The sequence below is a fragment of the Papaver somniferum genome, chromosome 2 (assembly GCF_003573695.1).
Source record: "Papaver somniferum cultivar HN1 chromosome 2, ASM357369v1, whole genome shotgun sequence".
NCBI classification, from domain to species: Eukaryota; Viridiplantae; Streptophyta; class Magnoliopsida; order Ranunculales; family Papaveraceae; genus Papaver; species Papaver somniferum.
Window position 1 is genome coordinate 210,932,679 of NC_039359.1, and position 72,089 is coordinate 211,004,767.

A 72,089-nucleotide genomic window follows, 5' to 3' on the forward strand; every position below is an offset into this window, starting at 1 on the left:
TGTATCAAGTATAAGCATATCATCAACATACAAGCATACAATCACACAGGCATCCATAAAAAGTTAGTTGTAAATATACTTGTCAGATTCATTAACTTAAATCCACTACACATTATTATATGATCAAATTTTTCATGTCACTGTTTACGTGCTTATTTTATAAACCATACAAATTTTTTTTCAATTTACAAACTTTGTCATCATAACCTTTCACTACAAAGTCCTCAGATTGGTCCATGTAAATTTCTTTATCTAATTCACGATTTTAGAAAAGTTGTCTTAACATCCATCTGATGTATCTCTAATTTGTTTATGACAGCAATAACAATTAGCATCTCAACGGAAGTAAATCTCGTCACATGTGAATAAGAATCAAGAAAATATACACATTCTTTTAGTTTATAGCATTTAGCTGCCAACTTAGCCTAATATTTTTCCACAGTTCCATATACCTAATGTTTCCTCTTAAAGACTTATTTACATCTCGTGGTCTTACTCTCTAGAGGTAAACTATAAACCTTCCAAGTCAGGTTCCGACGGACTCAGCCATTTCACTAAATGAAGCTTCTTACCAGAATTGGGTTTCAGTAGATATCAAGGCTTCTTTACAAGTCCAGGGCTTAGACTAAGCTAGGCATGTTATGAAGTCGGCTTCATAAGAAGTCTCAAGTCTAATTTTTTTTTTTTTACTTCTCTTAGGCTCAACCGTAACTTCATCTTCCTTTAAGATAAGTTCTGACTATTTGAAAATAAATCTAGGGATCAATAACACATCTCTAATGAGGTACAGGTTTAAGAATAAACATTTCCAAAGAACTCAGCATCCCTAGATTATGTAATAGTAATCACACCAAAGTCAGAAAAAATCACACCAAAGTCTGAAAAATCAGAACACACAACCAAAAATCTATATGTAGAAGTATACTCAGCATACCTTATATGAAGACACAATCAACATTTTTGGTTTCTATCTAGTTCTTTTAGGAAGAGGAATGACAATCTTAGTCAAACACCCCCACACTTTGACGTATTCATAAGAAGGTCATCTACCTTTCCATAAATCATATGGAGTTTCATCTGATCCTTAAGGGTACTATATTCAGGATATACTAGTTAAGAGGACTGCCTCCCCCCACAAGGCTGCAGGTAATCCTGAACTAATCAACATGGAAATTATCATCTTCTTAAGGATACAGTTGTTATGTTCAAGGCTTCTAATTGGTTTTGAACTTCAAGTTTATACATCTTAAGGCTTCTAAGGCAACATCCTTATCCCTAAGAAAGTATACAAGACAATACCTCGTACAATCATCTACGGAAGTTATAAATCATCTTTTACCACAGTGATTTTAGGTTGAACTCATGCCATCTAGTCCTAACTGAATTAATTCTAAAGGCTTAGAATTACTCTGAACATTTGTGCTAAAAGGTTTTAAAGCAAATTTGATTCTTCACAGATTTCACTTTTGTCTTCAAAGTCCAAACTAAATTTGGGTACGCAGCCTATGCTATCCAGTTAAGCATTGACTTATAAGTTTACGGTTACAAGCTTACCACATAAAACAATCAATCACATAAAGAAATCACAAGAATCAACTATGTTCACATCATCAGTTTTTTCCGTTAAGCTTATATAGACCCAAAGTCCTATAACTCTTGCTTAAAAAATAACTTCCTTGTTACAACAAGTTTTCCAGAAAAAATTAAGATCTTAAATCTTTTTCCATCTGCAATAGAACAAGATACAAGATTCGTGCATATGCTTGGAACATGAAAACTTCATTCAATGTGAGAGTATTACAGATATGAGCTTCTGCTCGACCTTTTCCTTTTATGCAACCTCTATTGCACATGAGTTACTCAAAAAGAGTTTCTCGACATCCCCTATCCTCTGATAGGAGGTGAACAGGTCTCTGTTTCAACAAACATTCTTGGTGGCTCCAGAGTCCACCTTCTGGTCTCTCACATTGGTTGTTAAAATAACTTCCGACATCATGTCAATGAACTCATTCTAATTTGTTTCAACTAAATTAGCATTAACTTTCTACTTATTAAGGTTTTATGTTGTCTACACTTTACTACCGTATGGCCCAGAATTTTACAAACATAACAATCACCCTTAATTAAAGTAACGCCGGATTCAGTTTTACGAAACATACCTTTCTTATGAAGACTACGGTTAGAGTTATGTTTGATATTCCCTCCTTTGTCAGCTTTGGAAGACTTGTGTTCATCCACATGCGCCTGGTAGCCATGTTCCTTTTCAATTTCATGTCACAATCTTCGTTTATACTCTGACCACGGACACGGTAATTTCTCAATCACCTAATACACCACATCTCACAAACCTTACTTCCGAAACGGAAGATAAAATATGAGTTTTGAATATAATATCTAGATTTACAAACTTCGTTTGAACCACCATATTAAAAAACTCATGATTACCCCATAAAAAATACTTTAGTTAACAACAAAAGTTTGCCCGTCAGAATTTTTCAGGAACATTTGTCTGTTTTGTAAAATATCAAACAAATACTTTTACAACTCCAAAAATTCTGAAATTTTACGTGGGTAACTATCAGGATGTCTACTACGTTGTGTCAAAAGGGTTCATCGAAATTCCTTCTAGGTTAAGAGATAATCTTGAAACTCTACAGATGAACAAAAAATTGTTTTTGTTTTTCACTCCACAATTAACATCCATGATTCACAAACCAACCAACCATTTTCGATTATTACAAATTTTAATGTCATAGCTCCTTTATAATGGAAGTGAACGAGCTCCCCATAACTCCGCAACAACAACAAGGCAAAACTTTGGAAAAACAGAGTGAGTCACGTGTTCAACACGTTGCCCTTAAGACATTAGCGCCCGGCTACACTCATGAGTGATGCTGGCTACACTCATGAGTGATGCTGGCTACACTCATGAGTGATGCTGGCTACACTCATGAGTGATGCTATAGCCCTCACAGGACGGATATCTCCAGGATAAAACACCCTATTACACCTACTACTAGCATATGTAGTAGATGCTCAACTTGAGCTTGGCAACTCCGAAAAACCATAAAGGAAAATCTTGAATACTTTTGAGAAAACAATATAAAATGTTTTTTCCCTTAGAGGTCCCTCTAAATATAAAGAAACTCCTTTCTCATAGATTTTACAAAAATAGTGAATTTATTTATATAATTGACAAATACAACTTAAGAAGAAAAACTCCCCGATGTGGGACTAAAAGGTTTATGTAGTTTCTTAAAATTACTAAAAATTGGAAACTCCACAATGTGGGACTAATAAGTTTCATTCTCAAAAGAAAACAATAAATTATAATTTTTTATTAAAACTTTAAAAAATTATTATTAATCGTTTTCCAACAGATTGCCTAGTAGTTACATTAAGCTTCAACCCCTGATCCATATTTAGAGTTGTCGTCATTTTGTACTCAACGGGATGGTCCGGACTCAAATGAAAATTGAAGAATCTGCATAAGATAGCAAGTGTCATCTTCATCTGTAAATACGTTGAGTCCTTCCCTAAGCATGTTCTTGGGCCAGCCTGCATGAGCATGAGAGTGGCATATCAAAACATTCATGCTGCAGCTGTCAGGATAGTTAACATTTTATTGGTATTATTACTTGCATGTATCGGATTCATAGTACTCAGAACTGATACCTGAAATGCCGTGAATTTAAAAGGAGATGCACTTTGACATAACCCCTCTTTGTTGAACCATCTATCGGGGTTGAATGATTTTGCATAAGGTCCCCAATTGTACACCATTCTCCCCATGGCGTACGAAGAATAAACCACCTGTTCTCCTGCTCTTACTTTTGTTCCATCAGGTAAAACATCATCTTCTAATACTTCTTTTGGATCCTACAATTATATGAGGAAAATTTATATTACTTTCACATGTTAATAAAAACAAGAAGTATTGGCAAACCCTCAGAAGTATTATGTACCTGTGGTATTGCAGGGTATAAACGAAGTGTCTCCGTGATTGTTGCATGCAAATAGGACAACCTTCCAAGTGAATCATAATTCAGTAGACTTGCAAATATTGCTAGTCTCTCGGTGAAAGATTTTGGTTCCTCCGGATCATACACAGTCACTTCATTAGCTTGATTTTCCTCAAATGTTATAAGCTCTTTGTAGATCCTCTCTGCTACATTAGGATTTATTGTTATCATGTATATAAACCAAGATAATGTTGACGCCGTTGTGTCACGTCCCGCTATAACAAAGTTTATAATGACATCTCTTAGGCTTTTGTCTGTTAAACTATTGTCAGGGTTCTCACTCGATGAACTCAAATACTCAATGAATCTTGACATAATATCATGCTTTACATTGTTACCATGAATCAAACTGTATGTAAATTCATAAATGACTTCAATACTATGAACAAGTAATGCTTCGGACCCAACATTGAAAATTTCTCTAACCTCCATAAAGGATTAATGAATCTATAAGTAATAGTACTAGTTGCATCCTCACAAGCTTTAGCGAAACGATTATCGGGTAATCCATGAGACAAAGTTCCAATTTCCACCCGAATCCAACTTTACATATAGAATCTAGAGTCATCCTCAGAAACAGTTCCTAACAAATAACAAATTTTTCAATACTTACTGCACGCAAGAGCCAAGAAACAAAGTTTATAATGACATCTCTTAGGCTTTTGTCTGTTAAACTAGTGTCAGCGTTCTCACTCAACTCAATGAATCTTGACATAATATCATGCTTTACATTGTTACCATTGTTATCAGTTGATTTAGCTCCTTGTAATTCTGCTTTTCTTTCATGAATCAAACTGTATGTAAATTCATCAATGACTTGGATACTCTGAACAAGTAATGCTTCAGACCCAACATTGAAAAATTTTTCTAACCTCCATAAAGGATTAATGAATCTATAAGTAATAGTACTAGTTGCATCTTCACAAGCTTTAGCAAAACGATTATCGGGTAATTCATGAGACAAAGTTCCAATTTCCACCCCAAATCCAACTTTACATATAGAATCTAGAGTCATCCTCAGAAACAGTTCCTAACAAATAACAAATTTTTCAATACTTACAGCACGCAATAACAATATGGTACTCTAGATATAATAAGGAAGATTTAAATTCCAATCGTCCTTGAAATAGTTGGGATTAAGTTAGTTACCTGCATATCAATTTCTTTGCCGCAGATTGATGCTTGGTGCAAAATACCAGAGAGAATCAATGCATGGTCTCTGAAAACAATAGTGCTGAAATTTCTTAAGTTCCTAGATGCAAACTCAAAACTAGAAGTCTTTCTTTGTTGCTTCCAAATCTCTCCATCTGAATTAAAAATACCATCTCCAAACAACTCTTCCATGCATGCATGAAAAGCTTCACCCTTTGGGTAGTTGTGGAAGTTAGTTTTTAGAACATGTTCAACATTTGCAGGCTCTGCAATGTAAGTTAATGTTTTAAATGGCAATGGAACCTTGAACGTTTTTGATCAACGAAGTATTCAGTTAACCAATCATGCATTCGGTGGTAGTTCATTAGAAGTTCAACAAGTACCCCAATGAACGGCCATGATTTTGGGCCATTTAAATTCCTTTGATTCCATCTGTGCATGAAGACATAGGAAAACACGATACTCACCTGAAAAATACTGAATTCATTTTGTACTCATTAAAGTTTGATGATGAGAAGAATTTTGAAAGGTTATTTGCTCTTTCCATGGCAAAACCAGTAGGCTAAATATTTGATTGTGGTTCCATACTTCAAAATAAAGATGACATTAAGTATAATTAATGTTATCAACTATTACAAGCCATTAAACAGATACCAATAGTGGGAGTAACAAGATAAAGAAGAAATGGAAAGGCGATAGTGTGTAAAGTCGGCCAATCATCGCAGATCCTCCGTGACCAAAATGCTCCTGTCCCTCTGTCCCCACCAATCACAGAGGAACACGTGTTAATATTAAAATTAATTTTAAGCTAAATATATTTAAATTCAAATTAGAAAGATAAACTAAGTAAATACTATATTCTTTCTAAAATAGGATCTTCGTATGATACTTGAAAATCTTGCCACTGATACTGTTAGTTAGTTAGGATCTTCTTCATTTCTAACAACCACTTCCTCACTATTACCAGAAAAATCTTTACGTAAAAAAGAAGCAGAAGAAATATTATTAATCATTTGTGATGGACATCACCTGTGGTGGAGAAAACAGATTTGACAAAAATGATGATAGTTATTATTCCTCCATTGCTTCTGCTGCTGATTTTGATGATGATATAAGTTTCTGCTTTAGGTCCTCTTAGATTTCTAGCTGCTTCATCATAAGCAATTGCTTATTCTCTACTGTATCAAAACTATCTAACCATTTTCGTATTTTCTACAAACAAGAAAGTGAAATACACACCCAACTCTCTGTTCACTCCTCACCATGATTCCTCTAGTTTTTCTGAATCTCATCAGCAACCTGTTTTTTTTTGTTCTTTTCTGTTTTTGCGAAGATCGAACGAGGAAGATGGAGAGCGATATTAACAGGACTCAGAGACTCGGATCTTAATAGATTATATTCTACCATATTTAGCGGACCAAGGATATTCTCTTTAATAGAGATTATTAATAATAATATATATATGGTCCCTTCTCCCACAAGGAGTGCAAGGGAGTAACTCTATTCCAGTTATGGCTAGTGGCACCCACTCTATAAACCTCTCGTCCCGACCTCTTCACCTCAACGATACCCTCGTAGTTCCTGATATTATCAAAAATCTTATTTCCGTTCGAAAGTTCACAACTGATAATCATGTGTCTGTTGAATTTGATCCTTATGGTTTTTCTGTGAAGGATTTGAATTCGAGGACGATCCTTCTTCGCTGTGATAGCTCTGGGGAACTTTATCCTCTCACAACTTCTGTCGTTCCCACTTCAAAATCATCTCAGTCTCCACCACTGTCTCTTACCGTCTGCTCTCATGATATCTGGCACAGCCGTCTTGGTCATCCTGGACAAGCTATTTTAAATAATTTACGTTCCCACTCTTTAATTCAATGTAATAAACAACAGTCTACCAAACTTTGTCATTCTTGTCAAGTTAGTAAACATGTTCTTCTTCCTTTCTCTGACTAAAATTCTTTCACTTCTGCTCCATTTGATATTATTCATAGTGATTTATGGACTTGTCCTATACATATTGATACTGGTTTTCGCTATTATCTTATTTTGTTGGATGACTATACTAATTATCTATGGGTGTATCCCTTGAAGCTCAAATCTCAGGTCCACTCCAAATTCTTGGAGTTTCGGTCCTTTGTCAACACTCAATTTGAGCGAGATATCAAATGTTTTCAATCCGATATGGGACGTGAATTGATAACTTTTTTCATGATTTTTCTAAGAATCTGGTTTAGTCTTTCGTTCTCCTGTCCTCACACCTCATCTCAAAATGGGAAAGCGGAGCGTATGATTCGTCGTGTTAACGATATCACCCGCACTCTCATGTCCCATGCCTCTATCCCATACAAATATTGGGCCGATTCACTCCATATGGCCGTCTATCTCCATAACATCCTCCCTTCCGCCGTGCTTCACTTCGCCTCACGGTGTCAATTCTCTATCAACGCCAACCGACGTATGATCACCTACGTACGTTTGGTTGCCTTTGTTATCCTAATTTGTCCGCCACCACTCCTCACAAGCTTTCCCCTCGATCCTCTAGATGTGTTTTCCTTGGTTTCTCTCCTCATCATCGTGGCTATCGTTTCCTTGACCTAGCCACTAACAAAATTATCTTGTCTCGCCATGTAACGTTTGATGAAAACGTTTTTCCCTTCCGCACTTCTTCCAACCATCGCTCTCACAACCTCGAACCATCTACCCAATCCATTTCTCCTCATTTTCCACTCCCACTGGCTTACCCATCTCCTCATTCTACCCAACCGTCGTCTCACCACCTCTACACTCCACCTCACCGCCGTCCACGGCGAACTTCTTGCGCTGTCCCATCTCCACCCATCTCCTGTTCTCCCTCTACCTGTCCGGCTCTCCCACACACGGACACATTACCCAGCAACTCTGATTCCCCTGCTCAGCCCAGCGTTTCCCCCTCTTCTGCCAGGCCCATTTATTCTCCCTCTCTTACCCAACCCAACTCACCTAACTCTGCGTCTCAGCCCAGCTCTTCTCACTCTGCTGTTCCGCCATCTTCACCCGCTCCGGCCCAGCAAGCCCAACAACTCATCCCATCCCTTAACTCCCCTTCAAACCCAGCAGTACCTTCCCTGTCCGACAGCAACCCCCCTCCCCTCCCTCCCCCCCGAGCAACACTCCTGATTCTCCCTCTCGCCCTGCCACTCGGGTCTCTCATGGGATTTTCCATCCCTCCAACAAGCTCAATCTCCACGTTCAAACCCGAAACCACATCTCCACCCTCCCCAAATCTCACCTATATGCTCTTAGGGACCCAAACTGGAAGAAATCCATGATAGATGAATATATTGCAATGTTGAAAACTCACACTTGGGATCTAGTGCCGAGACCTCTTGGTGCTCATATCATTCCCTCCATGTGGCTATTCCGTCACAAGTTTCATGCAGATGGCACTTTGGAACGTCACAAAGCCCGCCTTGTCGCTAACGGTAAATCACAACAAGTTGGTGTTGATTGCTTTGAGACGTTTAGTCCGGTTGTTAAGCCCGCAACTATCCGCACAGTTCTCACCATTGCTACCTCCAGATCTTGGCCCATTCACCAATTGGACGTCAAGAATGCCTTTCTTCATGGGGATCTTACTGAGACGGTTTATATGCACCAACCTCCGGGATTTGTTGATCCTACTCACCCGGATTATGTTTGCCGCCTTCGTAGATCTCTTTATGGTCTCAAACAGGCACCTCGGGAATGGTTTCAGCGGTTTGCGACTTTCATCACTCAATGTGGTTTTCAGGGTAGTGTATGTGATCCATATCTATTTATTTATCGGTCAGGACAGGACACGACATACTTATTACTGTACGTTGATGATATCATACTCACTGCCTCTACTGATGTTCTTCTCACCCGTTTTATTGACATGATGAAACAAGAGTTCTGTATGACTGACCTTGGCTCCTTACATCATTTTTTGGGAATCACTGCTTCTCGGTCATCCTCCGGGTTGTTTTTGTCTCAGTCACTCTATACGAAGGACATCATTTCTCGTGCATCCATGACTGCCTGCAATCCAGTGGCCACTCCGGTCGACACCAACTCCAAGCTTAGCGCTACCTCTGGACCAGCTCTTAAGGATCCTACTCTATACCGAAGTTTGGCTGGGGCTTTACAGTATCTTACTTTTACTCGACCGGACATATCTTACGCGGTTCAACAGGTATGTTTATTCATGCACGACCCTAGAGAACCTCACATGCAGGCACTCCGGCGTATACTTCGGTACCTCCAGGGCACTATCGAACATGGGTTATTTTTATCTGTATCCACCATTTCTGGCATCCATGCATACTCTGATGCTGATTGTGCGGGCTGTCCTGATTCACGACGATCTACCTCTGGTTTCTGCATTTTTTTGGGTGACAACCTTGTTTCTTGGTCTTCCAAACGTCAGGCGACTGTCTCCCGCTCCAGTGCTGAAGCTGAATATCGGGGTGTGGCTAATGCCGTGGCCGAGACGACTTGACTCCGGAATTTACTTCTTGAGCTACATGTCGGGTGATCCGGTTCAACATCAACGCACCAAACATGTGGAAATCGACATTCATTTTGTTCGTGAACGCGTCCGTATTGGGGACATTCGGGTGCTACACATTCCATCCGAAAATCAGTACGCTGATATTTTCACGAAGGGTCTTCCTAGACAATTATTTCTTCGTTTTGTACTAGTCTTAGTGTTTGTTTCTCTCCCGCTAAGACTAAGGGGGTGTAATAGATTATATTCTACCATATTTAGCGGACCAAGGATATTCTCTTTAATAGAGATTATTAATAATAATATATATATGGTCCCTTCTCCCACAAGGATGGCAAGGGAGTTTTCCATAACCCAATAGATTATATTAACAGGACTCAGAGACTCGGATCTGATATACGCGTGGCTAAATTAGAGTAAAACGTGTAAGAGATCTCACCCGTCCAAAATCCACGTGTTAAATTTTATTTTTATTATGAAATTACTAAAATTTAATTTTAATATGGAAACTTGTCTGTCTGTCATTGGCCGAGACAGAGGGACGGGAGCATTTCAGTCACAGAGGATCTGCACCCGTAAATCAATATACACCTTCAATTACGATTTTCATGTAAATCGGGTAAAAAGATAAAAAAATATACATAATTAAGTAAGACTAATCTTATAATTAAAAAGGGCAATTTTTCCATTAACAAAAATATTGGTTAAAGGACCTTTAAATTAACCTTATTTTGTTTTATTTACTACTCCATCCGTGTCAAAAGAATAGGAATGTTTCCTTATTTGGAAAATCAAATGGTATTAGTTAATAAATTTAGCCATGTAGGGACCATTTCTCTCTTTTCTTTGTCTCTCTTAATACAAAGTGAGGACCATTCCTCTCCCCATTTTCTCTCTAATATCAAATCAATGAGATCAAAAATAAATTAGAAAAAATGATGAGAAAGTGGTTATAGTGATTAGTTCTCTTAATATTTGTGCAAACCAAACAAGCCTATTTTTTTTAAAACGAAAGGAGTAGTACCCTTCCAATACCCACATCCCCTAATTAAACAAGGATAATTTTCGCTAAAATTTGGAATCATTATCACGTTATTAAAAACCAAACAACCAAATTTCAAGAAATCCATCCATGTTGTGGACAAGTTACAATATGAACTACTAAATGTGTTGGATGTAAGGCATGCGACAGATCAAAAGAACTGAAGAACAAGTTAGCCAAAATAAAAAATAGTCTCTCAATAAACATAAATGAGAGAGGATGGAGAGAGAACGAGCGAAAAATCCTCTCACTTTGTATCTAGAGAGGAAAACTTTCTTCCTTTCAATGAAAACCATGGGGAATGTTCAGAGCATCAGAGTGGAGGAGAAGAAAAGAAGAGGGATTAGATCTTGGATTCATTTTTTCTGCAGAGACGGCTATTTGGGTCGTTGATGTTTTGAATGAAGCAAGAGATGGAATTCACATGAACAAGAAATGGCCGAGAAAATCTTGTGAAACTTCTTCTTTGGGAAGATAAGGAAAACGAAGGAGGAAGATACTTGAGAATATCAAGAGTAAGGAGGGGAGATGAGGATAGATCGTATGCACTTTATATTCCTAGTAGAGATAGCTGCTATTACTAGGCTATTTTAGCTGAAGGAGATTAACTCGCTCAAAAAGATAACTCAAACCATTCCATCTGATGAGGACTTCAATATATCTTTTCAGAAGAAGAACATGAGGAGGTCTTTTGCGGGTTTAATCTATGTTGAGGTCTTGTTAGATGTAAGAGAATAGCAAAGGAGATAAGATCTCAGATGCAGTGGAAGTCTTTTATTTATATGGAAATTTTTGATGAACAAACAACTAAAACTGAAGTCAGGCATGATTGTCGGCTGGACTTATGGAGGCCAAGGAAATTTCTAATAGACAATGTTGTTGTTCATCTGTCTCAGTTTCGAGAGGAGTTATTGATCCAAAAGGAAAAGGCTGTTATCAAAAACAACATAATTCCAATTCAGGCGATGTCAAAATTGGGCAAATGGATCAAAGTTAGGGGTATTCCTCGTAGGAACTGGATTTACTACCTTTTAAGATCCGTAGGGAAATCATTGAGAGGTTTGGTCGATATTGATGTTAGCACATTACAGTCGACAAATAAAAAAAATAAATAAATCAGAATCGCTATTAAAGGAGATTTCTCGATGATTTCAGTGGCTCTTCCGGTTGAAGAAGGAGACTCAAGGTGGGTTGTTATGATTGAATGAGATTTCAATTTTTTCCCTAAGAATAAGCCTACAATTGAGGAGTTTAAGATAATGATTAACGAGTTTGAAAATAAACAGAAAAAATCAAATTCAAATCTTTCTCCTGGTATTAAATCAGTTAGGATTGAATCAGAATCGGCTAAGTCACATCTTGTGATTATTGGGTTTACCAACCTAAGACTCAGATGTTACCTAATCCAATTACCACTGGCGGTTCTCCTTCGTGTATTGTTGGTCAGGAAGTTGATCACACTATTAGGTTGGTGGTGATAACATAAAGTTAATGAAGTCGGGATTGTTAATTCTATTGATGAGTTTCATGGATGTGTGGGTGCAGTTCCCATCTCTCAACATAGAGTTAAAATCGACATTGTCAATAGATTCCATCCTTTAGATGACGAGGTTTCTTCAAGGTTGGAAATAATTGATGGTATTTTGGCTGCTGAGGTATCTGGTCAACAAAATGTGGTTGGAAAAGAAGGAGTAATCCCCAAGCAATCTGAAAAACCATTTGTTTTAGTCAGTCCCGGTGTTCTGAATTCTAGAGTTTTTAGAAGAGAAGGTGTAGTTCCTACTTCCACTAGACTTGAGAATCACCATATTGGAAGTAGTGCAGCCAGAAGGTTTTTGTCCTCAATTGGTTATGTATGAAAATACAGCTGAAGAAATAATTGTTGATAGTACACCTGAACTGGTTCTGAACAGTCTTCCACTGACTTTAGATGCTGATAATCTCTTTACAGTGGTTGAGGATAATATTATAATCAAACTTGGTGACATACATAACAAAAACATTGACTCCAATCACGTAATATTTTCAACTTCAAAACTGGTATTTAAGTTATGTAGTAGGTTGGGTGGTATCACAACTAAAGATGAAAAACAAGCTAATGAGATTATTGCAAAAATTTTGTTCAAGTACAGAGATAGATATAAAGCAATTGAAGCTGGCAAAAAGGTGCAGGATAGCTGTGACTCAAACAACTCTACTGACTCTAGTGGTCTACAATTGGAGGTGGAAGAAGTCAATTCAAGGGAGTTAGTGGTGGGTGATGGAGAATAAATTCTTAATTGGAACATTAGAGGGATAAATTCTTACGACAAGAAAATAGCTGCGAAAGATTTAATTGCTGCTCAAAAATATCTTCTCTGTGCAATTCAGGAAACTAAATGGGAAACTTTTCTTATTGGTTTGTAAGATATCTTTGGTGTGACTCTGACTTTGGATTTGAATTTATTCCTTCACAAGGTGTAGCTGGTAATAGTAGAGGCTTAATCACTATTTGGGATAATGCTTCTTTGGAGTTACTAGATAAGAGAATTGGTTTTAATTCAATCTCTATTCTGTTCAGATGCAGAAGCAATGGTCAAATTCATAATGAAAAATGTTTATTCTCCTTGCGATTACAACTTGAGAGAAGATTTTTGGAAAGACTTAGCTGAAGTCAGGAATTGGTGTGCTGAAGCTTGGTGTTTAATGGGAGATTTCAATGCAGTGAGAAGTGATGCTGAGTGGAACAAAACAGGAGGTGATATAAGGAATATGGTTTTTCTAAATTACTTCATTGATAGCTCTGGAATTTGTGGATTACCTTTGAATGGTGGCTCCTTTACTTGGAGTAACAAACAAGATGATCCACTTCTTTGTAGATTGGATAGAACTTTGGTATGTACTTCTTTTGATGCCAAATTTTGTAATGCAACTCAAACAGCTCTGGTGAGAACTACCTCGGACCACAACCCTCTAATGTTGGAAGTGACTTCTGATATCAAGTGTAATTCTAGCTTCAAAATTGAGAATCATTGGATTCAGCATCCAGATTTTGTTAAGCATGTCGAAACTTGGAGGAATTCTATGGATTTTTCTGGAACTCCTGGCTATATATTCTTTTTAGGAAGCTTCAAAACTTGAAGTTTTTTTTATAAAACCATGGAGTAAATCTACTTTTGGTCAGGTTAGGGTGCAGGAGGAGGATCTGAATGAGAAGATCAGAGTATTGAACTGCAAAATGAAGAAAGGACAAACTTGCTAGTTAAGCTTAACAATGTCAAGCTACCAAGAGCAAGAATGAGATTTCAGAGAGCTATATAAGGTTAAAGGTTTTCATGAGGGAGATTAAAATACTCATTATTTTCATAGTATTGCAAATACCAAGAGAAGAAGAAACTGTATTACTAAACTGGAAATTGATGGAGTAGATGTCTTTAATCAGGATGCAATAAAAAATGAAATTCAGCAGTTTTATTCCAAGATGTTCACTGCTAGTAATATAGTTTCTCCTAATTTTGATGGCGTGAACTTCAAGTGTTTAAAGGTCACTCAGAAAGACTAGTTGGAGAAAACTTTTGAGGAGGAGAAAGTGGTAAATGCTATTAAGATTTCTAGTGCTAATAAGGCACCAGACCCTGATGGATTCAAAATAGAATTTTTCAAAGCTTGCTGGAGTTTTAACAAGAAGGATGTGATGGTTGTTGTTAATGAATTTTACATTAAGGATAAGTTAGATTGGAGACTTAACATGTCTTTTCTTAAACTTATCCCAAAGAAGGAAGATTCAACTACAACAAAGGACTTTAGACTCCTAAGTCTTATAAGCAGTTTTTACAAGATAATTTTAAATCTACTTGCTGAAAGAATGGAAATGGTGATGCCTAGCCTTATTTCCATTGCTCAAGGTGCTTTTATTCAGAAGAAACAAATTATGGATGACATTTTAATAGCTAATGAGTGCATTGATAGTAGGCTAAAGCAAAAGAAACCAGGTATACTATGCAAGATAGACATGGAGAAATCTTTTAACAATGTTAATGAAATTCTATGTTCTCTATTTTGAGGGAAAATGGTTTTGGTGGAAGATGGATCAAATGGATTCACTGGTGTGTAACAAGTGCTCAGTTCTCTATTCTTGTTAGTGGGACTGCTACTTTTAGAATTCAACCGTCTAAAAGGATAAGACAAGGAGACTGAGTATCCGTAAAACAAGATTTTACACGGAAACTTAGTTTCGGTGTCATTTCCCTTCCCTACTACCCAACAGATCTGATCCAGTTTAGGTAGTAGAAAGGAATATCCCTACATAAGTAGGGATACGGGAGATCATTGTAGTTGGCAAATCATATTTTTCCTTACATGTGCGGGATAAGTAAGGGAAAAAGAGCACCACGGTGCTTGGCCTTACAGGGTTTCCGGCGGCTGGTGAAGTCTATGTGAACATTGTGAAGTTAGGGTTAGATGTGAGGTTTCCACTTGATGGCTTTCTTGCGCTCTTTCTGGGCCTGAAGTTTCTCACTGTTTTAGGGCCTTCATCCCCTTGGTGGGGCGAGGGATATCCAATCTAGGTGAATCATTTAGCCTGTAGGGTTTCTTACAAATCTGAGGTAAGAAGCATTTTCCTTTTAGTGTTTGTACTATGTACTTACTATTTCAATAATAAACTTTTAGTTACCTCGCAAAAAGAAAAGAAAAAAAAATATTAAAAGAGTAATAACAACTTGATATATTCTTAATACAATTAAATGGATCCAGGTATGATCTCTTTGTTGCCCAAACACTGGGTTGCGCCGATACCTAAGACGAGGTACAGATACGATACCTTCAAATTCGGCTATTTAGCCCAAAAAAATTTACTTCTGAGGTTTCCCCTTATCACTAAGGTAGGCAATCAAGTGGAGAACTCCCAAAAAAATTATTTGAAGGTTTCTACTTCTCATTGCGCTACGCCAGAAAGTTGAGAAACACTTGAGAAAAGTTGGAGGAGTTTATTCTGCTTATATAGGAAGTTTCAGTGAGAATTTTAACAAATGCAAGCGATGTGGGACAAATGTTTTGTAAGAGAGGGGCTTACAAAAACTGTGTGGTGGTAAATAGACGATGTAGGTTAGTAAAACTCTAACATGTGGTGTTTATTAAGTGGTGCACGTTAGTAGATTAGTACGACATATGATGAATGAAATTATATTTTGGTAGTAACGTTGGATTTATGTTGTCTAATATATATTATTGAATCACAAATAATTGTATTTACAAAAATTTATATCGGCGGTATCATTACGTATCCGTATCGGCCATTTTCAGAAATGCAAATCCGATTCTCCGATACGTACCAAAATCGGATACTCGTATCGGTATCCGTGCAACCCAGCCCAAACATGTCAAGATTGCCTAGCAGTGATGGAGAGTTTCAACCCATGCTTCATATTTAGAGTTGTCGTCATTTTGTACTCAACAGGATAGTCCGGAATCAAATGAAAATTGAAGAATCTACATAAGATAGCAAGTGTCATCTTCATCTGTAAATATGCTGAGTCCTTCCCTAAGCATGTTCTTGGGCCAGCCTGCATGAGCATGAGAGTGTCAAGATAGTTAACATTTCACTGGTATTATTACTTGCATGTATCGGATTCATATACTAAAAACTGATACCTGAAATGCCGTGAATTTGAAAGGAGATGCACTTTGACATAACCCTTCTTTGTTGAACCATCTATCGGGGTTGAATGATGTTGCATAAGGTCCCCAATTGTACACCATTCTCCCCATGGCGTATGAAGAATAAACCACCTGTTCTCCTGCTCTTACTTTTGTTCCATCAGGTAAAACATCATCTTCTAATACTTCTTTTGGATCCTACAATTATACGAGGAAAGTTCATTTTATTTTTACCTGTTAATAAAAATAGTAAGTATGGGCAAACCCTCAAAATTATTATGTACCTGTGGTAATGCAGGGTATAAACGAAGTGTCTCAGTGATTGTTGCATGCAAATAGGATAACCTTCCAAGTGAATCATAATTCAGTAGACTTGCAAATATTGCTAGTCTCTCGGTGAAAGATTTTGGTTCCTCCGGATCATAGACAGTCACTTCATTAGCTTGATTTTCCTGAAATATTATAAGCTCATTGTAGATCCTCTCTGCTACATTAGGATTTAATATGATCATGTATATAAACCAAGACAATGTTGACGCTGTTGTGTCACGTCCCGCTAAAACAAAGTTTATAATGACATCTCTTAGGCTTTTGTCTGTTAAACTAGTGTCAGCGTTCTCACTCAACTCAATGAATCTTGACATAATATCATGCTTTACATTGTTACCATTGTTATCAGTTGATTTAGCTCCTTGTAATTCTGCTTTTCTTTCATGAATCAAACTGTATGTAAATTCATCAATGACTTGGATACTCTGAACAAGTAATGCTTCAGACCCAACATTGAAAAATTTTTCTAACCTCCATAAAGGATTAATGAATCTATAAGTAATAGTACTAGTTGCATCTTCACAAGCTTTAGCAAAACGATTATCGGGTAATTCATGAGACAAAGTTCCAATTTCCACCCCAAATCCAACTTTACATATAGAATCTAGAGTCATCCTCAGAAACAGTTCCTAACAAATAACAAATTTTTCAATACTTACAGCACGCAATAACAATATGGTACTCTAGATATAATAAGGAAGATTTAAATTCCAATCGTCCTTGAAATAGTTGGGATTAAGTTAGTTACCTGCATATCAATTTCTTTGCCGCAGATTGATGCTTGGTGCAAAATACCAGAGAGAATCAATGCATGGTCTCTGAAAACAATAGTGCTGAAATTTCTTAAGTTCCTAGATGCAAACTCAAAACTAGAAGTCTTTCTTTGTTGCTTCCAAATCTCTCCATCTGAATTAAAAATACCATCTCCAAACAACTCTTCCATGCATGCATGAAAAGCTTCACCCTTTGGGTAGTTGTGGAAGTTAGTTTTTAGAACATGTTCAACATTTGCAGGCTCTGCAATGTAAGTTAATGTTTTAAATGGCAATGGAATCTTGAACGTTTTTGATTCAACGAAGTATTCAGTTAACCAATCATGCATTCTGTGGTAGTTCATTAGAAGTTCAATAAGTACCCCAATGAATGGCCATGATTTTGGGCCTTTTACATTCCTCTGATTCCATCTGTACTTGAAGACATAGGTTAACACGGTACTCATCAGAAAAATACTGAATTGGATTTTGTATTCATTAAAGTTTGATGATGAGAAGAATATTGAAAGGTTATTTGCTCTTTCCATGGCAAAACCAGTAGGCTAAATATTTGACTGTTGTTCAAAATAAAAAATAAAAAATCGATGCTAAATTTATTTTGAATCTATGAAGAGGGGGTAGAGAAGACTAATTAAAGTGTGGCTAATTATTTAAGTATGAGCCGTCCATTTTGTCCTATATATATATATATAGCTAGTGGCATTACATTATTTGATCATCAAGAACCCATTGCACTAACTGGAGAACCTTTCTTTTATGACGTGATCTCACCTTTCATTGCATGGGTAAAACCTGATTCAAAAGAAAGTGAAACGTGAATAGAAAATGATTTGCAGATTCCAGTTTTAGTGGCACCAGTGCACCGAAAGGATACCTAAAGTTCAATCCACCGAACATTTATTAGGCGGCATCTACGTTGCTTTTTTGCCTTTGTTTATTTATCCGGCTTTGTTGGTATGGAAATGGAGTTATTAGTAGATTTCATTGTATCTTTTGTGTATGGGCAGGTATGATGATTTTATTAGATTTGGTTGAGTTTATGGTTTTAGAGATTATTTTGATTATGTACTTACTGCATTACAGGTCATGGCACAAAAAACTAGAGACCATCAAACAAGTGAAGGACCAATCTTCGATGATTCTTCTAGTCCTAACCTTGGTTGAAACCAGTGGATCATTCTTTTATCAGGAATTTGGAGTGTGTCAACACAGATTTGCTCAAAAGAATGAGAGAAAGGTTTCCAGAGAATAATTCATTCTGCATCAGTTCAAAAGCCGACGCAATATTTTTGGTCGTGGCGGACTTTAAGTGATAGGGCAAAGTTTTGTGCAAGTTGTGCAACAAAGCAATGTTTCGTCTATTCCCATGACAAATATTAGGTCGGTGAACAATTTTTGGTTTCAGATGCAAATGGTCAGTTTACACTTTACATAGTAGTCTTGGACCAAACCACATATTTTGGCGCAAATTTTTCCATTTTGAAGAATAACAGCATTTGGGCATTCGTTTTGAGTTTGTCAACAACGTCTCACTAGTACAATGAATTCTACCAAAAAAAAAATGAAGGAAAAAAGAGGATATACTTCTTTAGATTATATTAATTGGAAGCCATGAACAGGCTAATTCAAGTACATCGGATAGATATAATATAAAAGTATAAAAGCAAAATATTACAAAAATATAAGAATTGTAATACAACAAAAGTACATAATTGTTGATCATGGAAGTAATCGATGTAATTTGAGGGATGGTGTTTTGATTCTGCATCCACCATTTGGAAACTTCTTCTTCTTCTGCATTAAGAGAAAATCCTTCATAAAAAGGATAATTTGCACTAAACATCATTATCATAACCAATTCCAGTAGCCATTGATCTTGGTTGATTGAATTTTGATCATCGTCACACCGAAATTGATTGTCTTCGAAGATATACTTGAATATATCATCGGATTCCAATTGAAGTGCCCGAAGGCTATATGAAATCATGCTAATGGCGCATATAATTACAATCACATGACATAAACTAGCCATGAGATATTAACAGTAAAATAAAAAACAAACCCTAAAACCTAAAATCACAAATAATGTGATTTTTTATTGAAAACATGAAAAACTAATTACAAAACCCAAATCTACTCGGAAAATCCGAGTAGATTTAGATTTGGAGATGAAGAAATTTAGGAGAAGAGAGTTTTAGAATAATTTTTTGGAAAAAACGGTTGGAGAGGGAGGAGAGAGTCAATTCTACCAAATTGGAATCGCAAATTCAGTGATGGCTGATATTTGTATTTTCTGCATTGTTGAATTCGAAAATCAAGCATGAATTCAGTTTTATCGAACGCGAAAACGAACGGAGTAACAGGTGTGTCTTTCATCACCTTGCGGGTAGGTTCTTCAAGGCCACTATAGTGAAGCGTCGAAGCCTCTCCCAACTCAATCCCTAGTAGGACATTTAGAGTAGTAACTTATTAATATCGTAGATATCATCACCCATGTTTAGTGTCCAAATTCTTTTATATCGTTTTTAAATATAACTAAAGTCATTACCTAAAATGCAAAAATATAATAACTGAAGTAAAAAAAATCCCAAATGTTTTAGGAATTTTTTTTTCACCCACCCAAACAAACAAAATGAAATCTGTCACTTCATGTGACTAAATTACATCACCATTAATGTCCATACTTTATGTTTCTTTCACTGAACATGTATGAAGCTTCAATGCTGAAGTGGTTGGATGGTCCACATCCATTGCACTTAACGGTCAGGGAAGACACACATAGTTTCTTTACTTTATGAGGTTCAAATTGTATCGCTAGCTGTAGTAACGTAGGTACGTAAGTTACATGACATTAAAGTCCTGACTTTATGTTTCTTTCATTGAATATGTATGATGCTTCACTGCTAGTGTGACTGAGTTTCTGTCATGCAGATGGATCCAGATCGATCGCTCATTTGATGGTCAGGGAAAGCACACGTACTTTCGCTATAAAATGTGACCAGGATCTAACTGTCTAGGTAATATAGATTTAGATTCGAATGATAACTAACCCTGTGAGGAAAACAAGGAAAGTTGATAGTAGCAGAAACTTTTCTCAAATTTACTTATATTTGATATCATTAATCTGCTAAAAAAGATGGATAATAAGGTGGTGAACGTAGAAGAAGAACTCGCCAAAGATATGGGAAAGTTGGTAGATGGTGATGCAAGAGGTTGGACAGAGGAGGAATTGCCTGTTGGTCTAATTCGTGAGCGTATACCAAGACACGTCGCAGTGATCATGGATGGCAACCGAAGGTGGCTAGAAAGAAAGACCTGGAACCTGTGTTAGGTAACAATGCCTCATCTCATAGTCTAAAGCTTCTCGCCGAATCATGTTACAAATGGGGTAGGTCTTGACTGTATTTGCATTCTCTACTGGGAATTGGGTTCGGCCTCAAGTCAGTCATTTCTCTTCCTCTACATATCTCTTGAGCACTATGTTTTACGATCCATATGTTTCATGAATATTACCATGTACGTTTCCAGGTCGAGATCGACTTTTTAATGAACACATTCGAAATATTTTTGAGAGACCTGAAGGTTTTCATCAGGTAATTAATATGGTAATTGCTTTGATGTACAAGTACGTTAATGATACCATTATAACTAACAAGTATAGTGCATATCTGTTGCCATTGCATGTTATATCAGAAATGAGGTTCGAGTATCTATAATAGGGGACACCACAAAGCTACCAATTGGACTTCAAGATGCGATAACTAAGACAAGTCAAGCGACAAAGAACTACGCGAAACTGCATGTGATTCTTGCAATTAACTATGGTGGAAGAGAAGACATAATACAAGCATGCCAAAGTCTTTGTCGCAAAGTAAACGATAATCTTATTGAACCAAAAGACATCAATGAGAACCTAATCAAACAAGAACTTGAAACAAAGTGTACGGAATTCCCTTACCCTGATTTACTAATCAGAACTAGTGGTGAACATAGGCTCAGTAACTTCTTAATGTGGCAATTAGCTTATACTGAACTTTACTTTGAAGAATGTCTCTGGCCTGATTTCGGGGAAAAAGAATTTGTGAAGGCATTACTCTCGTTCCAAGGAAGACAGAGGCGATATGGAGGACAAGGTTTAGATGAAGAGGTTCGGAGAGGATAGTCATGATCAATCACACTAAGCATGAAGAAACTTATTTATGGGTATTATAAGACTACGTGTTCTTGTTTTAGCGCTTCTTAATGTGCAGAACTTTGTGCCATTGTGTTTAATAACGGAGGATATCTTTCATTCATTCCTTCACATTTACTCTATATTTGCTTAGTTTACCAATTTCTATGTTATTTTTTCATACTTAATCCAAAATGAAATGAAACAATGAAATCCCTGCAGACGCCTCATTTTAGTAAAGATGCATACTAGTTTAAAGTATGCTAAATCGATTTTGAATACTGCTAAAATATGATGTCAAATATGTCTTTTTCGATTCATTTTTTGGCACCTGCTAAATTTAGCGTGAATCACTTGCATCAAAATTCGGTCAATTTTGGCTTATATCTGGTTAGTAGTGATAAAAGTTTTCTGATAGCTCAATTTGAAGTGATCTTGAAACATTCGGCACTTTGACTCAAAATTCTAATTGGGTAAGCATTTGGATTTTGCACACAGAAAATCACACCTTCACAACTTAATTTTTAATAAAATGATATATGGCCAACGATTACAAATAATATCCGTAACACGTGACACATTGAAATGGCCAAATAGCCAAAATAGAACTACTTCCTCTTGTTCTTGCTGCCAAACAATAAAAACAAGTAAAAGAGAATTCTAAAGAAAACACCCAAAGCGACAGTGATCCATAAGCAACTCCACTTACCTAAATCTGTTGCATCTAGCTTTGTTACTATATCCGATCCAGTCACTAAGCAGGACTTATCAACACCTTCAACCAGACACAAATTTGGGTTGTCAAATTCGTTCAGGAAGACGGCTTGGAATGGATATTTCACAACAGAAATATAATGGAACCAGATCCAGTATGATGGAATTCGATTTCTCTGAATAAAGAAACCACTGAATAGAAGGAATGCACCAATCCAAGGCATAACTACGATATAACCCAGCATAACTGTTGGAGTATGTGGCTCGATAAACACCACATATGTATAGTTAGGATAGTCCCACATGGAATAAGAGAAGTACATGTGGCGCTTAATAAGTTTGGGCATCTCCTTACATAGCACCGAGGCCTTTTAGATTAAAACCCCACACCTGCTGTAACAGGTGGTCAAGTGGGGACAGTATCGGTGCTATGTGGTCGGGCCCAGAAGTAGGGTCCGGCGGTCCGTGAAGATCCTAACAATTGGTATCAGAGCCAGGTTGGGGCTACTGTCCGAACGGAGAAGTGGTTGTGTATGTCACCCGGTTTAGGGCACAAGTGGAGTCAAACTCAAGGTGGAGCAGGCAAGGCCCAAAGTAGAGTTGGCGCTCAAGGTGGAGTTAGTGCCACACCCTATTAACTCAGGTGGAGCAGGATTCTATGGTGGGCAAGGTTGTGCTCAAGGTGGAGTTAGTGTTAGCCTTCCCATTAACTCAAGGTGGAGTAGGGTTCCAGGGCGCGTAGTGACAATAATCATGTTCGATGGGTAGCTATACGGACGGTGATCATATGGTGGAGTATGATTGGATTGGTGATGTGGTTTAATCTCGCCAAGGTGGAGATTGTTGGAGTATGTGGCTCGATAAACACCACATATGTATAGCTAGGATAGTCCCACATGGAATAAGAGAAGTACATGTGGCGCTTAATAAGCTTGGGCATCTCCTTACATAGCACCGAGGCCTTTTAGATTAAAACCCCACACCTGGTGTAACAAGTGGTCAAGTGGGGACAGTATCGGTGCTATGTGGTTGGGCCCAGAAGTAGGGTCCGACGGTCCGTGAAGATCCTAACAACTGTCAATTTTGGTTAAACTTCAACATAGAAGTCACTAACAAGCTGGTTAGGACAAGATTAGGAAATTGATGTAAACCTAAGGGAATTAGAAGTCATCTAGTTCTAAGAAAAGGAAAGACATGTAATAAGGTAATAGGACTAGGAAAAGGAATTCATAGTTCTATATATATATGATCACCAAAGTTGTGGTTGATCATATGAGCAAGATTAGATCTTGTGTTTAGTTTTGAGTGATTTTATAAACATCAATAAAAAGAGTTGTCTTTATATAAGCTAAGTTTCATCTTGCAGTTGCCATTAATTGGTATCAGAGCTTGTTTCTGAGCCATGGAAAACGAAACCACCATTGTGGGTGCAAAACAGTTCACGCCACCATCAATACAAGTTCCAATCCTCAACGCCACAAACTACACAGTATGGGCCATGAGAATGAAGGTACTGATGAAAATCTACAAAGTTTGGGAAACAATTGATCCTGGTACATTGGACCCAGACAAAAACAATGTTGCCATTGGATTACTCTTTCAAGCAATACCAGAATGTCTTGTTCTACAAGTTGGTGAACAGGAAACTTCAAAGAAAATTTGGGATGCAATAAAGGCACGTAATCTCGGAGCTGATCGAGTTAAAGAAGCCCGTCTGCAAACCTTAATGTCTGAATTTGAAAGAGTGAAGATGAAAGACACTGATACTATTGATAGCTTAGCAGGAAAGCTATCAGAGATAGCCTCAAAAGCTGCGTCAATTGGACAATCCGTTGATGAAGATAAACTGGTAAAGAAGTTTCTCAATAGTTTACCAAGATCCAAGTATATTCATATCATAGATTCTCTCGAACAAGTCTTAGATTTAAAGAAGACTAGCTATGAAGATATAGTTGGAAGATTGAAAGCATATGAAGATATAATCCTTGATGAAGAAAACAATGGAGAAACTCAAGGAAAACTCTTGTACACAAACTCTTACCAACAAAACTCTGCGACAAGAGGAAGAGGTCGTGGAAGAGGTGGTAGAGTAAACAGAGGCCGAGGAAGGGGAGGAAGGTTTAACTCACAAGATAGAACAACAAGTCAGAATAATCAAAACCAAGGGAAAGAAAAGAAGGATAGATCAAACATTATTTGTTACAGATGTGATAAACCAGGACACTTCTCCTCTGTATGCCCTGAAAGAATACAAAAGATGGAAGAAGCAAACAAGAATGAAACAAGGGAAGCAGATACAACTCTTTTCATGCACGAAGTTGTATTCTTAAACGAAGGGAAACTAATACCAAAGAACTACGAATCAAAGGATGGGGAAGAAGGAATCTGGTATTTAGATAATGGAGCCAGCAATCACATGACTGGTAAGAGACACTACTTTTCTGAACTCAATGAGAAAATCAAAGGACAAGTGAAGTTTGGGGATGGATCTTCTGTAGAAATTGAAGGGAAAGGATCAATTCTATTTCAGAGAAAGACCGGAGAACAGAAGCTTGTCACAAACATCTACTTCATCCCAAACTTACAAAGCAACATTCTAAGTTTAGGACAAGCTACAGAAGTTGGATGTGATGTTAGAATGCGAAAAGATTATCTAACAGTTCATGACCCAAGTGGAAGACTTTTAATTAGAGTCTCACGCTCACAGAATAGACTCTACAAGATAAGTCTCATGATTGGAAGGCCATTGTGTCTGAATATAAGACTGGAAGATCAGACATGGAAGTGGCACGCAAGGTTATGACACATAAGCTTTAGAACTTTAAAGGCAATGTCTCAAAACAAGATGGTTCGAGGACTACCACAGATAAATGATGAAGCAAAAATCTGTGAATCATGTTTAGTTGGGAAACAAACTCGTCAAGGTTTCCCAAAAGCAACAAAATTAAGAGCCTCAAAGCCATTAGAGCTTCTTCATGTTGATTTATGTGGTCCTATTACACCACAAACCCTTGCAAATAACAAATACATATTTGTTATTATAGATGACTTCTCAAGATATATGTGGTCTATTCTTATGAAAGAAAAGAGTGAAGCATTTGACAGATCCAAAGCTTACAGATTATTCAATCCAACAACGAAAAGAGTGATAGTGAGTCGAGATGTGGTATTCGATGAAAAAGCAAACTGGAACTGGAAACAAACTAATGATCCAGGAATGTTTCACATGAGATGGGGTCAAGTAATTGATGAAGTCGAAGGACCCATAATCATCAATACCAATGGAAACAATGATGTTAATCAAGAAGAAGAAGAGAATAATGAAAACACTGAGAATAACGAAGAAGTAGAAGAAGAAGAAGAAGAAGAGATCGATAAAATAACTCAACCCATTCCACTGCGAAAATCAACAAGACAGATACAAAATCCACAGTATCTGGAGGATTATGTTCTTCAAGCTGCAGAAGAATGTGAGATTATGCTACTTTCTGTTACTGATGAACCAAGGAATTTTCAGGAAGCAAAGGTCTCGACTAAATGGACACACGCATGTAGAGAAGAAATTATTTCAATCAACAGAAACAAGACTTGGTTTCTAGTTGATAAGCCAGGTGGGGTAAAAGTGATTGGTCTTAAGTGGATCTTCAAAATAAAACGGAATGCTGATGGTACTGTCAACAAATATAAGGCAAGACTTGTAGCTAAGGGATACGTTCAAGAATCAGGCATAGACTTTGATGAAGTTTTCGCACCAGTTGCTAGACTAGAGCTAATTCGTCTCTTAATAGCAGAAGCAGCATCAAACTCATGGGAAATTCACCACTTAGACGTTAAGACAGCATTCTTACATGGTGAATTGCGAGAAGATGTGTATGTTGAAAAACCAGAAGGTTTTGAAGTAAAAGGACAAGAGCATAAGGTTTATAATTTATCAAAAGCTGAGTTTATGGCTGCAACAGAAGCAGCTAAACAATCAATATGGCTTCAAGAACTGTTGGGTGAAATCAAAGGAAGAGAACCTGTAAAAGTTCTCATCAAGATTGATAATAAGTCTGCAATTGCACTCACTAAAAATCCAGTGTTTCATGGGAAGACGAAACACATTCACAAAAGGTATCATTTCATACGAGAATGTATCGAGAATGAGATCATCAACGTTGAACATATACCAGGAACTGAGCAGAAAGCAGATATATTGACAAAGGCATTAGCTCGGATCAAGTTTGAAGAAATGAGACAATTGATTGGAGTACAAGATATGTCACGGGTAAGGTTGAAGCTTAACGGGGAGAATGTTGGTTAAACTTCAACATAGAAGTCACTAACAAGCTGGTTAGGACAAGATTAGGAAATTGATGTAATCCTAAGGGAATTAGAAGTCATCTAGTTCTAAGAAAAGGAAAGGCATGTAATAAGGTAATAGGACTAGGAAAAGGAATTCATAGTTCTATATATATGATCACCAAAGTTGTGGTTGATCATATGAGCAAGATTAGAGCTTGTGTTTAGTTTTGAGTGATTTTCTAAACATCAATAAAGAGAGTTGTCTTTATATAAGCTAAGTTTCATCTTGCAGTTGCCATTAATAACTTGAGAAACTGGTCCAGAAACCAGACTAACCAACGAGTTACCTGCCCAGAATGATGCGAATATTGCAAAGAAATAGAACAGGAAACTAGAGTATCCGCCATCTAGACCTACAAAAGGGAACGTTATTGATGCTAGTAAAATAGATAGGATGAATAATTGCGGTATAGCTATAATCGAGTGATATAAAACGTATGATGAACGACGGTACGCGTTATAAGCAGTTTCTCTCATAAAGATGTACCTGTCTTGGAGGAAAACTTCCAGGACATCTGTGCAACCAAAGAAGATGGTCCTGATGATAAAGGCAAAGAACCCTATTCGTTCTTGAATACCTCCTTCCGTTTTATCAAGTTGCCAGAACAAACTAGCTATTATAGAACCTACAAACACAACGCCACCAATTTGAAGAATAAACCATTTGGGCATTCGTTTTGAGTTTGTTAACCATCGTTTTGCTAGTACGATAATTTCGACCCAAAATGGATTTGCAAACTCTGAATTGGCTGATGTTTCAGCAGTACCGTTGACATCACCGTAAATGTGGTTTACCCTTGATATACAAGCCCTTAATGCTTCTCTTAAGCTAAGACCACCCAACCCCTTGGAATAATCTGAATCAAAAGTAGATCCTTTCTGTGATTTCTGCCACGATTTGTTGAATTCGACGATGCTTTGTGTCCCACCAGGTACACCTTCAAGTTCACGATACAAATCAAGCATGAATTCAGTTTTATCTTCATTTTCTGGGATAGGATGACCGAAATCCGATAAGAAAATTGAGATATTGGTGGGTGACCCGTAATAGACTGTTTGTCCCTGCGAGAGGAACATCAAATGGTCGAGTAAGCCAACAACTCTAGAACTAGGTTGGTGAACCGATGTTGGCGCAATGCGAAAGTGTGATGGGTTTATGAAAATGATTTAATTGAAAGAGGATTGGTTTAAGTAAAGTGAGGCTTTGATTAATTGAAATTGGAAATGTTACAAGAGGTTTGGTGTAGCACTTTTGGCTTACACGTCTGTTTACAAAGGGAACTTTGACTCACTTGGTTTAGCTCTCACTCTCACTCTTACTTCACTCACTTGAGTTTTCTATGGATGATTCAAAATGAAGACGTCCAGTGCCTATTTATAGGCTAAGCTAACGGACCACTAGTTCCTTCTAGAGTATTCTTTGTTCTAGAGTATTCTTTGCATCTCTAGACTAATCAACAGACTTTGCTACTTCACGAATTCTCTGGATAATTTGGTCACAACAACTCGCGTTTGCTCTAGAATATTCTTTGACCACTACTTATATGCTTTGACTAGCTAGATTATTCTAAATTTTCAATATCACAAATTAACTAATATCTTTAACACCCCCTCTTAAGTTGTGATGTTAAGCTTTTCTCTGAAATGATTGAATTTATCCACGGTGACTGCTTTTGTGAAAATGTCCGCATTTTGTTCTTGTGTGGGACAGAATTGGAGCTCAATTTCCTTGTTTTCGACCAACTCTCTGATAAAGTGATGTCGTAGTTCTATGTGCTTCGTCCTTCCTTGGAAGACTGGATTTTTTGTCATTGCAATTGTAGACATGTTGTCACAGTAGATAGTTGTCGGTTGCTTTTGCCTTTGTTGTAGGTCGGTCATTATTCTTCTCAACCATACTGCTTCACATGCTGTACTTGTTGATGCTATGTACTCTGCTTCGGCTGACGATAGTGCCACCGTACTTTGTTTTTTAGAACTCCAAGAGATAACTTTTGTTCCCATACAAAAAACATAGCCTTATGTGCTCTTTCGGTTTTCAATAGAACCTGCCCAATCGCTATTTGTGAATCCAATTAAATCATTATTTTTTTCTCTTGTATATTTGATGCCAAAATCTTTTGTTCCCTTGATATATCGAAGAATTCTTTTTGCGGCTGCATAGTGTAACTTGCTTGGCTCTCTCATAAACCGAGAAACAATACATGTAGCATTGACGATGTCTGGCCTTGTATTTGTTGAGTAGATCAGTGAGCCTACTAGACTTCTGAATAAGGTTGGATCAACTTTTGTTGCTCCATCATTTTTTACCAATTTCTTATTGGTACCCATTGGAGTTGCAATTGGTTTGCAATCCATCATGTTGAACCTTTTCAGTAAGTCTTCTGCATATTTTTCTTGGGAAATGAATATTTCTTCGGGAGATTGTTTTATTTGAATCCGAAGAAAATATCGCATAAGTCCTAAGTATGTCATCTCATATTCTTTCATCATCTCCTTCTTAAATTTTTCTGCCATCTCTTTTTTTGTACTGGCATAAATTAAATCATCGACGTAGAGACAGACGATTAGAAAATATGTACCTTGTTTTTTGATGTAGAGTGATGGCTCACTTGGACTTTTCTCAAATCCATTATCTCGGAAATACTTGTTGATTTTGTTATTCCATGCACGCGGTGCTTGCTTGAGACCATATAGTGCTTTGCGGAGACGATATACCATTTTTTCTTTTCCTTTGCAGACATATCCTTGAGGTTGTTCGACGTACACCTGTTCTTCAAGTTCTCGGTTTAGGAACGCCGACTTTACATCCAATTGGTAGACCTTCATTTTTAGTTGAGCTGTCAAAGCTAACACCATTCGGATTGTTTCCATGCGAGCGACTGGGGCGAATGTCTCGTAGTAGTCAATTCCTGGTTGCTGGGAATATCCTTTTGCAACTAGCCTTGCCTTATGTTTTTGAATTGAACCGTCTTCATTATACTTTGTCTTGTAGACCCATTTCTTACCAATTATTTCTTTCTCAATTGGCTGATTGACAAGCTCCCATGTATTATTTTTCTCGATCACTCGCATTTCTTCGTCCATGGCATGTCTCCATTTTTCTTCTTTTGCCGCTTCCTCATATTTTTGAGGTTCTAGTGCTATAAATGCACAATTAGATGTATCATAAATATCTCTTAGGGAACACACCTTTCTAGGTGGGGCACTTGCTTCCGATGAACTTGGACTTTGTTATGTTGGACTAGGAGATCGCGGGCTTGCTGGTGGAGTACTTTCTTCTTGACGTGGCTGATCTGGCTCGTCTTCGATGAGTAGTGGCAACTCGTAGTTTTCTGCTTCATCATTCCAATCCCATGATTTGAATTCATCAAAAATAACATCTCTTGAAATTACCAGTTCCTTTGTATCTGGCTTTAGAAGTCTATATGCTTTAGACTCTTCGCTGTATCCGATGAATATTAGCTTTTCTCCTTTTTCATCGAACTTTTCTCTATGTTGGGATGGAATATGTGAGTATGCTACGCAACCAAAAATTCTGAAAGAAGTTACCTAGGGCTTTTTCTTATGCCAAGCTTCATATGGAGTTTTGTTGAGAGCTGCTTTTGTTGGCAAACGATTAAGGATGTAGACCGTCGTGTTGACTGCTTCTGCCCAGTAACTGTTGGGTAGCTTCCTTGCTTTCAACATGCTGCGAGCCATTTCCACGATCGTACGATTTTTTCTTTCCGCGACGCCGTTTTGTTATGGAGTGTATAGGACGTTAAGCTCCTTCTTAATACCGTTTTCTTTGCAGTAGTTGATAAACTCATTTGAGGTAAATTCTCCACCACGGTCTGTACGGAAAACCTTTAGTTGGTGACCAATTTGCTTCTCTGCCAGCGCCTTGAACTCTAGGAATTTAGGGAATGCCTCGGACTTTTGCTCGAGAATATACACCCACATCATCCTGGTATAATAATCCACGAATAGGAGAAAATATCTTCTGTTGTTGAGTGAAGTTGTTCTTGTCGAACCGCAGATAGCGGCGTGCACCAATTCGAGGGGCCTTCTTGCTCTCCACGATTTATTTGTAAATGGAAATCTATGGAACTTTCTAAGAATACAACCTTCACATATTTTACCTCCACCGTTGATATTGGGAAGACCAATTACCATGTTCTTTGATTTTAGAACCTTCAAGGATCTATAGTTGAGATGCCCGTACCTCAAATGCCATAACTTGCATTCATCAATATGATTGGTACTCATTGCAAAATTTTCAATTGATGGCATATATAGAGGAAAGACAAAATTTCCTAACATTTTTACTTTTGACACCAATTGCTTGTTAATTTTATCATAAATTGTGCATTCTCCGTCTTCGAAATGTAGTGAGTACCCCTTTCTTATAAGTTGTCCAATACTTAATAAACTTTGAGCTAGGACAGGAACATAAAGAACATCAGATATATATCGAGTTTTACCTGACTTTGTACGTACGAATATAACTCCTCTTCCTTCAACATTCTGGAACTTTCCATCTCCGAGCTTGACCGGTGGAATCTCTTGTTCCTCCAATTTTACGAAATATTCTTTGTTTCCTGTCATATGGCTGCTGCATCCGCTATCGACGTACCATATACCTTGTGCTTCTTGTTGCGAGGTGAGGCAGGAATAAAATACTTGATTTTGAGAATCATTTGTCTCGGAATAGTTAGCTTCGTTAAGCCAACAATCTTTTCCCATGTGATTTAATTTATCACATTTGGTGCACTTATATTTACAATTTTCGGTTGCATGGCCAAACTTTTTGCAAACATTGCAACAGAGATTTGAGGAGTAATTTTTTCCGTACCTTTGATTGTTGTTTCTGTAACCTCCTTTTCCTCTTCCACATCCGCGGTGGAAATTTTTGGGCCCTTGATTTGATGTCGACCCTTTCTCGTGAGGTGATGTTGATGACGATCCCCCTCTGGAGCTTTCTTTTCTGGCTTCCATATTTTTCTTTTCACTGAAATTTATTTTTGTTTGAAACGCCTGCTCCAACGGTTGCTCCGCGAACCTATTTATCCTTTTCTCGTGCGCCTCGAGTGAACCCATTAATTCGTGTACCGAGAGAGTCGATAAATTTTTGGACTCTTCAATGGCAGCGACGATGTGATCGAATTTGAACGGTAAGCTCCTTAAAATCTTTTATACAACTCTTTTATTTTCTATGGTATCTCCATAACTACTAATTTGATTTACCATACCAGTAACTCTTGAAAAGAAATTCTGGATAGTTTCATTTTCTTTCATAAATAGATTATCAAAATCTCGCCATAAGTTTTGTAGTTTAATGGAGATTACCTTTTCTGATCCTTGGAATGCTACTTTGAGAATATTTCAGGCCTCCTTCGAAGTTTTCCCCACCGAAATTCGAGGAAAAATAGTTTTGCTTACCCCTTGTTGTAGAAATAGTAGTGCTTTAGCATCCTTCTTCTTGTTTTCCTTGTACTCCTTTTTCTCTGCATCCGTCCATGACGATAGAGCTTCTGCCAACTCGGGTACCTTATAACCATCTTCTACAAAATCCCATAAATCTTGTGAAATGAATAATGTTTTCATTTGTAAACTCCAATAATCATAACTCTCACCATCAAAAATGGGAATTAGACTTTGGGCATAATTGAAACCTTGAATACTTTGGTTAATTGCTATGGGTAGAGTTTTAGGATTACTGGGTTAGGTTTGCTCTGATACGAAATTTGTTGGCGCAATGCAGAAGTGTGATGAGTTTATGGAAATGATTTAATTGAAAGAAGATTGGTTTATGTAAAGTGAGGCTTTGATTAATTGAAATTGGAAATGTTACAAGAGGTTTGGTGTAGCACTTTTGGCTTACACCTCTGTTTACAAAGGGAACTTTGGCTCACTTGGTTTAGCTCTCACTCTCACTCTTACCTCACTCACTTGAGTTTTCCATGGATGATTCAAAATGAAGACGTCCGGTGCTTATTTATAGGCTAAGCTAACGGACCACTAGCTCCTTCTAGAGTATTCTTTGTTCTAGAGTATTCTTTGCATCTCTAGACTAATCAACAGACTTTGCTACTTCACGAATTTTCTGGATAATTTGGTCACAGCAACTCCCGTTTGCTCTAGAATATTCTTTGACCACTACTTATCTGCTTTGACTAGCTAGATTATTCTAAATTTTCAATATCACAAATTAACTAATATCTTTAACAACCGACAATATGACTATCCTCCCACTTCGAGCAATACGTTGCAGGACTTTCACCACCATGAAAGCACAAGATGAATCAAGTCCTGATGTTGGCTCATCGAGAAACAATAAGATGGGACCATGAATTATATCAACTCCAATGGAAACACGACGGCGCTCACCACCTGAGATGCCTCTATGACCTTCATCTCCTATCAAGGTGTTTGCTGCGTTACGCAGCCCAAGCTCATCAATCACCGCTTGAACTCTTTCCATCTTCTTAGATTTCGAGGTTGAACGAGGCAATCTAAACTCAGCCGAGAACATGAGCGTCTCTTCAACTGTTAACATAGGAAATAACAAATCATCTTGCATGACATAAGCGGATATCATTTTCAGAGTCCCCGCCTCTAGTATTTCACCGTTCATTGTCACTGATCCTTTCAAGCTTTCCGTAGAGATCCTGCTGGCAAGTGCATCTAGCATAGTTGACTTCCCCGACCCACTAGGACCAAGAATACCTAAAATCTCACCTTCTCTAGCTACACCTGAGATATCATTTAACAACATTTTTCCATCCGACGAAGGTGTATGTACTACTTTAGCAGCTTTTTGGCAAACTATACCAGGAAGTTTGATTTTCCTACGTGACTTAAGGCTGTATGTCAGATTATGAAACGCAAAAATGAACGGAATAACAGGCGTCTTTATTGTCATCTTGCTGCTAGGTTCTTCCCTATTGTGAGGCGTCAAAGTCTCTCCCAACTCAATCCCTAGATGGACATGTAGAGCAGTGATCTCACCTCCTACCATGTTCTACTTTTGGATGGTTGCAAAACTTTTTATCAAGATGGTTCAGTTTTGTACATCCATTGATGAAAAAAAATTAGTCCGGTGCTTGCATCTCTTTTGTATCATCGATAGTGAGTGTTGTTATGCATAAGATGTTATGCAGTATGCTTAAAATGTTATGCAGTATGCTTAAGGTGTTATGCAGTCAATATTGGATCTGCATAAGATGTTATGCAGTTAACTAAAACAGATTAAAAAAGAAACAGTTTAACGTGGTTCGGCTATAGCCTACGTCCACGGGAGAAGAATGATTAGGGTTTCTTATTATCAATGGAGGTTTTACAAGACGTGTATATATATATCCTATGCATGCCACATATTCGTATAGATAGCAACATATCTAGAGAATATTTTCTTGCAGTGTAAGCCATCATAAATAGAGAAACCAAATATTCTCCTTTGTTCCAACACTCCCCCTCAAGTTGGTGCGAAGATATCAATGGAGCCCAACTTGGATAGAATTCCATTGAATTGTTTGACAGGTAAACCCTTAGTAAAAACATCTGCCAGTTGTTGATGACTACGAACGAAGGGAGTGCATATTACTTTGGCCAATACCTTCTCTCTAACAAAATGACAATCCACTTCTATGTGCTTTGTACGCTCATGAAAGGTGGGACTTGATGCGATTTGTATCGCTGCTTGATTGTCACAAAACATCTTAGCTGGTTGAGGCTTTAAGTAATGCTCGCAGCCAAACAATCTCACAAGTTGTTGAAGCCATGGCTCTGTATTCTGCTTCAGCAGTTGATCGAGAAACAACATTTTGTTTCTTGCTTCTCCATGTAACCAGATTACCACCAAAGAATATGCAGTACCCTGTTGTTGATTTACGATCAACTGGACATCCAGCATAATCAGCATCTGAATATGCTGTTATACAGTAGCTAGAAATTGAATAGGCTTAATTCTTTGTCATCAAAACTCCTCTTCCTGGTGATCCTTTTAAATTCTGTAGAATCCTAGTTACTGCATTCAGATGTTTAACACGATGTGTATGCATATAACGACTTACTAAGCTTACTGCATGTGCTATGTCAGGTCTGGTAACAGTGAGATAAATTAACTTTCCTACTAACCTTTGATATGACCCAATATCACTTAACACATCACCATCATTATCAAGTTTGTTGCCAATTTCTGTAGGAGTATCACAAGGCTTTACTCCCATTTTTCCTGTAGCCTTCAGCAGGTCCAACACATATTTTCTTTGATTCAGAAAAATACCCTTCTTTGAGTAAGCAACTTCAAATCCCAGGAAATACTTCAGTATTCCTAAATCCTTGATGTCAAATCTGGAGTGAAGCATTGCTTTAAGATTTCTAATTTCTTGTTGATTGTCTCCTGTAATCACAAGGTCATCAACATACACTAGAACTATAGTTGTACCAAGATTACTTCTTTTAATAAACAAGGAAGAATCGACAGAGCTCCTTTTGAACTTATTCTGGATGAGTACTGAACTTAGCTTTGCATACCATGCACGTGGTGATTGCTTTAAACCGTATATTGCCTTCTTAAGCTTGCAAACCATATTGCTCTCTCCTTCTCGAGGGTGTCCAGGTGGTATACTCATATACACCTATTCTTCTAGATCACCTTGTAAGAATGCATTCTTCACATCCATTTGAAACAATTTCCAATCTTTATTAACTGCAAGAGACATAAGAACACGAAAATTATTCATCTTTGCAACTGGTGCAAAAGTTTCTGTGTAGTCTTCTCCATATCTCTGAGTAAAACCTGTTTCCACTAATCTTGCCTTATAACGCTCAACAGTTCCATCACTTCTGTATTTAATTTTGTACACCCATCTACATCCAACAGTATTCTTCCCGGGAGGCAACTTGACAATATTGTATGTATTATTTACATCTAAGGCACGTAACTCATTCTCCATTGGTGCCCTCCATTTTGGATTAGACTTTGCTTCATTATAGTTTTTAGGTTCTTGATGACTGGATATAGCACTTAGAAATGTGCTTATATAGGATACGCAGCGGAATGATATATAAAGAAATCTTTGTATTTCTCTGGAGCCTTCTTCTCACGACTTGAGGTTCTGACAATTGGTACCACTGGTTGATGATCTTGTGGAACCATAACCTCAGTTTCTGGAACTTGATGCAGCACATCTTGTAGTCTTGTATTATCATCAGTAATATTAACATTATTTTCTGAAGCTTCTTCATGAACTGCTTCATTATGCACATCCAACACTTCAGTAGGTAAGTCCACCAACTCTACCCCATCACCATTATCTCTGTGGGAATATGTTGCAGTAGGTATCTCATTAATAACTGGAAGTGGTGCCAAATCTGTATAACACTCCCCCTGAGACCGACTGCCAAAATCACACTGAAAATAAGCCAATGTTTCATAAAACACAACATCACGAGAAATCTATAGCTTTCTAGTGGGTGGATGATAACAAATATATCCTTTCTTTGTAGAAGAGTAACCAAAGAACACACACTTAGTTTCCCGTGAATCCAGTTTATCACGATGCTTTGCTTGTAAATGTACATAACACACACAACCGAAAACTCTAAGATGAGAAATGCCAGGTTGATGATGTTTTAAAAACTCTAATGGAGATTTGAACTCAAGCACACGACTAGGAAGACGATTGATCAAGTAAGTGGCCGTCAGAGAACCATGAGACCAGAATTTCTTTGGAACATGCATCTGAATCATAAGAGCACGGGTTGTTTCCAGAATATGACGGAGTTTCCTTTCAGCAACACCATTTTGCTGTGAAGTACCAACACAGCTAGTTTGATGGATAATACCATGACTACGCAAATAACCTGGAAGAGGGCCTTTGACAAACTCAGTGCCATTATCTGATCTAAAAATTTTAACCTGTGCATCAAATTGGTTGCGTATCATACAATGAAAATCCACAAATACAGATGAAACTTCAGTTTTGGATTTGAGTAAGTAGATCCATGTAGCACGTGACCAATCATCTATAAAGATAACAAAATATTTATACCCATCATAAGCATCAATTGGAGCAGTACCCCATAAATCAGAATGAATTAATTCAAAAGGCATTGTATCTCGAGTCACAGAGTTAGGAAATGGAAAACGAGATTTTTTAGAAAACTGGCAAACATCACAGACTTGAGACTGAACAGAAAATGTGGGAAAAATCCTAGGAAAAACACGACTGGAAGGATGTCCAAGTCTTTGATGATAAAGAAACTGCGGAGTTGATCTGTGAGTGAGACATGCCATGTCACTAGAGCGTAACAGGTACAATCCATGAGAAAAGATGCCTCTACCAATCGTCTTCTTCGTCTTTCGATCCTGAAAGATGACCGAGGTAGGGGTAAATGTAACATCACAATTCAGAGAATTAGTGATTTGACCAACAGATAACAACTGAGTAGGAAACGAGGGAACAACAAGTGCATTAGATGGCGAACAATCTGGAAAAAAATGCACTTTCCCACTGCCCATCACAGGAGCAATAGAGCCATTAACAACAGACACATTTTTGTGAGAGCTGCGAATAAATGCATGAACTGACGAAGGATCATTTGCCATATGATCTGTAGCTCCTGAATCAATAATCCAAATGGCGGTTGGAAACAGGCGTAGTAAGAAAGGCTAGCAGGTTACCTGAAGTATGGTTGGCCTTGCGCTCATTCTTATTACCCAACTGGTGAAAGAAATCCTTCAACTGGTCTATGGTAAAGGATGAATTATCAGCTACAGCAGCTCGAGCAAGCTTATTTTTGTCAAAATAGCTTTAAGATGAGGATAAATATCCCAACAACGATCCTTGGTGTGACCAGTTTTATTACAATGATCACAATGAAAAACTTCTCTCTTACCCTTAGCACGAGAATTCTTGTCCTTATGGCTCTGCGTTTATCATCTCTGGAGCTCAGAAGAGCACTGATTCAGCAGCATCCAGGTCTACAATGCTTTTAGAAACAGGATTCATAACTTTCTTACGGTCTCTTCACGCTGCACAGTCGCACAGACACTAGACAACTTGGCAATTCAGCACTCATGAGAATAGTGCTTCTAAGAGATTCATACTCTGGTTTGAGGCTACTGAGCACATCAAAATTTTATCCTCCTCAACCCTCTTCAAGAGAATTTTGGCATCAGTTGTATGAGGACGATATGTATCCAGTTCATCCCACTTCTTTTTTAAATAACCAAAATGCTCAGTAAAACTTTTCGTACCTTGTTCAGCCTCAGCAATCTCACGTTTCAGCTCAAACACCCAGCAGCATTATTCCGTAAGCCATACAGACTAGCAACAGACTTCCACAAATCCTTTGCAGATTCTGAGAACGAGAAAATTTCCGAAATATGTGGTTCCATCGACTGAAGAAGCCACGTGCGAACAAGTTGATCATCAGCAATCCAATCATCATACTTTGGATCCTTAACATCTGGACAAGTACTATTCTCACCAATATACCCAGATTTTCTTTTACCCCCAAGAGTAAGAGCAGCAGCCCTAGACCAGCTGACATAATTGACATCGTTCAGCAAGACAGAGGTTAAACGCAAACTAGTATTATGATCTGATTGTGCCATAGTAAATACACAGAGAAACGAAACTTGATTACAGAGAAACGGCCAGGATCGTTAACGATCCCCTGATACCATGTTGTTATGCATAAGATGTTATGCAGTATGCATAAGATGTTATGCAGTATGCTTAAGATGTTATGCAATCAATATTGGATCTGCATAAGATGTTATGCAGTTAACTAAAACAGATTAAAAAAGAAACAGTTTAACGTGGTTCGGCTATAGCCTACGTCCACGGGAGAAGAATGATTAGGGTTTCTTATTATCAATGGAGGTTTTACAAGACGTGTATATATATATCCTATACATGCCACATATTCGTATAGATAGCAACATATCTAGAGAATATTTTCTTGCACTGTAAGCCAATCATAAATAGAGAAACCAAATATTCTCCTTTATTTCAACAGTGAGAATATCGTAAATGTATGCTACCGAAAGTTGGTTGAGAATAATTAATGGTTCGAAAATGAGATGACACAATGAAAGACCCGCATATGCCTCCCTTCACGAAAGATGCATACATAGCTTACCGTATGGGTATTCAGATGGGGCCGTCTTTGGTCGGTTTCATACACGACCATGATTTTAAGGACATTAATGCTGGCTGTAAGAAATATAAACACTAGTACTTAATTGCAACAAAAACATTATTTACCCTACTATAATGCGAATGAAAGAAACATATACTTTCTCATTGATTATGCACAAAGCTTCACCGCTAGAGTGGTTGAGTTTCTGCCTTGCCAATGGATCCACATTGATCGCAGTTAATAGTCAGCAGGGAAGACGCACATAGTTTTGCTAGAAAGTGTGAGGTTCAAATAATCTAGATAGTTTTAGTAATAATACAGGTACATCACCATTAAGGTACATTCTTTATGTTTCATTCCCTGCTGAGGTGGTTGAGTTGCTGTATCGTGCAGATGGATGCACATTTACCGCACTTAATGATCAGGGAAGACTCACATGGTTTTGCTGGAAAGTTCTAGGTTCAAATTATCTAGCTTGTTGTAGTAATAATACGGGTACTGTAGTAATACAGTAATTACTTAAATCACACTGTTTGAACAAGTAGTTCTTTCTCAGTTTTACTTTTGAGTGTAACTGGAGTGTTACTTAGTTATCTTTATGCTTTTTACTTTCACTGCTTTAGGGTTGTTGTTAATTACCATTGCTCAGTTACTGTTGTTCTCTCTATTTAAACAACAGCTCACCTTGTACTTCTTCACGAATTGTCTCGAATCTGCACTCTATTTGATCTCTTCTTTCCAAATCATCATCGTCCTCATTATTCTGCACAAAAGAATATGGATAGTAAGGTGGTGAACGTTCAAGAACAACTCGCCAAAGATATGGGAAAGCTTGCAGTTAGTGATGCAAGAGTTTGGGAAGAGGAGGAATTTCCTGCAGGTCTACTTCGTGAGTGCATACCAAAACACGTTGCGTTTATCATGGATGGTAACCGAAGGTGGGCAAAAGAGAAAGTCCTGGAACCTATGTTAGGTCATAATGCGGCATCTCATTCTCTAACGCTTCTCGCTGAGTTATGTTGCAAATGGGGTATTAAGGTCATGACAGTATTTGCATTCTCTACTGGGAATTGGGTTCGACCTCAAGTCAGTCATCTCTTTCCCTCTACATATCTCTCGCCCACTATTTTATTTTTTCCATTTTGTTACATGAATTTTGGCTTCTACGTTTCCAGGTCGAGGTTGATTTTTTGATGAACATGTTTGGAATAGTTCTTTCGCGAGACCTGGAGGCTTTCATCAGGTAATTTGTCAAATTCTTTAGTGTACCAATACGTTATAGCGACAAAATATTATGATGCCACTATAACTAACAATTATAATTGCATACACGTGGTCTTTGCACATGTTATACCAGAAATGAAGTTCGAGTATCTGCAATAGGGGACACCACAAAGCTACCAATTGGACTACAAGATGTGATAACTAAGGCAACAGAAGCCACAAAGAACTTTACAAAACTTCATGTGATTTTGGCGATTAACTATGGTGGAAGAGAAGAAATTATAAAAGCATGACAAAGTATTTGTCGCAAAGTAAATGATAATCTCATTGACCCAGAAGACATCAATCAGAACCTTTTCAATCAAGAACTTGAAACAAAGTGTACGGAATTCCCTTACCCTGATCTACTAATCAGAACTAGTGGTGAACAGAGGATCAGTAACTTCTTAATGTGGCAATTAGCTTACACTGAACTTTACTTTGAGGAATGTCTCTGGCCTGATTTTGGCGAGAAAGAATTTCTTAAGGCATTACGCTCGTTCCAAGGAAGAGAGAGACGATACGGAGGACAAGGTGTAGATGAAAGTCTTAATCAGTCTAATTAACTAATAATGTACGAAATGCATTTATGGGAGACCGTCTGCTTGTTTTAGCTATTCTCAATGCGTTGCTGCCTAGTGTTCGATAAAGGATGACTTATATCTTTCATTCCTTATTTGGCGTGCATGTACTTCTATGGTTGCTAGTTTACGAAATTCTACGTAATCTTTATGTTTGCTTTGTCTAAATCTATACACTCTCAGCGTTTTTTGAAAAAGCGTTTTTTGAAAAAGAGATACTATTATTTTCTCAATTCGGCTTATTTTTAGGCTAAAATGAAAATTGATTATATTTTTTCCAGAATCCCAGGGAGTATATATATCTGTTAAATTCTGGCCAGTCTGTATCTTTTGCGTTCTATTAATAATTTAATCATGAGTTGATGTATCTTTAGTTAAAGCATATATATCCGACGGTAAATTCAGGTACAATTCTCCAATGTTAACCATAGACTGTGTAACCAACCAGGTAGATCGAACTGGAAACACTAGCTGATCAAGTGGATTTTCAAAGGGAGCCTGGTGCTAGGATTCACCTTATGGACGGTTGTAAGCCTTCCCTAGTGCTAGGCTCAGATTTAACTCAATCAGATTTAATTACTGCTGAAATATGATGTTCAGTATGTCTTTTTCTGTTTCGTTTTAAAGCAATTGCTAAATTTAGCATGAATCACATCACATCTCAGCCAATTTTGGCTTATATTTGGTTTTTATACTTGGCCATCACAGGTTTAACTTCAAACACAAGGCCAAGAAAGGCCACAATGTTGTCTGCTTTAGATCCCCGTATTCATGCTGTGGTATTAGTGGAATGATAAACCTAGTTTCCAGATAAGTTTTACTTGTAGCGACTTTATAAGCTAGCAAGTGATCCAGAATGTTCCGGTATTTATAATCCTTGCAGTGTGATTGGCCAGAAAGCAATCCACAAACTTCTTGAAACCTCTCCTAGGATGCTGGCATTAGAGCATCTCCATTAGAGCATCTCCAATGGATGGGTCTCTAAAAATATTGAAGCTGCCTAGGATTTTAGAAACTCTCAATAAAATAAACCTCTCCAGTGGTGGTTGGATATTAAAAATTTAATCTCATGTGGAAGTTTGAGTTTGGAAGAGAGTATGGGTTTTTAGAGCTTCTCCAATGGAATGTATGTGAGGGGAAAAGTATTAATCCACATAGGATGCACAACCATATTTATAAAAAATCATCTTCAACCTATTGATATGGGGATGAGGTGGCAAAAAAGAAAGTTAGACATCCTCTAGGTGAACCTCTAGTTTTAGACATCCACTTAGAGGATGTCTTCCCATCCTAGTCACACTTTGACTAATAAAAATCAATGAGAACAATAATGAAAATAATGTTAACCAATTATATGCCTACAAATAAGTAAAGAAAGCTGAAACAATCTAATAGGTTGGAGATAAAATTTATTTTTTTCTAATATTTAGGATTTCATACCTAGAGGATGTCTTAAAAGTGACGCCACATATGAAACATCCACGTTCACCATTGGAGAAGCTCTTAGAGACTCTCATCCATACCCACATCATCACTATTTGTTTTTTTTTAATTTATTTTGTTTGATTTTGTGGATTAACTTTATACAAATAATTGATAAGTGTTTCAAAATAGATATGGATACAACTACCACTGGAGATGCTTATCTTAACCAGAAAAATTATTTGACTCTATGTTGTTAAATATCTCTTTTTTAGGTCTCCACATAAAATAAATATCCATACACCATTGGAGATGCTCTTAGGTTGAACCTGTGTACCATAGATTGGCGAAACAGGTCAGCATACATGGACCGGGCAAATGTGGACCGGCAGTCTAGACCAGGCAAACTAGGCATGCGGACTGGTCTGGGATAAAGTTTGATCTTTATGTCGACTATTGACTTTGATCATTGACTTGCAGTTGACTTTCACTATTAGTGATGTCTAGATGCCTTTTTGGGCTTGTTGACCAGCTTCGGCACATGATTGACGCCATAGCCAGAATCAGCGGCGAACTTTTCCCGAAAAAACGGATTTGTACCCATTTCCTAGCAAAAACTATTTTTTTTAGCTAAGTCAAAATATGATTATAAAAGTAAAAAAATTGGGGAAGGCCCTGAAAAGCTAAAAAATAAGAAAAGGGCATGCAAGCCCTTCAAACTTATCTAAATCTGAAATAACTAGTGCACACATTCTCAATATTAGTTAAGAGAGTTGGTTTTTCTTGGAACGTTAAAACAATCCTCTTGTCCAAATTTGCCGCATGTTTCGACATAGTATCAGTAGAGAAATTAATTTCTCGGTATACATGTCTAAACGTAATTCTTGTGTACAAAATCTTCAATGTTGTCCATCTTCCCATCACACGCCAAAGTAACTTCCCACTGATAAAAGCACACACTGCACTTTTCGAGTCGGAAGCAACTATAATATTGTCCGTCATCCATAAAACAGCTCAGTCCATGACCCATTCCAAACCGGCAATTACAACTTAAATTTCTGCATCATGTGTTGTTTGAGTCACAGAGAACACAACTAGTCCTTGCTGGACCTGGATTTAGTCTTGCAGCGCCGTCGCAATAAAGCATCAGACTATCATCATCCGGTGGAATCCATTCACAAGCTACAGGATCCATATTCCTGATTTTTCTGTGTTTCATATTGAAAAATCTAACCAAAACCAAGTCTTTTTCGCTATTATGCATGAAGCTCTTAATCCTACGAGAGTAACTTGTAATCATCAGAAAAATACTTGTCTTCAGAGTATGGCAATTCAACTAATTTTCATTTTCAAAACACACTGCATTTCCTATCAAAACTAGTCGGATGAAACTAGACCGATGGTTGTTTTCTGTCAAACTGGTACCATAGCTGATTTCAACAAAACTAGAGTAGCAGCATTTTTCGTGATATTGGTGCGGTAATAATTTTCGGCGGAACATGACTGTTTCATGTGAAACTGACGAGAGTGGTATTTTCAAATAAAGATGGACCGGAAACCATTTCAAAGAAACTGAATTAGCAGTCGTTTCCGACGAAACTGGAGCGTCGACAATTTCTAGCGAAACCGGCTCGATGGACATGGTTGGCAGACTAGAAGAAGCCTGTCTTGAGGCATACAAAATGATTTGTCTAGCTAGAATATGTTTATCAGGGGTATCCTAGGATATGTAAATTACTGAGTTACCCTTGATTAATTCATTAAGTTACTTATTTATTTAATCAATATATATTTAAAAAAAAATCTTTAAAACAAAATTAAGTTTTCTTTTCTTTTTTAACTTTTTGTTCTTTTTTCTTTTTCTTTTAATTTCTGTTTACATCTAAAATTTTTAAAAAAAGAAAAAAAATCTGTCCTTCTCTCTTATCACACCAACCTATAAGTTTAGCTGATAATTAATCACGGAAATGATAGTTGAACTTCATTTTTGCTCGAACCAACCGAACCTAAGATTGACGGTTACAAAGTGAAGTTCGGCTGATAACATGTCAGTCGAACCTAAGTTTGGTGATTACAAAGTGAAGTTCGGCTGATAACTTGTCAGAAGATCCTAGATATGTTCTCAAAACACCTAGGTTCGACTAACAAGTTATCAGTTGAACTTCTCATTGTCTATGAAGAATACCCGGAGGTTCGGCAGATAAAGTGCCAGCTGAACCTAGCGTGTTATAAAATAAAAATAATGCACAAAAAAAGATAGTGAAGAAAATTAAAACATTAGAGAAAATTAAAAAAAATATGAAAAAGGGAACTTTGTCATTAACAAAATATATAGATGAGGGGATTTTAAGATTACTACGTAGGGATCCTATTTTGTCTCTATTTGATATACCTTAAAAAAATCGATATGCCTCAAAATAGGCTTCTACTAAAATGGTTGGTTGGGCTGGTATATTGAAGGGAAATATAGCAGTCTGTCCTAAATCGTGACTATTTTACATAGGACACACCCGAGTAGTTTAGGGGTTGCGGACAGGGATGTAAACAATACCCGAAAATACTCGGCTTTCCTACACCCGCCTGAGCCTGCCTATACCTGTATAAGCTAAAAGGATGCTACATCCCATCACCGGTTGCATGGCATGGTTAGTTTAAATCCACGGGCTTGGGATTTACCTAAAATTTATTAGCCTGGCCTGGTACATGTCCAAACATCCCGTCCTGGTACCCGTTTAAGTTTTCTTAAGGGTTTTAGTTCTATGTTAAGGAAAATTGTTATGTTTTGGTTATGTTTTGGATTAAAATTCTTATTTTGATTCCTAGTTTACATTTAGAAGATAATTTCTTAAGATTGTTTTAAATTATAGTTCATTTAATCTCCAAATTCTTACAAAAATTAAATCAGTTACTACAGAACTTTGAAAGTACAAAAAACTCGAAGCCTGTTTGGCCTGGCCTTCTTAATAGAATGGGCTTCGGGAGGTCTTTGGAACTTACAATAAACAATTTTACCTAGCATGTTCATGCAGAACGGAGTCTGTTAAGATTAATGGATGATCACAAGTCCTGTCTTCGCATCTTTAATCAATAAAGACCAAATCAGGAATCGTTGACCCTTAATCTAGTTCGAGTGGCTTTATATCCGAAGAGAATGATCACAGAATAATGAAATGATTAAGTCACTAATACTAGAGATACATTAATATACTTCATATGTTATTTTTTCAATCTAAACGACTTGAAAGAAACATAGATGGAAATGGAAACATGTCGAGTTTATATTACTAACCTCGGGGAGAAGGATGGTATGTACATCGATGCCAATACGTCTTCAGGTTCTTCAGAGTACACGAATTTGTCTCAATGTTTCTAATGTTCCCAGTCTAACTTAACGAATTTGACTCTAATAATCTAACCAAGCAGCTTTGAGTTTTTGGATCTAAAAATATGACAAGCGAACTTGACATACCAACGCTTGGTGGATTCAACCGACAAATGATTTAACAATATCACTGCCCGTTCGATCTATATGGGCATGGAAGCTTTTTCCATATTAAAGTATTTCGGCTCATACAAATCAAAAGAGGTGGAAAGATATGAAGTTCAAGAAGATGAGAAGATGTAGGGGATTTGGGGATCATACCCTTGTAATAGCATAAAATTCTAGGTAATAAAAATGAAAAAAAAAAAAAAAAGGAAGATGCAAGGTATAATTTTCTACTACCAAGTTTAGATTTTACCTTGACTCCCAATATAGGTGGGGATCGGTTCTACCTTGACTTTCAACATAAGTTAGGATCGGTTCTACCTTGACTCCCTATATAGGTTAGGATCGGTCCATACATAAGATCTTCAATGAAAATCGGACTATCAATCTTTTTGATTTCCTTTCGACTAATAAACAAGTTCGTATGTCTATTTCCTTAAACTCGTGTAATTAAACAGCTTTCTAGGTATGAAATCAGACCTATGTTCACTACAGAATCAAGTAATGAGTTAGTTACAAAGATTATGTCGATGTCACAATTACGAAGTCCAAAAGATAAGCATTATACTTCGTAATTTAATATACCAATATAAAGCACTTCTCACTATTGATATATATTGTTCCTTGACACTTTGATCACAATATGATGATCAAGTCTATTACTAGAGTTTCACATATATAACTTTGTATGTTATATTTTTGATCAGAAACGAATTTAAAGCTTACGATATTGAAATGGAAACAACTCAAGTCATGTATTACTAACCTTAAGTGGAAGGATGATGTTATCGACATTGTCGATACATCTTCGAAATCTTCAGGTCTTTAGAGTAATACTTGTATGACTCAACACTTCTAGATTGTTAGAGCATAGCTCGGTTGAACTCACCAAGCGTTGGTATGTCAAGTTTGGTTGTCATATTTTAGTTTGTCAAAACTCATCTATAGTCGCTTGATTGTAAACTAGAGTCAACTTCGTTTAAGTTAGACTAGAAAGTCTAGGAATGTTGAGACATACAAGTATTACTCCAAAGACCTGAAGCATGTAAAGAAGAAGCGGACTACAACGACAACATCATCCTTCCTCTTGAGGTTAGTACTTGAAATGTTTCATTCCTAACGTATCTTTCAAGTCGTGCTATACTGAAACATAATTGCGAAGCTGTATATACTGTACATATTGTATAATACTCTAGTGATGTGACATGATCATATTTGTATGATCATAGTATTAGGGAATTAGACTATAAAGTATAATTCTTATCTTTTGAACTTCGTAGATATGACATCGACATAATCTTGTATATACTGTTATGATTATGTGAATGGGTTATGGTGAAGATTTCATCCTAGGAAACATTAAAGGAAGTACATTCATGAACTTCTTTTACGAATCGAAAGGCAAATCGTTAGACTTATTGGTATGGCTATTCATTGCAAATCCTTGGATTACCAATATGTGTGAGATGGTAGAACCGATCGTAACTTTGTTATGTATCTTGGTACAACTAATCACAAGTGCATGACTTATGATTTGGTATGACTAGTTTTTATTATTAGTGTAGCCGATCCTAATTAAGTAATCACAATGAGATGGTATGATCCATATTTGTAATTGGTATGACCGATCCTAGTAATTGGTGTGACCGATCACATAGTATTGTGTAATCGATCCTTGTAATTGGTGTAACCGGTCCTGGTAATTGATGTAACCGATCCTGGTAACTGACGTAACCGGTCCTAGCTGGTAACTTGTGTGACCGATCACAAGTATTTACATATTGAGGTATAACCGATCCTAGTGATTGGTAGAACCAATTGAACCCATGTATGTATTTTGATCAAACACATAGTAATCTTGGAATACATGTGAACCAATTCTAAACTTGTTTGGAAGTGTGGTATAACCGATTCCAAGAATGTAAATCCATGTAAATATGAATAAGGATTTACAGTGAAGAGATGTCAACATACTTTGAACACGTACAATAACTCATATCATTTATTGTTCAAAGATATTCCTTCGTACTCAAGGAGATCATGTGCCGAAATAAATTGAGAATCTTTTAATTAAGGTTTTTGGTTTTATATGCTTTAATTACCAGCAATTAAATGTATATCTCTAGAGAATAAAAATTAGTAATGTGCATTTACTAATTGGAACTTTTATATTGAGAGATTTCGGAAATTTTGGACAAGCATTTATTGGAATTAGGAAAACCGAATTTTGCTATTCATTGCATATCTTGAGAATATTTTCGGTTTTGGAAATTCCTTGGTGTCCAAACATCCTTGGTCTATAAATACCTAAATTTGCATTTCTAGCAAACTATCCTAAGAACCAGGAAAACTTCATTATTGTTGTTTCTGGTGGATCCGTCTAATAGGAGAGTAAAGTATCTTAATTAGGTAAAATCTCTTACGACCACTCGTTTAAAAACTTATGTGGGATCAATAAGCTCTACGAGTACCGTTGGCGGGAAACTAGATAATTGCAGTGTTATTAGTTTTTGATATATTTGATTGACTAACGGTTGTTGAAACTTTGATTGCACTTAGTTTGTTTATTCTTGAGAATCTTCTCTTCTGATATAAGATTCACTCAAACTAGATCGAAGTATCGACGGGATCTTTAGAACTGTTCGTAGATCTAAAGAGATATTGTGATGATCCATTGTTAACAGACTCCGTTCTGTGTGTGGTTGATCATAAGAGATTCAAGTGGTGTTGTGCAGGTGTTTGTTGAAGATCAAAGAAGATTTGAAGACGAAGAAGATTTAGTTCTCATATATGTGGTTTGCACAAACCTTGATCGGCTGGGATCCAACTAAAATCGGATTTATTCGATTGATTAGTTGCATGAGGTCGGCATCGCTTTATAGTTTCTCGTTGAGATCTATACTGATTGATTGAGAATCTAAACTTGACTACTTTTGTATTTATTGGATAGATTGATCTAACTAGGCAAAGGAGTTTATTAGATTAAACGGAAAAGACCTTGTGTATGACTTGAGATATCTTTATCTCGAAAGAATCAAAATATTTGTTACCAAACATATTTATTGTTCCTTTACTGTTTGGAATACGATCCAAGGAATTGTTCCGGTGCGTACACTCATCGAAGTCGGAAGCACATGGATACTGAGGAAACTAAGTGAACTAGGGATAGTTGCTTGGTCTCAACCATACGAAGTTGGTTTAGATTTTGTATAACGGCTTAATTCTGAGAGTATTCCATTTTGGACTTGGTCCCGGGGTTTTTCTGCATTCGCAATTTTCCTCGTTAACAAAATCTTGTTGTGTCTTTTACTTTTCTATTTCCGCAATTATAATTGTTTATTATAATTAAAAGTAAAATACAAAAACGTTAACTCTGATATACTTTATAGTGATCCTATAGAGTTTGGTTAAGTCCGACCTACTATCAAGTATCACACTTTGGTAGTCGTATTGTCTCGATCTCGTATCCATAGACAATCACACAAAGTGTGAATACCGATTTGTTGCATTTTCTCGAATTTTTCCATAAACGATCACTTTCGGTAAAAGGACTTATAGGTAGATAAATAAAAGATTGTGATGTATTTGGGTACCCTCGTCTTTTCATAGACTTCCTAGTCTAAACTAACGAAGTTGAAACTAGTAATATAATCAAGCGACTTATGAATTTTGATACTAAAATATGATAACTAACTTTGACATACCAACGCTTGGTGGGTTCAACCGAGAAACGCTCTAACAAAACTCCTAAAAAGTGAAGTTTTGAACAAAAAAGTCAGCAGAATTCTCAGAAATAGAGTTTTTCGAGGAATCTTTAATAATTTGGACACATGATTATTCTTTTTTCCCAAGTGTCGTAGAATTTAAAAATCCAGTCTACTGTTTGATAACCTTGGTCTAAACATAGGAAGATAATGTTATGGTCAAATTACAATGCATTTGATAGAATACGGGCATCCAACTCAAAACCAATTGGCAATGACTGGAGAGGCCCAAAGGATTATAAACTGTGGGATCTTAGGTTGCCCAGACAATATGGGACTAATAATCTCAACACGCCCCCTCACGTGTAGCCTCGTTGGGTCTAACACGTGGACAATAAATCGGGTGACGGGGAGTAAAGGTGTGGTCAAATTAATCGACACAAAATAGCCTGCTCTGATACCATCTTAAAGTCTGCGGGCATCCAACTCAAAACCAATTGGCAATGAGTGGAGAGGCCCTAAGATATTATAAACCGCAGGATCTTAGATAACCCAACAATGTGGGACTAATAATCTCAACACGCCCCTTCACGTGTAGCCTCGTTGGGTCTAACACGTGGACAACAATAAATCGGGTAACGCGGAGTAAAGGTGCGGTCAAATGACTCGACACAAATAGCCTGCTCTGACACCATGTTAGAATACGGGCATCCAACTCAAAACCAATTGGCAATGAGTGGAGAGGCCAAAGGATTATAAACTGCAGGATCTTAGGTTGCCCAAACAATATGAGACTAATAATCTCAACATATATCAGTTAGTTTAGCTCTGGGGAATTGATGATTCCAATCAGCGTTGGATACGGCTCGGTCAAGCCTTTCTTGAATGTTTGTTGTTTTTTTCTTATGTTTATTCCATGTACATAATCATATCCTGGAAAACCTAGGTCAAACAATCATATTCTTTGTTGGATGTTGTAATAGTAGTTACTATCATTCTTACTAAAGAAAATACCACCTAATTTCTACGAAGATTCGAAAATCATGTTCAAGTCTTCGATAAGTACCCATGGCATTTTCTTTTTTTCTACTTGTTCTTCTATTATTTCTAAGAAATCCCAAGCTATATTTATATTTTTAAAATATGAACTACCATAAAAGCAAGTAAACAATAATTGTTTAGATTCGAAAAAAAAAATTAACCAAAATGTTAATCATGTTTATGTTGCGTTGAACTATTTCAAAATGAAAGCCATCTACCCATGTAAATACTAGAGCCCCAGTTAGTTTGGGTAAAAGCAGGATTTACATTAATGTCCAGGAGAAAGCTCGTAGTTGGGAAAACATCTCTTGCCTGGGGAATCGGTTCACGGGACGACTCAGATGAAATCGCTCGATTAAGAAAGAAATTTTCAGGCAAGTTGAAAAGGGAAATTTGTTTCCCGAGAATCGAGTCAGACGTTTCCAACATTTTCGAGTCAAGAGATTGAGTTTTGTCGTTTGATCGGTGGTCAACTAGGCTCTGAGATGAGCTTGAAACATTGAAGTTTGATTCAGCCGCAAAATATGAGTGGTAAACCTCTTTAACACCGGGAATGCAAATGAATGAATCAATGGAACGAGAGAGTTGGCCAATTTTTTCAGAACCGGACCGGACCGATTCAACCGGCGAACCGATAGACCAGTAGAAAAAAGGATTGGTTCATCATTAACCCACAAACATGTTTAAAAAACCAGTGAACGGTCGATCCGGACTGTTCAACCGTCGAACCGGTCGACCCAGCTGGTTTTTACCCGATTCACCCGATCAGCACTCCATTCAGTTTTAAGTATTTCTTTTGAAGAATCTTTTTTTCATCTTCGTTGAAACTCTTTTTTACTTCTTTGAGAAACTATTATGATGATTCAAAGAAGAATTATGCTAGAAAAGGATCAGATCAATTATGTGCCAGATCTATGATGATTCAGACCTATGATGCATCAGATCAATTCATCCATTTATCAATATGTATGACTCTTGCCACCAGATCCATTTATCAATTCATCAGATGTATGATGCAACAGGAGGAAATGAGTGATGAAGGAAATAAATAAATGAATTGATAAGGAAGTAAAATGGAAACAAATCATCCACAATTACCGATTAAGAGAGAGGAACAGAGGAAGCGAGAATGCAAAAGATATTAGAATGGGAAGGAAATAATCAGTAGATTTAGTTTAGGGGGTGAACAAGATATTAATATTTTCGTTTCACATTCTATATTATTACTTAATGTATAGTGGCCCCTACCACTATGTTTGCCAAAAGGTACCTGACCTAGTGTTTACTTTGAGACGCGAGTAATGCAAACTAGGATTACTGCTATTGTAATGCAGTATATGTTTGTCACAATTAAAAAAATGAAAGGGTATTATATATGTGACTCAGTAAACCCCTGGTTAAACCATTTGATCCTGATCCGGTAATTTTACTGGTTAGGTGACCGGTTCGGTTATTAAAACATTGGTGTTGGCGTGATGATTGTTTATGATAGCAGGGTTTCAAATCTGAACACGAATACCGATCATCTCACGGAAATGGTGACTCGACAGTTACGGCATAAATGTCTTCAGAAATGGTGCATAGACAGTTACCCCATAAATGTCTTCCAAAGGTATATTTTGAGCGATATCACAACTTGAAGTTTTGAGTCCTTGACAAAGGCAAGAGTCACGTAAACTTGAAGGTAAATTCAGGTAGTTGATGAATATCTCAGTTTTCGGGTGATTACCTACAGTCATAAGAATGCGCGATAGGAATACTAAAACTAATTGGGGAACAGAGGAAAATGACAAAAACTGGATTTAAATATCAAATCAGGGTCACCCCTTATCTAAGTATTTTATATAATTTGTAATCTACCCCTCACTACTCATGTTTAGTGCTTAATTATAATTAGTAAATTTTTAAGATTATTTGATAAATGATTAGTGTGTATTTTTATTTGTAAAAAGAGAATTGTTGCTAAGAGGTTGAAGATTTGATTTCTTTTCTTTGAATCCACCATTTTTACAGATGAAAAAGCTCGGTGCCGGCATGGACGTGGTATGAATACAATGCCGGAAGTAGCCATATCGGCATGGTATTCATACCACGTCCATGCCGGCACTGAGCTTATCCTCTATTTTGAAATTCAAGCCGGCATAGTGCGAGACAGCGTCTCATAGAAATTTTTTCTGGTTTTGAAATTCAAAACCTATTCCGTTTTGAATTTTTTTTCTGGTGTCAGTCCACTACCGGCACAGTCAGTTAATTCTCAAGCGTGCCGGTACTGCTACCGGCATGGTATGTTGCTTGAATTTCTTTGCCGGCACATGATGTAAAGTATCTAGAAAATTGAATTTTTTTCCACTTGACTACCGGCATTGATAGATTTCTATCGATCATGCCGGCACTTAGTTACGGCGTTGAATGTTAGTTACCTAGCATGTCGGCACCATTTTCCGACATGATTTTCATCAATTCCGGCATTGTCTTCATCACTTCCGGCGATATAAATTTTTTTATTTCCGACATGGTCTTCATCACTACCGGCATGGTCTTCATCACTTCCGGCATGGTATTCATCACTTCCGGCATAGTCTTTATCAATTCCGGCGTGGTTTTCACTGCCGGCATGGTCTTCATCACTTCCAAATGTTAAAAAAAAAAATTGTTTTCAAAGTGAGGAGACGTCACAGAAGTAGAAGAGAATTTGAAAGGGAGTGGGGAAAATTTAGAATTTGAAAGGGAGTGGGGAATATTTAGGTTTCAAAGCCCTAACTCTAAAAGAGATATTAATAAGAGGTGAAGATAGAAATGGAGATATGATTTTGTTTTTTGATTTTAAGTTTTTTTATTTTTGTTTTGAGGGAAGGTATTTTAGTATTTTTACCCCAAAACACCCCTTAGCACACTATTGATTAGGGAAAATAATTTATATCTCCAATTAGTTGAAGTATCCCAAATGGCGCGTTCTTTCATAGGGAGTTTATTAGAAGTTTCTTAATATTGGCTTTGATCAAGATTTTTGGATGAAAGTCCAAGATAGATAGAGCACTTGCATCACATGCTCTCATGACACTTCCCAAACAGCTAGCTCATATTAAGAAATGAAGTTCGTCTAGGAATTTCTTTGAATAAGTCACTAGAGATATTCATTCCATTAAAAGCTTTCGTGGTGACAAATATAGTTCCAAAAGGATACCAAGGATCATTGTTTAAAATCATTAAAAGAGTGGAAAGTATTGTTGGTTAAACTTCAACATAGAAGTCACTAACAAGCTGGTTAGGATAAGATTAGGAAATTGATGTAATCCTGAGGGAATTAGAAATCATCTAGTTCTAAGAAAAGGAAAGACATGTAATAAGGTAATAGGACTAGGAAAAGGAATTCATAGTTCTATATATATATGATCACCAAAGTTGTGGTTGATCATATGAGCAAGATTAGATCTTGTGTTTAGTTTTGAGAGATTTTCTAAACATCAATAAAGAAAGTTGTCTTTATATAAGCTAAGTTTCATCTTACAGTTGTCATTAAGTATTATGAAAAGATTATGATCGATTTCTCTAATTTGAAATGGTACAAAGTTGCCCCAAATGAATTAAAGCTCCCCTAATTTTCCAGATTTGGAAAAACGAATATAAAAAGAACTTTAGCTAAGACATTATGACCTTTAGTTCTATATTCTCCAACTAGTCAACAGGAGTTGGTAATAATCCAACCAGTCTTTGATAAGCTGGTCTTTGTATTAGCAAATAGGGGTGAGCATTTCGTCCGAAATCCGCAGATTTAGTCGGGTCCATCCGTATTTTTGCGGATGAGTGTCCGGACCGTTTGCTAATGAATTGGATGTGGATGGGATTTTTGAAATCTAACGGATTACGGATTGGGTCTAGATGCAACCTTGAAAATTCATTGGACATTCATACACGTTAATATATCTTTTTATCAAAATTCTTCGGTACAAATATGAAGTTAATACATTTGTTTTTTTCCAAATTAAGCATTCCTTTCATGTCATTTTTTGATGAGTTTAAAGATACAAGACCAATATATTCACAGGTTGACATATTTGATCCCAAGTACACTAAAAACATCTTATTTTTAAAGGGGTCAGGTTTTTCTTTCTCTTCATATTTTGAATAATTTTAAAGTGTTGCACTAACATCCAGTTTTAGACCCTTAAGTAATGTAGTCTTATTTCTAAAGCCACTCATGAACTTATTGCTTTTATTTCTCCATTATAAACTCTAATTATAAAACAAATCCATCGAATTATCTGCATCTAATTCACCATCTGTGCATCAATTGGATGCAAATTCATTAGATGTTGGATTGGATGCGGATGCCAAATTTAAACTCCGTTATGAATTGAAGTGGATGCGGATGAGATGAAAAACAACCCATACCGGCCCATTATAAGTCCTACAAGTAGGAAAAGATAGATCATGTAATGGGCTTTGAGAATTTCTCTCAATAGTTGTGACTAAAGGAATAAGAGAAGATATATAACGAAAGTCAAAAATGAAATTGTTTTTGTAATGTCTCACCACGTTTCCCCTTGTAACATAAACATGTGTCTAGACTCTAGACCCTAGTTAGTAAATTCGCGAATTATATTCATAAAATTCGCGAATCCGTCTGTATCGACCGAATCCGTACGTATCAGTCGTATAACTGGAATCCCGACTTAGATTCACGAACTTTCAGCTCAAAACGAATTATACGCGTATTTACGAATTACCGAATTATACGGCCCGTATAATACTTTGCCACATCATCACTGAATTATCATTCTTTATTATATTTTTGACTTTTAAAATTTTACATACACGAATCTGATTCCAATACCACCAACATACATATTATTTACTGATGGTAATTCATCTATCATATATATAGTTCATGTCACTATTAAATTATTGTATCTAAGAAGGGATTATATTAAAAATGACTTTTTAACAGGTTAATATATGTCGAATTTTGTACGCCGAATACATATATCTAAAACGAATTATACACATACGTATGCCGTTCCGTATTACTGTCGGATCATGAACCGTTGACCGGATTTTTGATCGAATTTAAATTTTACAAATTCGTATAATACTCGAACGTATTCCGTTTCGAACGTTTCCCGTACCCCGAATTGCTAACTAGGCTCTTGACACTTGCATATCAATGTCCTCAGTGACGCGCAAGTGTGCAACTATGACTGTCTGTGGTATCTACCATGACTCTCTCCCCTTATCTAAAATAGGATACTAACTAACACAACCCATCTCGGTCCTTGCACATTTTTTTGGTCCTATCAGTTCCAGTCCAAAGTTTGCTAAATACAAACTAACCTTAGAAAGAGAGACAGTGATAGAAGAGATGTCTCAAACCACAAGGTTGGTTTCATTTTTGGTTTCTGCACATCATAGGCCTACATGCTCCCTAAAAGGCTTGTAGTTGTATGCACTTGAAATCATCAAACCAGTAAAAAAAAGGTCTTTAGCAGGAGAACTAATACAAAAATGAAGTTACAAGCTAAAACTAATGAACAACAAGACCCGGGCATTGTGGAATCATATTCGAAAACAAATGACAAACCAAAGAATCTGCATCAGTGTATTTCCTTCTAACAGAATCAAATAACACCCTGTGTCGATCCGTTTGCAGGTTTAACACAACTGTTTAAGAGTAATCATACAATGATATGCTCTTGTCATCAGATACACTTGCAAGCCTACCTGCCCTGACGCCTGTTCCACCAGGTGGACGAAATGCAACTCCCCAAACCTGATCTGTATGGTTGCTCATTGTCTGAACAGCAGCTCTCATCTTCAAATCCCAGAGTCTGACGGTTCGATCGCTTGAGCCTGTAGCAAGTGCTGCACCATCAGGGCTGACATCAACGCTCAAGACCCAGCTAGCATGACCTGACATGGCTCCAACCATACTCTTTCCATCTGCATCATACATGTGTATGTGGGAATCATCGGATGCGGTAAAGAGCAGACGTGTATCGCCAGGGGAATACACAAGCGACCTCACAGGCATGAAGTGACCCTCTAAGTGATGAAGGAATTTTGCCCGAGAAACATCAAAGACAGAGATGGTTCCATCCATAGATCCACAAGCCAGACGGCTGCCATCCAGATTCCACGCAACTGAGAGAACAAACTTGCCACTTCCACTCTTATCTGAAGGCTTGGATCCTTCAGGACGAGGAACAGTAAGGGTAGCAATAAGTTCCCATGTGGCTGTATCCCATATCTTGACTGACGCACTTCCCCCACCTGCAACTGCTAGGTTGATTCCCTGTAGGAAGTTAATAATCATCAGATCCGTTTGGAACTTCCATACAAATACATAAAACACACTGCATGCTACAAAAACTGCAGCATCACATGGAAAAAAAATAATCAGTTGTTCGGAGAAGAATAACAGAAAAACCAAGGAACTAGCAAATCCTAAGTTTAACTGATGCTCAGAATCCTATAACATCTGAAGCCTGAAGGAAATTCTTCCAATTGGCTACATATAAAGTGGAGTGTGTAGAGCCAAAAATAAATCATAACCCAGTCCCTCCATCGACTATACAGTATTATTATATAAGTCAAGTAACAAAAATGACTGGCGCCAATGGCAAGGTACGACATCTTTTACAGCTGTTGATTTAGCTGTATCTGTCAGGCCATTTTTGACTAACACACAGTGAAGCTCAAGATCGTAGGACAGGTGGGGTGAACAAATTACTAGATATTAGATAAGTGACAAAACCCTGCGTGATTTCATGCAGTTCTATGTCATGACTGTATGAAAATAAATCCAAAACAGAAAAAATACTGAATAAAAGGGGAAAAAAATGGTTACAAACATAAAAAGCTAGTGCCAGATCCACTCAGAGGGGAGCATATACTTATAGAACTAGGACTTTATGTCATGACTGTATGAAAATAAATCCAAAACAGAAAAAATACTGAATAAAAGGGGAAAAAAATGGTTACAAACATAAAAAGCTAGTGCCAGATCCACTCAGAGGGGAGCATATACTTATAGAACTAGGACTTTCCGATACAGAAGCGTAAATTATCATGCCACCCCACTATGGTAAAAGCGGATGTGGAGAGAATGTACCACAGGGTTGGGAGAGCATTGGCGACAGTCACACTAGCTTCGGAACAGATGTTTAGTACACAAAATTACAAGTCAGGGTCTAATGGCATTTCAAATAGGATGCAAGACGAGATGGAAGTTAAAAATACTCGGTGAACGGTAACCAATGAGGTATCAAGGAGAGCAGGGAATCAGTTGGAACCTGACTTGGGCATTTAAATATGGTTTGATGGTTTTCATAGGGTCAGGGATGAGGGTTTAGACCGAGTGTTAAGTTCAATTGAGCAGTTTAGTCCATATAAAAGTGAGAGTTGTTACCTAGTCTTCCTTTCAGGAAATCAGAAAACAATCACAAAGACCATATGATTCAACAATGAGGCAGTAACTAAGATTTAAGTGTCAGCCGAAAGACTAAGAGGGCCTCATTCTCAAAACTAGTTGTGATAACTCTATCATATACTGAAGAAAACCATTTAGCTTCCATGGCAATGTTATCTCTATTATCAAACAATGTTACGGATAAAACAACAAATCTCCATATACATTAGATCTACTTACCTCCTTTCCTCAATCAGAAGAATATCGCTTTAACTACTAAATCTGCACAATACTGAGCTTTACTAATTTGCAAAACAGACACAACACTAGAATGCCCTTTGTAGGAACTTACAAGTTATACCCTTCTGTTCAAGACCAAGAGCAAAGATGAAATGTCAACCACTAAATCAAACATATACTTGAGAGTACTATATCCAACTTTGTCCTACACTAACTAACGGAAAGGTGCTGCGATTATACGAACACGACACCCTAGTTCTGATTCCACGCCAATGTTCACACAACATTAACCTCCTCTGCCACTATCATTCTTTCCATATCTACCTAACTTCAATCTCTACTCTAAAATTGTTAACTCCAATAAAAGACTAAGGCATAAAAACCTAAATGCCAACAAGCACGCCTTTCAATCCGAAAGGATTATACCTCAAATATGATGATTCCAACAGTACTTAGCCATGCCAAGTCCTTTCTAGGTTTCTCTAGTACACTAAAATAGTACAAAAAAGCTACTCTAGTCGAACACCCAATTCAATACCAATGTGAACAGGTCATTGACCTCCTTTTCCAGTGTCATTCTTACCAAATCCACATAACTTCAATCTCTACTCTAAAACATTGTAAACTCCGATAAAAGACAGGCATAAGAATCTAAATGCCTGACAATTATGCCTTTCAATCCAATATGATTAGACCTCAAAAATCATGATTCCAACAGTACTTAGCCATGCCAAGTCTATTCTAGGTTTCTCAATTACACTAAAATAGTACAAAAAAGCTAATCTAGTTGAACACTCGATTCATAAATAAAACAAACCTTATTTCAAAAATCAATAACCCAGAGATCAAACTGCAACCCTAATTCTACTGAAACAAGTACTAAAGCAAAAACTACTCTAATTCAGAAAAGAAAAAAAAAACTCAAAAAACCCTAAATTACATCCAAAAAAATTCAGTAAAAAAGAGAGATTACCCTGGGATCAAATTGCATTTGCCAGACTTCAGAAGGAGGAGATTCAAGAGTAGCAATAGTAGAATTAGTATCAACATCAAAGACCCTAATAAAACTATCAAGTGAAGCAGAAGCAGCAATAACCCCAGAAGGATGTGCAGCAACAGCTACAACACCTAAACAATGACCAGTATTCGTTCCTTCATTATGTAATTCATCCGGTTTCCATAGCTTCACCGATTCATCAAGTGAACCTGTTAATAGCAAAGATTGTCTTGTTTCTGTTGCTGGTACCCATGTTACTGCCCATATTGATTCATCATGTGCATTCTCTATCGATTTCAATCCTGCTAGTTTCATTGATGATGATTTTTTTGCATAAAAGAATCTGGGAATTTAAGATACCCTTTGATGATTTTAGTAAAACCCTAGTTTTAGTTTTGAAGATTGGAGAGGTTTTGATGGATTTCTTATTTCTTTAAGGTTTTGCTTTTACGAGTGACTGTTGATTGTGCTCAGTGGGGATTATATGCCCGTCTGATGTTTTTATTTTGGCACCCGACGGTTTTGATATTGGCGTTTTGGTTTTCCTTTTTGGCATCCTGATACTAAAGGAGACCTAGAAAGCTAGACTAGCCCCACTGATAATCCAACCGCCACCCGATCTCAGCTCTCTACATCGAAGAAATTGGGGAAAAGAAAGATCCAGCCTTTCCAAGTGGGAATCGATCCTCCTATCTCTTTCCTGCACTATGGACGAAGGAGAGTGTCTCAACCACTGTACTAGACTGCTGTTGGGACCCTGCATTATGTTTGGATGCTTGACTTCTAAAAGGTAAGGTAAAAATTCCAAGGCATGGTGTCTGGCTACCATTAAAGATGTATTTTTTTTTCCTTAGTTTAGTTGAAAAGTCAAAAACAATTTTTCTCCTGATATCTGAGTTTGTAATTTTTCTTTGAACAACTTGTTTGAGATACAACAAAAATTTTACGGTGTTACATTGAGGTCTAACCAGAGCAGTTAAAGTCATTTTTTGGACCCTACTCGGTTGGCTATTATTAATCATCTTTTATTAGCTCTAGTAACTTGATTTTTTGTGTTCGCAATATCAGAAGCACAATTTCAAGTTCATTTACTGAGAGCATTGTCCTCCTAATATAGGGTTTTTTATCTGGTGGGTGATTCTCCATAAGCACTCTACTAAGGATTTAATGATGCATCAACATTTTTTACCTTGCCTTGTTGAAAAGGAGAGGGTTCCTACTAGATCACCAACTTTTTATCTGAGGGGAGTATGAACCTTTATAGTACTTATAACAATTAAAATGATACGAAGTTTTTAATGCAGAAAAGTAAAAGCGCACACCACACAAGAGTTTTATTAATGGGAAAACTACACTGTTGTATAAAAACTCTGGGACCTCATTTAGTTTGAACACCACAAGCCGCTACAAACACTAACCTACTATCAGATTTCGTACTGGAGAATCTACCATCCGAGCAATTCAACTTCAATTGTGCTCCTTAAGTCTCTTGGATCTCGCAAGACCTTGCGAACTTGTTTCATTTATAGTGAAGACTTTTAATTATTCTGCCTCTAATATATACCTATCGAGTTCCTTTAGAAAGATATATATACGATCAATGTAATGAAAATCTATTTGCTTATGAGGGATATCAAGGATAAACAAGATATCAGCCTCAACGATTAGTAAAGCTGACTCTCTTCAAAAGGTTATAGAGATGCCTAATTGAATTTGTAGAATTCTAAAGTCTGAGCGAGGAAGAAAGTTTTATAAATTCCATCAATCTTATTCTCTGATCAATAGTTCTTGAATGGCCAAATATTAGAGGATATAAACCTTAGAATATAAAGACAAGAACTACGATAACCAAGATAAGATTCCAGAAATCATAACAATCACGAAACCCTTAGTGAAAAATTTAAAACTCGTAACGTAATACAGTTTCAAGATAAAACCTAGTTATTTAGATGACAATTCTAGCCCCAACTAGAACATAGAAGTACCAGGATCGAGATTATAGTATGCGGAGAGTCCTTTATTATAATGTTGATCAAGGCTAGGCAACTTACAGTCAAACCTGAGTTCGTGAACTAGTTTTCATGATTACTAATTCCTTTGACTCCAAGTAACCTCAACTTCCTAATATAGATTGATCATGTAAGCATGCGAGAAATTTATCTTTAATTAAAAAGAAGATTGTGCAGCTGCGTATTTATCGATATAAGCTCCGTGCATCAAGTGGTTATCCCTAGAAAAATGGTTAAGTTGTTCGTGAACCATCAAAAAATCATAGAGTTAGATAATTCGGAAAGACTAATAGGGTGTTAGTCCTCGAGGGAGTTGGGGGAGTTGGGTGTAGTTGGATTTTTTCCCGTTAGTCGTGGGTGAGTTTGAGGGAGTCTCTCAAAATCCCCGTTAATCGTGGGAGAGTTCAGAAGAGTTTCCCAAACTCCCTAGAAAACCCCCGTTAATCGTGGGAGAGTTTGAAAAAACTCTTGAACTCCCATGTTAGTGGTAAAACCCTAGAAATCTAGGGAGTCGGTTGTTTTGGGGAGTTCTGGAGAGTTGATAGTGTATTTTTTCCTATACACAAATCTCTCAAAAGAGTAGAGATTTGGGAGGGAGTTTGGTCGGAGAAAAGCATAAGAGAAAGAAGAGGAAACGCTTCAGCTTTCAGGTATGCTTTTTTTTCTCATCTTTTTTTTCTTCTTTGATCTCCATGATTGTTCTTGTTTTGATTGTTTGTTTGTGTACTATTTTGATTGTTTTTCATATCAGTTTTTGGTCCGGAAAGGATTTATAAACAATCAAAATCCTTTTCTTCACACTCTGTCAAAAACCCTGAATCCTTCTGGTCACAAGCTCGATCTGTTGTTTCCCGTGAGTAGGGTTTTACCACTAAATAGAGGATTAGTTGATAAGTCGTTAAACAAGTGTACTGTGATTATTCAACAATTACTTGATTAAGACACAGTAAGATGATAGTGTAAAAAACAGGTGTACTGTGAGATGATAGTGATAGTGTAAAAGACACAACAGTGAGATGATTGTTCACGAATCACCAACAAAAAACCAACATGCATTATGATCTCTGAGAGTTTGGGCAGTTTTTATGCATCAACTTCATATGCTTCAGTTTTTATACAAACCCTCTTGTATTAGATTATAAGTCGTTAAACAAGTGTACTGCGAAAACTGTAGAATATTAGATTATAATGAAAACAAAGTAGAATATTATACATTACACTAATTCAAGCCTCCCCTGTCGATAGAAGGATAAGGTAGTTCGGCCATTCCTTTACAGAATTGTACTGGTTAAATTTGGGTGTGCACACACGTCTCTATGGAATCTGTTGAGTTTTGAGGATATGTAGTTCGGAAACACGTTGTATGTTTGTTGTTTCCAAGTGTTTAACACACAGTCATCTAACGCAACTCATCAGAATAACAACCTATCCAATCTCTCTTGGTGACATATCGCATAGGAGTCGCAGTCTTCAGGATCCATTTTACAAAAATAACTTTTAATTTACCATCCAGATACTCATGATTTGTAAGGATGGTGTTCTAGTTACATTCCTAGGATCCAAGCCATTTTGGTCCCAGGAGTTGCCTTTAATTTATGGGCAGCTACAAGAGGATGTGAATCCAATATACATATGCTTATAAACTGGTACTCTTTCTTGAGCCTGAATGCTTGATATTAAGTTTGTATTTTTGTTTGGGACTTGACCTCATCTGAATGGAAGAGTGTAATTGATGTGTACTTTAGTGACTTGTTTTCTTCATATGTGGGACTCGTATGCAGATTTTGCTTAGTAACATTCCGCCTTAGCTCATGTTGATTAGATCTCAAGTGCCTGTCCCAACAAAGAAAATACTGGATTTGATTAGATCTCAAGTGCCTCTCCTAGCAAAGAAAATACTGGATTTTTATAAATTAGTCAGTATGATGTAATTTTTATATTTTCTGTAAATGATAGTAGAGAATGTGTAGTTCTGAACCCATTTCTAAGTCTAGTGTGATAAGCCCTCATATTTCTTGGGTGGGATGAGTATTTGAGACTCATGTATCCAGTAGTTTGGATGTGAATTTTGGTACTTCATCAGATTTTATCTTTGCCTAAAACCTCTAATTAAACCTGACATAAACAAGATTCAACTGTAGAAATGGTTCATGGCCTGATAAGGTTCTAAACACAGGCGTATTTGCAGACAATAGGTAAGTGAGTTCTAGTTTGAGTTACTGACATAAGGCTGATTGATCCCCCACCCAAAAAAATTGGTTGGAATGAATGAATAAGACATCAGAATCCAGTCTCTCATCAACATATTCCTTCACACAGGTCCTTCTCATTATTTGCAGACGCTAGGAAAGTGATTTCTAGGCAGGTGCCTGAAGCACGTAACAATGAGGTTGATATCTTTTTTGACTTGAGTTTTTTTGTTGTTTTTTTATTTGGATCTGTGCTTGAGTTTTTAGTTGTTGGAAGAGAATTTTCAGTGTCATCAAAAGACAAGGCAGGCACAGGCCAATGCCGAGAAATTACCTTTTTAAATGTTGGAAGTGAAACCTGAATATTATACTAAGTTCAAAGCCCAGAACCCATTTGATCCTGTAGCCTGGGTATGTCAGAACTCTGAATAATTTAGTCCGAGCAAATAACCACCGGCCTTGCATATGTAAATCTGACAACCAAAGTCGGGTCTAAAATGTAAAAATGTAAAGCAAATAACCCCTGGCATTATCTGGTTGCAAACCCATGTGTGTCACTTTACTAGCTCAGTTTTTTGATTTAAAAGGAATTGTTCAACTTGCATCCACTTACAAGTTTGTATTTTAGTACCTTGTCATTACTTTCTTTCTTGCTTTGTTAAGTTCTAGTCTTAGTCTAAGTACTAATATAGATAACTTGTCACACTATAGAATGGACAGTTCCAGCCAACCTGCTGAAAAAACAAGAAGAAAAAGAATGTTATGAGGAATAAGAATATGGAAACGGATTCAGATACGAATACACTAATGGATGTTTTACTAAGAGACTAGTGGTAGATGGTTGATAAGAAGAAAGACACTAATGGATGTTTTACTAAGAGACTAGTGGTAGATTCCATACTTCCAAAACTTAACCAAGCATGTGATTGTGACAAATCTTATGAGAACTTTAAAAAGAAATATAGATGGTTCAAGAATAGATTTGGTCAATACCAGGATTTGTTTAAATCTTGTACTTCTGGATTCGGTTGGGATGACAGTAACAAGATGATTACTGGAACCGACGAGATGTTGAACAATTACTTTGAGGTATGTGTGTGTTATTTACCGACAACTGAATTTGAACTTTTTTTCTTCTAGTTTATGCAGAGTTCTAATTCATGCTTTATCCTTTTTTTGTGTTAACAGAGCTATCGAAAGCAAACTAACCTAAGAGACGAAAATGGTAGAGACTATGGTGACTTGCTTATTGTTTTTAGGAATAAATGTGCATCTGGAAAAGTTACAGTTGATCATACGCATGAGGGTACAAGTGCTAGAACCTGTAGTGAGGAAGATGAAGAAGATGAACATGATGATTACTTAGATGTTGATTATACTCAACGAGAGCAATATGATAGTGCTTTTAACGTATCATATGTTGGATATTCCTCAAAGGAAAATGGTGAACAAGGTAAAGATGAAACTCAAGATATGAACACAAAGAAAATTCCTGTTAGAAAAACGGTACCAAGGAAAAGACCAAGGTGTGACATTAGTGACTCTTCTACATCAACTAATCCTACTGAGCATTCTGACTACCTAGAGAAATCGATTGCCAACAGTTCATCGCTTGCTTCTTCTATTGAGTCAATGCATGCTATTATTGCGGAAGATAAAGAAGGCCGCAAAATTGAAAAGGAAATGCGCGTACTTGATAAGGATAACAAAGATAACGAAGTATGGGATCTTGTTTATGGCATGGCTGAAATTTCTTTGGAAGATAAGCTGAAAGTGATTGAAATGCTCGACACCAATCACAAGAAGAACTTATTCAGACGTTTTACTCCTGAAGAGAGAAAGTTGTGGATTGGTTCAAAGTTAAAAGCATAAACCTGTCATCTTTGCAAGTTTCTGTTAGGTGCAATGGGCTTTTATAGTTACAAAATTTGGTTGTTTTGCTTCATAACTATTAGTATTTAATTTTTTTCCCCTAGTTGAGACTTTATGGTTATGGATTGAGCTATTAATTGTTATGGATCGACATCTTTATGGTTTGAATCTATGAACTTTATATTATATATGCTTATTTTCTATACAAATATATACTTTTATGCTTTTGAGATACGATGATTCTAATCAAAAAAGTATGTTTATCATCTTTTTAGGTGAACATGTCTTATTTGGATTTATCTACTGATAGTGAAGATCCAACCTTCGATACAGAAGAAGAAAGCAGTGATGATGAAGAAGTATATAAGTAGCAATGATGAATTTGAATTATCCATATTTTTGAATATACTTTCAGCGGTGCATTCATAGTTGATGGATATAATTAAGCAATTGCAATACATACAAAGTCAGCGTACTAAAAGACCAATGAGACGTCTGGTTACTTTATTTTGGTATAACTATATAAATAGAGTTTTGCGCGAAGATCCTAAAGACTTTCGACGAAGTTATAGGATGTACACTGATATTTTTGTAAAACTATGTTGTGTCATTCGAGAAACTACACCATTACGTGATACAAGATGTGTTTCGATTGAAGAAATGCTTGGTATATTTTTAATCGTTGTTGGACAAAGTTCACGATATTGCAGAATACGTGACACATTTGGTCGCTCTCGATGGACAGTTAGTAAAAACTTCAACAGGATGTTGCGAGCTTTAAATGCTATAGCCCCGAAGATGATGGCCAAGCCAACAAGTGAAATTCCAACTAAAATTCGAGAGAGTACACGATTTTATCCTTACTTTAAGGATTGCATTGGAGCTATATATGGACGGTACACATATCCCAACAATGGTAAAGAAAAGAGATGCATCTGTTTATCGGAATCGACATGGAATTACATCTCAAAATGTGTTAGCGGTTTGCAACTTCGACTTAGAGTTCATATATGTGCTCAGTGGATGGGAAGGGTCTGCTCATGATTCGAAAATACTTAACGATGCAATGACAAAAAGAAATGGAATGAAAATACCGCAAGGTAATTTTACTTTTGTCTAATGTGAAGTTTTGATTTTGTTGGTTAAATTATATTTGGGTTCTACTTGACGAAGTTTTCTTTTTGTGTTTTATTCAGGTAAATATTACTTGGGGGATGGTGGGTTTGCAAACTGGCGACATTGTTTAACACCATTTCGTGGCCAACGTTATCATTTGAAAGAATTTTCTGGTACGGGTAATCATGCGAAAAAGGCTGAAGAATTATTTAGCATGCGTCATGCTTCTTTGAGGAATGTAGTTGAAAGATTGTTTGGTGTTTTGAAGTCTCGTTTCTTGATCTTTAAGTCTCAACCTCCATTTCCGTATCAAGTGCAAGTGAACATATGGACAACTTGTACAGGCTTACACAACTTCTTGCAAAAAGAATGTCGTTCAGATGAGTTTCCAGTCGAGGAAGAGGAAGATAGTCATCCATCATTTCTTGAAAATGACGATGAAGTTTTGACACAAACTCAAGAACAACAACGTCAAGAAGCTAATACATGGAGAAAGAGTATAGCGGATGACATGTGGGATAATGTTCGTGAACAAAGGGAGTTAGAATTGCATGGAGACCATTAAAATGCAAAAAAAAAAAAAATTAAATTTTCGTTGCACAACAATAACATACTATTGATATACAAAGATATGATCATTTTTATTTATTTTTTTCTTTTGATTAAAGATCATTTTTACTTGCAAAAGAGGATTTGTTGTTTCTTAAAAGATGATGAGTTAGGAATGAACTCTCTCAAACTCCCCAAAACTCTCCCCAAACTCCCTCTAATGAACTCTCTCAAACTCTCTACACTCCCCCAAACTCTCTGAACTCAAAACACCAAACTCTCTCAAACTCCCCCAACTCTCTCAAACTCTCTCAAAATCCCCAAGATTCAAAATACACTCGACTCATCCAAAATCACTCGAGGACTAACCCCCTGTAAATCAAGATAAGTGAATTGTCCAAATAAATTTTTGAATAAATTGTCTTGAAGTTTAGGATCTTTTATATCTATAAATTCACGAACTTTCCAAATCAGTTTGTATACTAAACTTACAAAAAGTATTCGCGAACATCTCGAAATCAATTAGTTTGTGAACTGACCAAATCAGTTTGTATATATAAGTTAGTACATAAGATATTTACTCATTAAGTATATTACCAATAAGCTCAAAGTTCGTCTACTGACCAAATCATTTCGCCTCATGCTCCTCCCTTGTTCCTCCTATTAGGTAGCATAAGCCTCTTATGCCCTTTTTTTATCAATGTTTTCTTGCTTTAGTGATTGAAAAACTTAAGAAAAATAATAAGCCGAGGTAGAAGAGATACCCAATTATCTCGACATCCTTAGGTTTTTATTTGGACACCCTACATCAAAGTAGTCGAAATCTTTCCTCGGTCATACTCGGTTGAGGAGCTTGGAGCAAGGAGAAACAAGTTCAGACTTGGAAATCGCCAAAACTCGGTCTAATACTCAGAGTCTATTAATAACTTATATATTGCTGCTCATAAGTCATGATTTTTACCTTATTAAAATAAAAAAAAATTACACCATCGTGTAATTAAGTGTGTAATATGTTATATTGAACGTATTTATAATGTATTTAGAGGTTTTTCAATTGTATAACTCCCATCTGAAGGGTTACGAAAATTTTATTTTCTGATTTTAATGCATGCACGGCCAACTCAGAAAAATTGTTAACTTGTTATGCTCAAAAGTCGGTTTATATTGGCAAAATCGGCCGCCTTAATCGCTTAAAATCGGGAATGGCTTGGAATCATAAACCACCTCGGTCATGTATTCTGTAGCGGTTACTCGGCAAGTAATCGTCCTTGGAGAGCGATTTTGACTACACTTCCCTACATTATAGTTTTTATTGGATTTTTTTTAAATAATTTATAAATCGTTTTCAGTAGGATTTAAATGTTGTTATACGCTTTCCTAAGTTATGATACATATGGCTCTTTAAGAAATTTCATATGTAAATAATCTTTACACAAATACTTTTGTATCTGAATATTAATTATATTTTCAGATAGAAATTCCGACATCCGAATTCTTATCGGAATAAATACATTTCCAGTTATCCGAATCTCACATTAACTTTTGGATACTACTTAATGTTTCAGATGCAAATTCAAATGGATTCCAAAAACAATCTACTACTGATTGTCATTATATCATGGCTGATCGACTAAATTAATTATCAGTTATTGCGATTCAAATACGTTATGATTATTTTAATAAATGATAAGTCATAGAAAATCTAAAATAAATACGAAAAGATCCTAAAAATAAAAAGGAACATATAATTTTCTAAAACTAACTTATTTTTTCTTTTACACAACACTATATAAATACCGGCTTGAGTCCAGTTTTAGGAGAAAAATAAAAACGAGCCATTATATCAATAAAAATAATTTGAATATGGGGGTGCAAGAAATGAGAGAGAAGGGAAAAGAGATAGATATGGAGATGGAGAAAGGAACGGATGAATCTTTATACTTGGTGGTTCACATAGCGAAGGCAACCAACATCGACGCCAAAAATCCAACCACACCAATTGTAAGAAGAACCCCACAAGATTTCAAGAGTTACTTTGTGTCAATGTGGGTTGACCCGAGACCGGGCCAATTTTACGTGTTTGATTCTCCCTTGGTACCTGATCCAACAAGTTGGGATATGTACTACATATTTCGACTAAACCCAAAGAAGATACACCAAGGGTCGGCTTTTAGCTTAGAGGTTATTCGTGATGGAGAGTTTAGCGAGGTCGGAACATCGACCGGAACTCGAATCGTCGGGCAGGTAGAACTCCCATTACCAGGGTCATATTTTGTTTCTGTACCCCACTTTGTACATTTGTATGAAATTGTTGGATCAGAATGCGTGGAAAATGGAACTATGCATATAGTATTGACACTCACCAGGTTTGTACCGTTCAACAATAAAAATTGCTAATCCTTATCGTGTCGGGATCTAGTTAATTGAAGTGTTAATATCCAAAGATGATTTGATCTTTATTTACTCTTTGTCTTAAATTTTCCTAGATCATTGATTTGGATTTTCTATTATAATAAAGAAAATTTGAGTTCCAATTATGTTGTATTAAGTTGTTCATCTGCATAAGATATCGTAATTAGATGAGTACTTGGGTTTTTGTTCAACATTAAATTTACGAAAAATCCTAGTGCCTATTAAATACCTTTTTGTGCAAATTCTGCAATAGTATGGAAAGCTATCAAACATTTGCATATCATGTCGATTATTAGGTAATTTTTGTGCAAATCCCCGAGCATTATGGGAAATCATCCTGTCATCTTGTTAAATACTTTCTCCATATTGAAGCGGATATTGTAATGTCAATACCCTATGGGATAAAGGATACTTATCCAATATCGGATATTTTATGGTGTTTAACATTCAAAAAAGTCAAGGTAAAAAGTGTGCAAAGCCTCCTAAATTCAGGCTATGGTTCAAGTAGTTGCTTGGACATCTAATGGTTTAGCGCAGGAAAATCATTTTTGCGCCTCGGGATTCCCAAGGAAATATAAGCCATTCGATTCACATAATTAATTTGATCAAATGACAACATTATTTGAATGAAATTATTGGGCCCTCTGCATCATGTCATTGGACACTATTCTATTTTGAATCACTGTAAGAAATAAAACCAAATTAAAGGCAAGGCTTCAAAAATTTTCTTGAAGTTTGATCACCATAAGAATTAGCCTAATAAGATAAGAGAATTAGCATAATAAGATAAGAGTTAGCCTAAAACAAAATGGGATGTAAGTGGATGGGTGGTTGATAATAGTTTCCTTTCAATTATATCTTGATAAAATTCGAATTTTCACCATTCTTACACTTTTTTTTTCCAGAATACTTCTTTTTCACCAATATTGATGATTTTGATTGAAAATGAATGAAGGAATGACAAATACATCGAAATTAATTTAATGTTGCGATAATATAAGCACGATAAGAAGTGATTAATCACAAACAAATAATTTAGATTATTATTATAATTGCATCTGAGGTAGTATAAATTATGATATTATCATACAACCTTATCAAAACGCATACAAATGTCAATCTTGAACATTCGTTGGATAATTATTGGTCATCAAATAACCGGAAATTTTCATAAATACATAGAAGGTATTGGTTATATATACGCTTCAATAAGTACTGTTATTCCCTATTAGGGCTATGTCCAGATAATATGACTTGAGAAATAACTTATAAAAACCATTGCTTCTTATAATTTAATTTTTGACATAATTATAATCTCGTTAAAAAAAATATCTCCAAAACAATAATTTTAGTTTAACAAGGGTATATTGGATTACGAATTACATGGATAAAAATGTATTTTGGTTTGCAGAATCCAGAGGACTTATATAAAATATAGAAAAGACTTGTGGAATATAATCTACGGAACATAAGGAATAATACAGATTAATTTCCAATATAAAAATTATTTTGAATGCATATATATTTGCGGTGGAGGTGGCAGTGGTGCTAGTGGCGGTGGTCGTTGTGGTGTTGGTTATGGCGGTGGACCGATGATGGTGGAGGTAGGAATGACAGTGGCATTGGGGGTAGAGGCTTTGATGGTGGATGTAGGGATCTATGATCTTGGTGGTTGTGGTGGTAAAGGAGGTGCTGGTAGTGGTGGTGCCGACTGTGATTATGGTGGTACTTGTGGCGGAGGTGGTGGTGGTGTTGATAGCAGTGGTGGTTGTGGTGCTATTATGAGAAAAATATGAAAATCCACAAGTTTCCGCAAAAGTCTTGTCCTTTGAGTTTAGATTTGTGAAAGAAAATAATATATATATTTTTCCTTATAATGTGCATAAAATTCCACAAAAGTCTTGGGTTCCTAACAATCCATAAAAATCTAAATAAATTGGATTCTTCGAATTTTTATGGAGTCTAATTTTCTGAATTGGATCCCTGAAATTTTGGGAATCTTAATTTTCCGTATAATTCTTAATTCAATACACTCGTGTAAGATATCATGAAATTCAATTGATCTCTTTCAATGAAAATGACTTTTATTCATTAAAACTAAATCTCTGATACCAAACATATTATCATACATAAGATAATTTATATTCCATTTAGCAGGGTTTCTATAATAGCATCGATCACTTTGAAATTCAACTGTGGATGACTCGTGAATTAAACTTTGATTTCTGACATTAATTGTTAATTTTTGAAACGAATATACTTTTTACCAAGTCGATCAGTATATTTTCCCATTTTTGACAGGTGTCATCGGTTTTAATACCATTTGTGATTATTTACTTCCCCCATAATTATCTTCACTTCGCCACTATAATTTATCTAATAGTGAGGTTTTTTCACACATAACATGTTTTTTGGGGCAAAAATATAATTCAATCAACATTAAACACCAATAGAGTAGTAGTTCATAACCATTTCGTTCAACGTTGATCGAGAGATACATCACAAAACAAGTATTAATCACATATTTTTAACTATATATATGCTCTAATTTTCTTATTGAGTTATATATAATATAGCTAATCAACCTAATATCAAGAATTTCATGATTTTCAAAATAATTTCACTACAAACCCTAAAAGTAGAATGACTTACATTTGGTGATTTTATGGATATAACTTGAAATCGAAAGATGCAATAAAACCACCTACAGTTATATAACAAATCTTTTTGATTTGGCGCAACAAATCAAGAGAAACCTCCTTCAAAATCAAAAAAGGGAAGAAAGGTATGTGAGGATTGGGAGAGAAACAAAAGATGGAGTAAAGAAGGAGAAATTCCAAACCCGCGCTTTTTCTGAGTGTTTATTCCTTGCAAACGGAAACTGAGTATCCATCTGGCCAAGGTTAACGCTTTGACCGACACAGGAACTCATTTGACATTTTCTACTGTGCGTAACGGAAGTTCTTCTCC

The 72,089-nt window shown here is 36.7% G+C and overlaps 4 protein-coding genes and 2 pseudogenes across 4 annotated transcripts; 2 read left to right on the forward strand and 4 right to left on the reverse strand.

Moving 5' to 3' along the window:
* Nucleotides 1-2,761: 2,761 nt before the first annotated feature.
* On the reverse strand, nucleotides 2,762-5,629 carry LOC113352734 (annotated as a pseudogene).
* Nucleotides 5,630-15,903: 10,274 nt separating this feature from the next.
* Nucleotides 15,904-18,044, reverse strand: LOC113354495 (cytochrome P450 704B1-like). The gene is made up of 4 exons (XM_026597811.1): nucleotides 17,441-18,044; nucleotides 16,647-17,321; nucleotides 16,357-16,560; nucleotides 15,904-16,268 (listed from the first exon to the last, which is right to left on the reverse strand). Exons 1-4 carry the CDS (start codon nucleotides 17,990-17,992, stop codon nucleotides 16,086-16,088), a joined length of 1,614 nt encoding a protein of 537 aa, XP_026453596.1. The 5' UTR covers nucleotides 17,993-18,044; the 3' UTR covers nucleotides 15,904-16,085.
* A 2,557-nt stretch (nucleotides 18,045-20,601) lies between these two features.
* LOC113352735 lies at nucleotides 20,602-21,635 on the forward strand (annotated as a pseudogene).
* A 609-nt stretch (nucleotides 21,636-22,244) lies between these two features.
* Nucleotides 22,245-33,697, reverse strand: LOC113352736 (ABC transporter G family member 6-like). The gene is made up of 3 exons (XM_026596518.1): nucleotides 32,913-33,697; nucleotides 26,941-27,820; nucleotides 22,245-22,613 (listed from the first exon to the last, which is right to left on the reverse strand). Exons 1-3 carry the CDS (start codon nucleotides 33,695-33,697, stop codon nucleotides 22,245-22,247), a joined length of 2,034 nt encoding a protein of 677 aa, XP_026452303.1.
* Nucleotides 33,698-39,546: 5,849 nt separating this feature from the next.
* LOC113354496 (dehydrodolichyl diphosphate synthase 2-like) lies at nucleotides 39,547-40,854 on the forward strand. The gene is made up of 3 exons (XM_026597812.1): nucleotides 39,547-39,918; nucleotides 40,008-40,075; nucleotides 40,190-40,854. The coding sequence occupies exons 1-3, from the start codon at nucleotides 39,610-39,612 to the stop codon at nucleotides 40,347-40,349; spliced, it is 537 nt and encodes a 178-aa protein (XP_026453597.1). The 5' UTR covers nucleotides 39,547-39,609; the 3' UTR covers nucleotides 40,350-40,854.
* A 14,929-nt stretch (nucleotides 40,855-55,783) lies between these two features.
* On the reverse strand, nucleotides 55,784-59,466 carry LOC113350419 (WD repeat-containing protein VIP3-like). The gene is made up of 2 exons (XM_026594557.1): nucleotides 58,949-59,466; nucleotides 55,784-56,619 (listed from the first exon to the last, which is right to left on the reverse strand). The coding sequence occupies exons 1-2, from the start codon at nucleotides 59,285-59,287 to the stop codon at nucleotides 55,993-55,995; spliced, it is 966 nt and encodes a 321-aa protein (XP_026450342.1). The 5' UTR covers nucleotides 59,288-59,466; the 3' UTR covers nucleotides 55,784-55,992.
* Between the last annotated feature and the right edge of the window lie 12,623 nt (nucleotides 59,467-72,089).

What these genes read in the sequence shown, in the direction of transcription:
- LOC113350419 (XM_026594557.1), bottom strand. Translation starts at nt 59,287, where the DNA reads ATGAAACTAGCAGGATTGAAATCGATAGAGAATGCACATGATGAATCA. An exon ending in AAATGCAATTTGATCCCAGG is followed by an intron (nt 56,620 to 58,948) that starts GTAATCTCTCTT and finishes AACTTCCTACAG; the next exon opens with GGAATCAACCTAGCAGTTGC.
- LOC113352736 (XM_026596518.1), bottom strand. Translation starts at nt 33,697, where the DNA reads ATGGTAGGAGGTGAGATCACTGCTCTACATGTCCATCTAGGGATTGAG. An exon ending in AGTGGGAGGATAGTCATATT is followed by an intron (nt 27,821 to 32,912) that starts GTCGGTTGTTAA and finishes CATTGCGCCAAC; the next exon opens with ATCGGTTCACCAACCTAGTT. An exon ending in TTTCTGGACCAGTTTCTCAA is followed by an intron (nt 22,614 to 26,940) that starts GTTATTAATGGC and finishes GTGTTTATCGAG; the next exon opens with CCACATACTCCAACAGTTAT.
- LOC113354495 (XM_026597811.1), bottom strand. Translation starts at nt 17,992, where the DNA reads ATGGAAAGAGCAAATAACCTTTCAATATTCTTCTCATCATCAAACTTT. An exon ending in TATACCCTGCATTACCACAG is followed by an intron (nt 16,561 to 16,646) that starts GTACATAATAAT and finishes GTATAATTGTAG; the next exon opens with GATCCAAAAGAAGTATTAGA. An exon ending in TCAAATTCACGGCATTTCAG is followed by an intron (nt 16,269 to 16,356) that starts GTATCAGTTTTT and finishes ATGCTCATGCAG; the next exon opens with GCTGGCCCAAGAACATGCTT.
- LOC113354496 (XM_026597812.1), top strand. Translation starts at nt 39,610, where the DNA reads ATGGATAGTAAGGTGGTGAACGTTCAAGAACAACTCGCCAAAGATATG. An exon ending in GGAATTGGGTTCGACCTCAA is followed by an intron (nt 39,919 to 40,007) that starts GTCAGTCATCTC and finishes CTACGTTTCCAG; the next exon opens with GTCGAGGTTGATTTTTTGAT. An exon ending in GACCTGGAGGCTTTCATCAG is followed by an intron (nt 40,076 to 40,189) that starts GTAATTTGTCAA and finishes ATGTTATACCAG; the next exon opens with AAATGAAGTTCGAGTATCTG.